The 72089-nt window shown below is 32.1% G+C and overlaps 1 protein-coding gene across 1 annotated transcript; it reads left to right on the plus strand.

Annotated features, from left to right (window-relative positions):
• Positions 1 to 1916: 1916 nt before the first annotated feature.
• Positions 1917 to 60435, plus strand: LOC129231205 (glycerol-3-phosphate dehydrogenase, mitochondrial-like). Its single transcript, XM_054865453.1, has 17 exons — positions 1917 to 2052; positions 9351 to 9447; positions 9850 to 10009; positions 15598 to 15722; positions 17263 to 17360; positions 31405 to 31568; positions 33595 to 33753; positions 37291 to 37435; positions 38878 to 38963; positions 39830 to 39937; positions 43970 to 44104; positions 45119 to 45297; positions 45378 to 45509; positions 45735 to 45893; positions 48635 to 48820; positions 50207 to 50305; positions 58727 to 60435. Exons 2-17 carry the CDS (start codon positions 9364 to 9366, stop codon positions 58838 to 58840), a joined length of 2133 nt encoding a protein of 710 aa, XP_054721428.1. The 5' UTR covers positions 1917 to 2052; positions 9351 to 9363; the 3' UTR covers positions 58841 to 60435.
• Positions 60436 to 72089: the final 11654 nt, after the last annotated feature.

Genomic DNA, 72089 nt, shown 5'->3' on the forward strand with positions numbered 1-72089 from the left:
GCGTATGTGCGTATGTATCTCGCATAACTCAAAAATGGTATGTCCTAGAAAGTTGAAATTTGGTACATAGACTCGTAGTGGGGTCTAGTTGTGCACCTCCTATTTTGGTTGCATTCGGGTGTTTCTAAAGGGGTCTTTTGCACCTTTTTGGGGGGAAATCATTGTTAATTTCGATGCAAACTCAAGTGGTGTTATAATTTGGCGGTCACTTGGCGATATATCGCCAGTCTTTTTGTTGCCAAGTTTTGTCGCCAACTTGGCGAAAAATTTGGCGATTTTTTTTTTTTTTTTTTTTTTTAAATCTGCTTTCAATGTGGCCATTGCTAGTGATATTTAAAGAGTTAGAGAGAGAATCCCATTAAAATTGCAATAATAGGGAAATAGCATTAAATTGGTGTAAAAGGAAGTCATGTGATGCACACATCAGCTCGTTTTTAAAGCTTATTTTAACTTACTTTTAATATGAGCACAATCAAGAAGTTTGTATGATTAAAAAGGTATTGAAATGGAGTTTCAAAACATTAAAAATCAAAAAATCGAATTTTTGAAGTATTTTAGGTACAGACTTAAAATTTACTTTACATTTTTTAAAAATGTATAGAAAAAAAAATCAATTTTTTGAAGAAAATTACACACTTAAGACCTCTTGCTGGACACCTAAATATTTTTTTATTTCGATATGCGCCCTCGGTGTTTTTTTTTTTTTTTTTTTTTTTTTTTTTTTTTTTTTTTTTTTTTTTTTTTTTTTGTGCCCTTGATCCTGAGCGCCTTCGTTTTTGTTTTGCGCAATCAAATCTGTGCGACTTAGCTTTTTTTTCAGCTATCAAAGTCAGTGCGACTCCCCCCCCCCCTTCTTTTCTTTCTTTCTTCTTTGCTCCTTCGAACCTGGGCGGTGTTTTTTTGCCGCCTTGCAACCCAAGTTCCTTCGGGAGTTTTTTTGCACCCTCGAGCTTGTGCGCCTTACTTTATTTTTTATGCTCACTCAAACCTGTGCGCTTTCGGTTTTTCTTTTTCTTTTTTTTAATTTTATTTATTTATTTTGGCGCCTTCGGTTTTTTTATTTTTTTTCACCTTCGATTTTTTTTTTTTTTTTTTGCTCCTTTTCAGGTATCAAGATTGGTGCCCTCTTGGGGGACCCAGTCCGCCCCTGCTGCTCCGTTGACGGTGGCCTGGCATTCTGTCGTATTACACGTTACACGTAACGTTCGAGACAAAAACAAAATTTCCTCGATGATTCGTCTGGCAGAACTAACGGTACGAATATTAGCCATTCATTCTACATTTCTTCTTTAAATCTTACTTCACGTGCTTTGGAAAGCTGCATATTTCACTTCATTTTCATAACTCAATGACATACGTCTACCCTGAAATTTGCATAAATTTCTGACCACGCCTTCATGGTGTTGCATTTTCAACGTCGAACAATGTATATAATTAATACGGGGCACATATAGGGGTCACGTTGTTTACTTTTTAAGATAGGGGTAGCGACCAACGACTTCAAAAGGGTTGGGAAATAAAATCAACAAAAGCGATAAAGCGATTGTTTTCTTTTTTATTTATTTAACAAATTTAGAATCAATTTTATTAATTTCTCCTTCAAATTTCGTGCATATATCTTCTGCTTTAAGTATTTAAATAATCAGCTAAAATACACTTAAAATGTAAAAACCTATTAAGAAAATTTTTACTTTCTTGAATGCTCTTTCTTTACGGTACGGTATCCCGAGAGCTCAACTTTAAAGTAGTAGGAAAAGTTCACTGAAATTTTTTTGAATAAAATGTAGATCTGTTAACTGCTTTAGTCTAGCCTCGTAAAAATTCAACCTCCTACGTCTTAAAAGAACTCCTACTTCTGAAACTTGTAGTAGACATGCGCAGTCGATTGCGAACTTTCATAGTGCATGCTTGTTGTTGTTGTTATACCATAGAAAAGAAATTGACCGGTTCTGTGTAGTAAAAATAATGATATCTTCATTCATTGAAATTTAATTTCATTTTGTTAGTTCAGTGAAACATTTCCTAGTTCTACTGGTGTAACTTTTTGATTTCGTAAGTTACATTCTTTTTTTGTAAAATTTATTAATGACATCCGTTTTATACTATGATTATACTCGGTTTTGGTCTTTAAAAAGTTATAACTAGAAAATTACTTCAGCATTAATTTCAGCTGTTTGTTCTAAACGAAGTTTAAAGCAGAATTTTGAACTTAATTGTCTGCTGAGTGTTTTTTGACAAATATCTGAATTGTTTCGGTTCGTATTTTACGTATAGAAGTGTTACGTAATTTTTAGAAATTGTGACGCAATAGGAGTGTTTCCCATTTACACACGTATTTTTTTTCTCTGTCTCTATTTTTCTTATTAAAAAAAAAAAGTTCTCGTTCAGAACGAAAGAAGCATTTTTGCGCGTTTGCGTTGACCCCTTCAAGGCCGAAAGTGACATCGTCATCCACGCGACGTCAACCACTAGTGCGTCGCGACGTGCTTTTGGGAAACAATTATATGCTATCAGTAAATTGAATATTCCATAGTTCTTTAAACAGATTGATATGATGCAAAAGTATTGCTTTTCCCCAAGGTCAAATAATGGTCTGTCATTGTTTTTTTCTTGTTTATAAACAGATATATATTTAACTTTCTTTACATTATTACATGAAACTTTCAACACCCACTTTACACAATAAATCACAATTCCCACTTTTTCATTGATTTTGGAGCCATTTACATTTTGATTTGGCCCAGAAATTTTGCTATATATGTGTATTGTTCCTGAGACCAAATAATTTAAAATCTGCTATGTGTCTAATGAAGAAAGCTGTGCCACTAAACCTGTTAAATGAAGGTAAATGATATGCAACGGAATTAGTTCCCCCTCCTTATATCACATTATGAATGCAAGACCTTCCGTCTCCGGACGGATTTCCGTCTTGGACAAAATTTCCGAGACGGAGGTCGGGATGGAAAGAAATTCAATGACTTTCTTTCAGTTTTTACTAAAAAAAAAAGAAAAGAAAAAAAAAGAAATTGAGTGTTTGAAAAATATGCTTTAAGAGTGTGTTGGACCTTTCCATAACCACGAATTTACATCGAGATTCACTCAATTTTTCGCCATGAGCTTGTTTTGTTTGCAACGTGCTTTTGGAGGAGTGGCTTTTAGGCTCATGCCATTTGACTTTTAGGTAGCTCTGTTATTTCCAACTCACTGCATTGCAGGCCTCGGAATTGCTCGCTATTCTCGCTAATTTTTCAAATTCATTGCCTTTCGTCTTTTTTTCTTTTTAACTTGCTATTTTCGATCATCCTTTCGTTTTTTCTCATTTACTTTTTTTTTTGTTATCTTTACATGCATAAATGAAAATTATGTGTGCTCTTAATTGTCTTAGAGTTGAATCTCAATCACCGGTTGAGAGTGATTGCTGACAAGATGAAATGTTTACGCCACATCAAAGGGCATCCACATACCAGGTAAAACGGGGAACTATCAGGGATTTTGAAGATTTTAATGAGAATGGAAATTCTGGAAAGAATCGGAGGCAAATTTCAAGCTGGTTTGAAACACCGATGGGCAACTGTTCCTGCATTTTCGACATGTTTCTGGTAAAATGTTCTAAGACTTGAGGAATCGCTAAATTCCAATGACTTTCAATAACACTCGCTAGAATGGAAAAACGGGGGAGGGGGACAGAAAGGAACTACCCACAGTACTGAAGTCTTAAAACATTTATATTTTAGAGAATCTAAGGGAGGGGGGGGGGGCTACTCAAGGGCTATAGAATAAAAAATAGAAACACTTAATTTTAAGCCATTTTTGAAGCTAGGAGTGGTTTGGGATTTCTCTTCTGCTAACTCTAAAAAAAATGGTCAAAAATGTTTAGGCTGTCTTTAATGATGTAAAAGTGGGGAGGGTGAGGTATTAAAAAAAATCTGAAACCAGAGTCTTAAAAACACTAATTTAGGTAATCTTTAGTGAATTTATGAGAAATGGTTTTGGTGTTCTAACCTAAAAATGTTTTTTAGCTGATGTATTAATAACTATTTGAGGCTATACTAAAATGATTAAGAGAGGGTATTTGGGACCATCTCCCAAAAAATGTTTGTAATTGAAGTACGTCTTAAAACTTTTAGGCTGTCCTTGGCAATGTCAAGAGAGGGGGGGGGGTCTCTTTAGGCGAAATTCTGAAACTAGAGTCTTAAAAGCTCAACTTTAGACCATCTTTAATGAACATAGAGGGTGGGGTTCGGAGTCCCCCTCCCCTTTCAAAGCTGAAGTATTCAAAACTCTGCTTTAGGGACTTAAGAAGAGGGAATTCGAAGGCTTTCTCTCGATAAATTTTAGGAATTAAATTCTAAAAACTTCGGTGATGAAAAGGGGGAACCACAAATTTAATTCAAATTTAGTGAATTTAGGGGAAAGAGTTCAGGGGGGGGTCTCTCTCCCCCGAAAAGTTCTCTATGCAGAAGTATTGAAATGCTATTTTGGCTATTTTTGAGTTTAAGTTAAGAGTTAACGAATTTGGGGGTCTTTCTCGAAACATTTTGAAGTCTTAAAACTTTGGATTGTCTTCGGCGATATGGGGAGGGGAGTTGCTCTTTCAATAGAAAAGTAAAACTTAAACACAAACTTACACTGCCTTTAGTGTGCCTGCTTCATACAAGGAGAGGGGGGAGGGAGGTATTTTGCTGCCCAGCCTGAAAAATGTTAGTTTCTGAAGTTTTAAGAACTTTGTTGTGGGCTATCTTTGGATGACTTAAGTGGGGAAGGAGTCGGAAGATTCTGTCGAAAAATTTCCGAAATTGAAGTATTAAAACTTTTAAACAGTCGTAAGTCATGTATATAGGTAAAGCGGTTACTGTTAATTGAACAAAATGAAGAAACTGAAGCCTTAAAAACTCAAATTAAGGACATTTATGGTGAACTTAGAAGAAGGGATTCAAGAGTTCTGTTCCGAAATTTTTTCGATGCTGAAATATTTAAAACTCTACTTTAGGCTGTATTTGAGTGCCTTTTGAGGGACATGATTCGAGGGCATTTCCTTGGGTGAGGATTCAGTTCCCCTATTATTTTTTTTAATTAATGAATATTGGATAGTGTTCCTCGCAGGGTTGGCAAGTTTTTGCCGGGGGTGGAAAAAACCACGGTTTTTACCACCCGGCAAAAATAGGTTTTTGCCAGTTTTTGCCAAAGTGGCAAAAATAGATTTTGTGTTAACAACTAACGGACAGTTTTTTTTCCTTTTATATAAAAGTAAAAGCATGAAAAGATTTTGATAAAATTTTAATTTAATTATTTTTATAGTTTAAAAAAAATTAAGGCTTAACTTACTTTTAAAGTTATGGAGCATTTTTACTTCTAAATTTTTAAACATTAACATAAAATTTCAGTTTGTAATATCTAAGACAAATAATTAACTTACAATGAAAATGTAATTAGCTTGTTTATTATAGCATTTTTTACAGAATACTAAATATCTATATGAAGTATACTTAATCAAGATACAACTATGAAATAAAAGTAATTAAAAAGCAAAATACACATTTCTTTAGATTGAAATATCACTTAAATCATCATAGTCTATACCATCTTCATCAAAATCTATTTGTTGTTTAAGCATGGCATAGCAGTAAACTAGTTTCGTGAGAGAAGCAACTGACAAATGGTTTCGTATTTTTGATTGTACAAAAGAAAAATTTGAGAAAAATATCTGTCTATTGCAGCAGAACTTGCAGAACACATTTAAAGATTTGCGACTAGTGTGCAGAAATCTTTAGGTACTGTACTGTATGTAAATGCATTATTTCTTTACTGAGGAAAAGTTAATATTTTTCTATATTCAAGTAAATATTCTGTTATTAATTAAATAGCTTAAAAATCTTAGTGGGATAAAAAAAAGTGATTAATAAAATATATGTATGTATGTATATGTAATTAGAATTCAATCTTTTTATTAATTTACTAAGCTTAAGTAAACATTCTTTGTTTTAGCATTGAAGAAATTGGCTCATTCTGAAAAAATTAGGAACTGATGTGATATACCCCACCCTTGGCGACTTTTTCCTGTTGGCGCCAAGAAAGCGTCGCCAAGAAAACGATGTATGACGACATATGTCATACATCGTTCTTAGCGATGCTTTTTTAACGCCAACACAGGGTTTCCGCTACGGTCGCATTTTTCGCATAATGCGAAAACTATCTGAATTGCAAAAATAAAGCAATGCATTTTCGCTTTTTTGCTCAAATAAAAAATATATTAGGTTTTTAAATAAAGAAGAAATGTATGATCCTAGAGATGAAGTGTGCATGGCGATAATCAACTTAATCTTTTTAAATCTTAGCTAAGATGTTTAAACTACAATTAAGTTCAATAACTATTAGTCTTATCCAGCATTATGTCCCCCCAATAACTGCTTTATTAGGAGGAGGGGACTGCAACGTTCTAAACACCAATCATGTTTTTTTTTTATTTTATGTTTTAAAAATATTGCTGTTGTACTTATTTCTTCAAAGATGTCACAAATGAAATATGAATTTTATTTTCAACTGGAGATGAAACACACTGAGGCATATATAAATATATGAGAATGTGTAACATTTTAGCATTTTGCTAACGTTTTTCCTTCAATTTTAGCTTTTATGCTAAAGAACTTTTGAACCCAGCTTAAACCCTGCGCCAACAGGAAAAAATCAGATAAGAAAACATGATATATAAAAACAACATAAAAGCACAACAAAAAACATCACGAATATATGCTTCAAAAATGTACAGGGCCGGGGTTTTTTGTAAACATATTAAAATACAATGAAATAAATTATTGTATTAATTACAAGTCGAAATTAATGCATTAATTTTTTTTTCATCATTTCTCCGGGATACGAGCCCTCGGTCTCATAGTACTTTGGTAATGAGACCTCGGCTCACCGGCCCTGCCTCGGTCTCATTACGAAAGTATTATGAGACCTCTGGCTCGCCAGGACCTCGCTGCTCCGCTCGGTTCGTTATCCCTCCGACTGTTAATATACATTACAGTCGGAGTATGGTCACAGTTATGTATACTACAAGAACCCCTCAAGGATTTGTAAAAACAAAGAATTTTGGAAGTGAGAGGTTTTTTTGAATTCTAAAATAAAGAACTTACCTTTTTATATGGTATAAATATTCACACTCAGTCTAAAACAATACATCATATGACAATGGCACGTTACAGATACACACCACGTTGGAGTTAACTTTTAATTAACCTTCAAGTTTGAAGAAACTGGCATTTTCTAATGTTTTTACTTCAAAACACAACTACTGAATTTAAACTAACACAAAATAAGCATTCCTGTAAGGTATATTGCACGAAACAACACCACGTCGTAAAATCCCCCTAAGAGCGGAACATATATGCACCTACCTCCACGGACACACGTGCGAAAAGAATTAGTTCACATCTGTACTTCCCAGGTATATTCTGTAGGGTTACTAGGGCTACCGGAAAAAGTTTTATCGCCAACGTTGGCGATTTTCGAAATGAGCTAAAAATTCTATCCTCGCCAAGGGGGGGGGGGGGGGGGGGGGTATATCACATCTGTACCAAAAATTATTTTAGCAAACATTTAAAATCTTAAGTTTTGTAATCCCAACATTTCTTTTTTTTTTTTTTTTCAACTTATATATTAGAAGTAACATGGAGAGACATAACTAAAATATTAAAGTGCATTATTTATATTGTCACTATTCCTTGATTAACAATATAATGCTACTTTATTTGCAATTAGGTTTTTGCAATCTTTTCCATTTTTGCTGGTTTTTTCCATTTTTGCCATGGTTTTTTCCACTGTCCTGGCAAAAATACCTTTTTGCCGGCAAAAAACCCAACCCTGGTTCCTCGTTTAAGAAATATATCTACTTCGCTGAAGCTGTTTTTTTATTGCTAATTTTACCAGCTGCTATCATATGAAAGAATTCTTTTACAAATGAAGACTGTGTATATGCGGGAGGGAGGGAGACGTTCCAGTTCATTAATCGGCCATACTATTCCCCCACCTTTCTTTCTTTTCTGGTTTGTTCGCTCTATCTTGAGTAAACGTTCGGATCAGAAATGAATTATGTTGCAAAAGTGAAAATCTTGTGCACTTTTTTCCCAAATCGATATTGGTAAACAGTCTTAAGGCAATAGGAACGGCCACATTATTTCGTCAAATGATTTTTTTTTTTAGTGATAGGGCGCAGAAATGAACGTGGACCAAGTTTAAAAAACTGGTATTACTATTTTCATTAACTGAAATAAAATAATATAATTTCTATTTGTGTGTGTTTTATCTTAATGTAAGATATTTTTTCTTCTTTTGAGTTCTTTCTCAAAAAAAAAAAAAAAATATATATATATATATATATATATATATATATATATATATATCCTTTATTTTGTAAAATAATTTTAAATAAATATTTGTCATTAAATAAGAGATGGCTGTGGGGCTAGTAATTCAAAGAAGGGTAACTGAAATTTTTATACCAAGCTTTCATCCCATTAAACATTCTGCCATAAAAAGTATTTGTTCTAAGTTAAATAAAAACCTTAGTGCTGAAAAGTAAAATAAGAAATAACAATGTCAAAAAGCACCAATTGTAGATTACTGCAGACATGTGTTTCGGTGTTACAAGAAATGCCTTTTTAATGCGAAACAATTTAGCTTATGCATGACATTTCATCCATAAGCTCATTTCTTTTGCATTAAAAAATGTGTTGTAGTGCCGAAACACGTGTCTGTAGTAATCTGTAATTTGTGCTTTTTGACGTTGTTTCTTATAATACTTGTTCTATTTTTGATGATCTGATGCTGTTGTGTAATGAAAAATCATAGAATCTGACGTAGGTAAGATTTTTAATGAAAAACAAATGGCATAAATCTCCAAACTTTTTGAGAAAGCTTTAATCCTTCTCATTTTTGAGTTTTTCTATTCAGTCTTCAACCAGTTAAGAAAAAATATTCAACCATTAGCAAAAAAAAAAAAGAAAAATATACAAATGAATTTGCAAATTAGATACAAAGCATGGTTTAAGCCAAACAACCGTGCTGTGACTTCCCACACCTGTGACCTTTCCTTATCCGGCACACCCCTGCGTGATGAAAAAGGCAGGGTTAATTTTTCAATTTTGGGTGCATCAATATTTTCAGAAAAGAGCAGGTTTATTATTCTTCAAAAAAACGACTAAGAGGGGCATTACAAAAGTTGGTGATACAAAGTCAGTGAGAATATGAAATATCATTAGAAAAAGTCTTTTTTTTTTTTTTAAGAGTTACATGCAAATGTATTTAAAAAAAAATATCCGAGCTGAAATTAATTGGATTTTCTTTTGCAGGTGATTTTCAATAATGTCTAGAAGGCTGTATAAAGTTGTTTTTGGAAGCTGCAGCATCATTACTGCTTATGGTGTATATAAATTTAAGAAGACAGAAGTAAGATGCCTGATATTTTTATTTTACTGTTTTTAATACAGCTTATTTTATTTACAACCCTGTAGGACAAAGATTGTAGCATAGTCAAACTGTGACATTAGTAATGTTTTCCATGCATGTTGGCTCAGAAATTAAGATTTTGTAACAGAAATGAAATTCATTATGGAGCTGACACTCATTATGAGTTATTTTCTCTTATTTATTCCTATTTTTTGCATTAAAAAAAATTTATGAGCTGAAAATTTTCTTAAGTCATGTTGGTTGAAGAGATTATCTGAGTCGGAACAATAAACGTTACTGTGCATTTAAGAACATAAAATAAGTGTTTTTAAAAATCTTTTTAAACCTCTTGACTTTTTGATAACTTATTGTTAACTTAGTCGGGTGATCCTTCATTTTCAGACCGTTGTGGCAGATTCCAGTATTACTTCTAGACCAAAGCAGAGGTTGTTGACCAGAGATGAACAACTGAAAGCATTACAGAGTAATTCAGAGTATGATGTTCTGGTTGTTGGCGGTGGTGCAACTGGAGCAGGTGTTGCTTTGGATTCAGTTACTAGAGGTAAAGAAAATTTGATTTAAAACTTCTTAGTAATATATTTCAAAATAAGTTATTCTATAAGATAAATAAATACCTTTGTGCTGGTAAATCTTTCTGCTTTGTGTAACCTATTGTATACCTTTCTGCTTTGTGTAAAGAAAGAAATAACAATGTCAAAAAGCAGAAATTGCAGATTACTGCAGACATGTGTTTCAGCATTACAAGAAATGCCTTTTTCAATGCAAAAAAGTAATGAGCTTATGGATGAAAAGACTTTAGTTGGATGTCTTTTCATCCATAAGCTCATTACTTTTTTGCATTGAAAAAGGCGTTCCTTGTAATGCCGAAATACTTGTCGGCAGTAATCCAGGGTTGCCATGCACCTGGAAAACCTGGCATTGTCAGGGAAAATGAAAATCACCTAAACTAGTCATGAAAATGTGAGGAAAATTCCCAAATTATTGAAATTTCTGGAAATGTCAGGGAATTCCTTCCAAAATTTTCCATCTGATGCGTGAAACCGCTGCACCATTTGGGCAAAAATGCTGAAGTACAGTAAATGTCGCGTTTCGGAGATGCGAATTTTTTTCTGAGAGTTGAGAGAAAGATAATTCAAGCTCATTTTTGAAGATTGAATGTAATAATGCTACAAAAAACAAAAGCAAACAAAAAAAAAAGAAGAGAAAATATAAAAATCTTAAAATTCTGATTTATATCATTACATTTGACTTTGCTTCTTTTGAAGAAAAAAAGTCCAAGCAATGCTTAGCTAGAAATTACTAGTTTTTTTCCGTTATGCATCTGTGATCTTATTAGTATTTTTATAGCTTTCATTCTGCATTTTTTTTTTTTTTCATGAAATGAATCATGTTCATGAAAATTCAAAGCCTCAAAATTTTTGCTAGAAAAGATTAAAACTGTTTTTTTGGAACATTGCTTAGTGTGTTTGATATTTCAGTCCTTTTGTTAAAAAAAAAAAGTACCAATTAGAAATTGCTAATCTTTTAAGTTCAAAGCATTCATTATCAATGTAATTCAATTTCAAGTTTATCTTAACTCAAATGTAGATTACAATTATTTTTTAAGCATCATTTGAATTTAAATTATGCTGTATTGGTATTCAATAGCGCCATTAGTCAACAATCATGAAGCTGAAATTTTTTCTAAAAGCGACTGGAAAACCTGGAAATATCAGGGAATTTCATTCTTGAACTTTTGTGGCAACCCTGGTAATCTGCAATTGTGCTTTTTGACGTTGTTATTTCTTACTTTAAGTTACTCTATGTTTACTATAAGATTCTGCACCTCTAAGAAAGCGAAAAAAGGGGAGCCGGAGCTATGGTGATAAAAATAAAAGAAAAAGTGGTGACTTAAGATATGAGTACCATTTGCCGCTTTCCTCAACCCCATTTCTATTATTCATTAACATTATTGATTTTAATTAGTTATATTAACCTTGATTTAAACTGAAAGTTTTTATGTTTTGTTGGAAGTATTTATGTTGGAAATCTTATGGTAATAGGAGTATGATTGTTTTTGGTTTTTAAATGGTTTTATTTATGATGTGAGTAATTTAGAATATTTTAAATATTAAACACATAGATAGTTTCATGTATTTACTACAGAACCTCAATATCTCGAATCTCTCAGAAAGAGGGGGGAGGGGGAAATGTTGTAGAGTTTTCAAGTTGTCAAGCTTATTAAAAAATTTTTAGTAACTCTCAGAATTACACACACATGCGTTATATGGATACTTCACTTGCCAAATTTATTAACTCCATAAAACAAAAAGGCGAGAAAAGTGATGAAGAAGATAGTGTTATCTATAGGAGTGAATGGGCCCTCATGTTACATTTTCTGCCATTGCAGGATCAGAAATGTACTGAACCAAAAGTTTAATACAAATTCATTCTAAGCATTGATAACATTCTAAAGCTATATATATATATATATATATATATATATATATATATATATATATATATATATATATATATATATATATATATATATATATATATATATATATATATATATATATATATCAGGCTCAATAAGTAGGCACCTGCCTAGGGCGGCAAAATTTTCAGTGGTGGCAAATTTTGCTTTTACGACACTTTTTAAAATTATTTTTTATTCTTGAAAGTAAAATATTAGCATTCTTTTATTTTCCACAGTGACAGTTTTTTCTTGTAAATTAATAATGATTACTTTCACACATCTTTTTAAAATCGAATGTTTTTCAATCATGGTAAGTAGATTTGCATAAAACAGCAAGTGAAATCAAAAGCGGCTGTTAATTTCAGAAATGTCGTTTCAAATTATTGATTTGCAGATGAAAAAAGTAATAATAACAGGATAAAGATGCTGTTATAAATGAAGATGACAACTTATAAAATGGTTAACGCACAAGACATTAAAGTTCAGTGCTCATCAAAGATTCAGCTATATCAATGTTAAATAACTAAGCTAGAGTTTCGATTTCAAAACACGGTTTTGATCAAAAGAATACTAATACATAACTTTTTTAAAAAGTAACAGAATGGGTTCGGCATGCAAATCGGTTTTTTCCTGTTTTTTTTCCCCCCTTTAAAACTAAAATGTCTTTTTGAGCAAACGGTGACAAATAATGAAACAACAAAGAAGTTCATTAATTTATTCTGAAAATAAAGATGCTGTCTTATGGGAAACATACTCACATGCTTAGCATTCAAGACAAATCTCGGTTACTGTTTATCTCCCCATTTTCTATCATTACATTTTCCCTTATAGGTCTAGCTCATGTCTATATCATTTTTCAGTAATTCATTTGTGTTGCCATTATAAGGAAATGTTTTAAAACTTCAATTAATGAAAGAAAACATGTTTTATGAAACTATAGGGTCATGAAAAAATAATAACCATGCTCCATTAATTGATAACTGTAAATAAATATACATATTGTAAATTTTATTTAAATTGGTCTTTTGTGAATTGTTTAATAACCTGCCCAAGAACAGTGCTTGAGCCATGAACCCAATGTACAAAGTTAAAGAACATAAATGGAGGCGCATCGAACTAAAATTTTGAGAGAAGGAAAATTCTAATTTTACAGAATGATAAAACATGAGCTTACATGTATATCATACATACGTACATAACATCTAATGAGAAGGAACGTTAGGCATCATTGAAAAAACAATTTTTTAAATTATTAAAAAGGAAAAAGAATTTCTATGTTGCAATATTATCTCCAAATTCGCCGAATCGTCAGCAAAATTTGCCGAAAAAGGAATTATGGGGAGATCACTGTGACCTCTCGTTGGGATGCCCCTGAAAGTGAAACGTCATTATTTCTTCATAAGCTGGACAGTTTAAATTTTGGGTATCCTTTTTCTATGTTTTTAAGTCAAGGAAGTTTTGCTTTTTACGGGAGAGGGGGATGGCAGATTTCAAATCTGTCTATGGGGGGCACGTAGTTAAATTCGGCCCTGATTAATATGCATAGTGAAATATGGGACAAAGTGAAATGGAGCAATATTTACTCTGCTTTTATTGTTGTCACCTATCTGGTGATATTTTTACTATATAGTAGCACATGTAATCTATTCCAGCCAGGGAAAAAATAAAACCAAATATTAAAGCATATGATAATACAGACAATTTTCAAAAAATTATACTCATACTGTAAAATTTTGTTTCAAGTCAAAAATTATTTTTGCTATTATAAAATGATTAAGTACTTGATATTAACATTTTTAAATATAAATTGAGACCTTCTAATACTCTGTGAAGTATTTATTCAGTTAATATTAAGCTTATATTTGTATTTTAAATATTTTCTGCAATCAGTCGAGTATATGCGGGACAAAGTGAAAGAGTTAATTTTATTTACTTGCTCAATCATTTACTAAATCACTTTGTGCATTCATTTATTAATTCATTCGTTAATTCACTTATTTATTCATTCATTCACTTATTTTCTTATTCTTTCACTCTTTTACTTGTTCATTTATTTTTCTTCATGTGTTAATTAACTAATTTAATATTTAGTTTATTGTTTCAGTACATTTTGATTTATTCATTTAAACCATTTCATGATGAATATTTTCTGTAATTAAATAGAAATTATTTCATTAGAAAAGTATTTTATTTCTCACTTAACCCCATGTTAAAAAAAAGAACATTTTCCAATTGAATTTTTTGAAGGTGCGAATTTACTGCCAAAAAAAAAAAAAAAAATACTGTTTGAATGCAAGTTTTATCGTAAAATAAAATTTTATTTCTTTATATACTGTAATTTTCAAAATAAGTTTCCAATTTGTTCATTTTGAAAAAGCTCAGTCAGCTTAGCTATTTCATTCCTCCCCCTCCCCTTTTTTTTGACTGGATACTAAATATTTTTATGCTGGATCAATTTGCTGCTTCTACAAAAGCTTCTTAATTTTCCTTTTTTTTTTTTTTAATTTTCTTCATGTTAGTTTTTCTCTATTTTTTTTTAATTATCATTATTGTGGAAATTATGTTGAAAATGATTTTGAAATGAGCAATTATTTCAACATTCTTTTTATTAGCATCACATCATTTTTATTCAAGCACTTCCAATTTAAGATTTTTACCAGCCATTTTGTTGGAGTTAAAAAAGTGGAATGATGAGAAAAGTTTGTTCCCATTTTCCGTTAAAACTGACCTGCTACGAAAAATTGACCCCTGTCCTCAAAGTCAGCATGTGATCTGAAGAAAAGTTTGAAGAATCTAACCTGTAGGGGATATGAGATGGAAGATCGTAATCCCCCCCCCCCTTATACCCACACTCTTATTATTTCTTCTCGATCTCATGATTCTTATACTTCGCAGGAAAAAGGGATGAAAATTACTATTGCCAATGTATCCAGAACTATTTCTACCACAAAAAATACCAAGGAAAAGCAGCAATTGAAATTTACTTCTGTGCAAAAACTTTCATACATCAAGGGTTTTAAAAAACAAATTTTGAGATAACTAAGAAAAATACATGAAAGTTTTTATGTAAAATGCTGGGGATTTTTTTTTTTTTTTTTTTTTGGGGATAAAAAGGTTGGAGTTATTAAGGGTTTGACTTTAAAAATTGTCCACTAAATCTAATGTGTAAAAATGTTGAAGAATTAAAAATCATTTGAATTTAATTTAAATTGATACTAATAGCTCAAATTATTTAAATGTAAAATTAATGACACAAAGGAACCAGTACTAGCATCTGTGTTTCTAAAAAGGAGCAAAATTGGGAGCAATTAGTATCAATTTTTAAGCAATTTTTTTGGTATCAAAGGGAACGTTTTTTTTTTCATTTTGTTTTTATGACCTCAATGGTATAAAGGGTGAAGAAACTAAAAGTAATAATGAGATAGCGCACATAATTCATAGCAACCCAAAATCATTACATTCAATACTTATATTCTTCAGGGAAAAAATACTTAGAGAAGCTATTTAAAAAAATTAAAATAAATAAAAATAAATAATGATAATAATATCCTCTTCTAAGAATGATTTCTTTTTTTCTCTCCCCTATTGAATTAACAGTATGTTACTAAACTTATGATTTCTGTATTATAACTGTACAAAATGATGTAATACATTCAATTTTGCCCTAGGATTAAAAACTGCTTTAGTAGAACTAGATGATTTTTCTTCTGGAACAAGTAGTCGGAGCACCAAATTGATTCATGGTGGTGTGCGCTATTTGCAAAAAGCAATTATGCAGTTGGATCTTGAACAGGTTTGTATGAGATTCAGACATATATCTTAAATTTAAATGTTTAATTTTTGTTTTGCTTTTTAATGTTTAATTTTTCCTATTTTTGCTGTTTAAGATTTTAGATTCAAATTCAAATGTACCTGTAAATTCTTGTTTCAATCTCTTATTTATTCAATTTGATTTTGTTGTCTACATTGCTCTAGTGCAACTAGCATTGTGCTGTTGGAGAAATTTCATAGTCGACTGCCTTGTTTAGTGGTGAGAGAAGTCTGACTGCAAGTGGGAGAGGTCCTGGGTTTAATCCCAGCTCAGTAATGGATGTACAATCTCTCTCCTGTAGTTGTCCTTTCTGTGTGCGAATGTGGTGTTGTGCTGTAACTGGTTGCCTAAGCTGTAAACAGGCCCTTATGGCTTGTGTGAATTGTAGAAGTCGGACTTCACACCAAAATTATGATACAGTTGGAAAAGTGAAGCAGCGCACCTCAAATTGCCAGCATAGCTGGCACAAGACAGCAGCCCCAACATGAATTCATGCTGTCAAATTCATTGATTAGGGATGAAATTTGTGCACTTCAACTTTTTTTGTGCTTTTCATGTGTGTCCAGATTTTGTGCATGACTCAGGATTCAACTATTCCTCATTAGCATTCCAATTGATGAAAACTTGTGAATTCACTTCTGATATATATGTTGTAAACAGAACAAAAATCATATGACTAGATGACTTAGGGTGCCAAAAACAAGTAATTCCTCCAATCGTGCCACGACTTGATAAAATTTGGGAACCCTTGGGCTAGTATAAAGCGAACTCATTAGCGTTTTGTATATTGAAGATTGAAATAAGCTTTATTTATGTGTATTTTTATGCCATTTGTGTATCAAAAAAATTTCATCATGTACTGGAAACATAAATTAGATTGTTTTTTTTTTTTTTTTTTTTTGTATTTTAATAAGTTATTGAATGTCAAGCCCATTTATAGCTAAGTTATAGGGATCAAATACAAATTTAACTATACAGTGGACACCGGTTAATTAAATCAGTAGTTGATTGAATCAACCGCTTTAATGAATCAAATTGTAAAACAGAAGAAAACTCAGCTTTATTAAATTTGCTGCTTTATTGAATCTGCCACTTTATGGAATCAAAACTGTTTAGAAGCACTTTGGTTTACTACATAGAATTAACCTTTTGTGTGTGTGTGTGTGTGGTTTTTTTTTTTTTTTTTACTGTTTCCAAATAAAAATAATACTTACTAAAGTTTATTTTAATTAGAAAATATTTAATTTTTTCAAGAAAGAAGTAAATAAAAAGTATCAGTATTCAAACTAACTTTTGAAATTTTACTGGAATTATTGATCTTACTGTATTGTTAGTCAGTTATCATTTACATATAGTACTTACTCCTTTAAAGTCCTGAATGAAACACGCTGCCAAAATGGTTAATGAAAACAGGATTTATGGAAACTGCTTTAGATTGGAAATACATTTTTCATCCTATAAATTTATTTGTTTAGTACATTTAAATATTTTTCAGATCATTTTTCATGTTTTCTTTTTCCAGTATCGAATGGTGAAAGAAGCACTTCATGAAAGGGCCAATCTTTTAGCTATTGCACCTCATCTGTCTTATCCTTTGCCAATTATGCTTCCAATTTACAGGTAATAATTTAGTAATATTCTTTTTGGTGTTTCATTTCTTCCAGAGATAGCCCATTGCATTTTTGTTAACATAAATATGCCATTCTTGTAAAAACCAGCTATCCTTCCTGCCATTTTTCTATTAGAAAAAAGATTGTTCCTCTTTTTTCTTTGGTATGAAAGGACCATGACAGCAAAGATTTTGTAGTTTTTGAACTCATCAGGAATCTGGCCAGAGGATATTTGGGTCCGTTAACGGACCCTTCACAAAAATCCGATCAACCAAAACGGACCTTTCACAAAATCCCGATCAAACAAAACGGACCCTTCACAAAATTCTGATGAACAAGATCGGATCTGTCACAAATTGTTTATTGAAAGAGCAAATCTGAAAGCAAAATAACGCATATTTCTGTGTATAAACCGATAATTTTTGGAACCTTTTTTAAAGTCAAATTAGAGGGATCAGTTTATACGGAATCGGCTAATTTTGAAGAAAAAAAAAGAAAGAAAAAATCAGCACTCTTACGATGCTCCTGCAAGCGATAAATAATTGCTACTGCCAAATAAATATAATGGTTGTTTGTTTTATCACAGCTAATTAGTAGCGGTGTTGTTGTAAACTTTTCTGAAAAGGCATTGGTAAGTACTTTTCTCAGCTCATGATTTAATAAACAATAATAATATATATCTGCGAAATGAACTTAGAACTGCAAAGGGATAGAAAGGGTGAGGAAAAAATATGATTGCTTCAGATAGGGTTACCAACTTCAAAACTATCACCACTTAGCGTCTGGCGTTGAACCTTTATAATGACTTGATTAGAAAATATTCTCATCATTTTGTCGGCTTGTCAATATTTGCGTTTTTATGGTGCGGTGGGATCTTTAATTGTTATTTTGGGAGAAAATTATATGGGTTTTGATTTTTCGATGCTAACAAGGATGATTAACTTTAAATAAACGCTTTTAATTACCGTTTTTTTTTCTTTAGATGTCTACATTTTGGAAAATGCAATCTTTTAACATCCGATATGAGAATCATATTTTGTTCTGTTTTCAAGCTAACTTCGCTTTATTAGATTCAAATAAATGAAAAGTCTCTTTATTTCTGTTAAAACTCTCATTTCAAGTTTTAAAAGCAAAATTCCATTTTCTGTTCTATCAAAAATTAAAATGCTGAATAGATGGTTTATTTTATTTTATTATTATTTTTTGGGGGGGTCAACTGTGTTCGCAGATATTAATGATATGTTATCATAGGACTCTAAAATGTAATTTTAAAATAATTTTATCAAAAATATTTCTTTTACAAGCCGTTTTTATAATTTTGATGCCTTCACTTTGAGAATTGCGATCTCTTTGCATACGCTATGGGAATCCGATTTTTCGAATTTTTAATGATTATTACACTTTATTAAGAGGTAAACAATTGAAATATCTTTTTATTTTTGTTAAAATCACGGAATTTATAAGTTTTAAACGAAATTCTGTGCTTTTTAAGAGTGTCTTGGGTCAAAAAGTTGAATGCTGAACCCTATTCTGAATTTTGTTTTATTTATTTATATTTTTGTTACAATTATTTTAAATACTGTACAGAAATATATCTAGTATAATTTAACATAATGCAGAATGGTAGATAAATATTGATACTTGAAAGAGCGATGCCCCCCCCCCCCCCCCGCCAAATATCAGGAAAAAAATGCAGAATGATTTTCTGGTCATAGAAGAGGAAAACACTCAACTTTAAGTTCAATTGATGCAGTTTGTGCCATCTCTAAATTCTAAAATTTCGTTTTAACAAAAAAAAAATTTTTTTTTTTTGCGAAATTTTTTGATTTTTCACAAAATTAATTCTTTTTCACAAAATTATTTGATTTTTCACAAAAAATGGACCCTGTAAAAAATCCTGGACAGACCCCTGCTCATTCTGTGCTACTGCTTCTTTCTTTTGTTTTAGAATCATTTCATCAACTTATGATACTTGTGACAAATACTGTGTAGATAGTTAGATGGATAAGGCTTTTTATTTTCATTGAAAAATGCTTTTTTATTTTGCTGTCACAAAGTGAGGAAAGTATTATGAACGATATTTAATTCACCTTTTCTTTGTTAATATTGAAAATTAAGCATTGACTGAATACAAGGACAACATACATGTATTGGAATGAACATAATTTTCTGCAACATGAATTTGTTTAAGATTGTCAGCGTGAATTGTGATGACAAGTGCACGAATGGTAGAATCATCCCATTATTGCTTCCTATAACTTAACCCAAAATAGAAATGAAGTAACATTAATGTTCATGAAAATAAGTTGATACAGGGTAAAATAGCCCCTACCCTTTCAGAACTCTGATCGAAGGGCAGTCGAGAATTGAGGCAGTGAGAAGCTTAGGAATGTAAGGGGCAAAATTAAAAATTTGGAGTTAACCAGTACAAATGGTAGGTGAGCCTCTCCTCTGTTTTTTGGCAAGAGATAGTACTAGTAGCTCTGGTAGGTTCTGTTATACAACATGATTTAAAAAAACATTTCAGTGAAAGCCTACATAGGACCTTATTTTTAAAAGCGTTTTACTCAAAACTTGAAATTATCCACTTGCATCCTTTTGCTTCTCACCACCTCAATTGACTGTCTGGAGGCAAAGATACTGATATCGGAAGTGAAGCACATGATTCCTGCTCAATGGATCCAGGCTCAATTCCTATTCGGGTTATGAATGTTATTGTTTACGTACCTTTTCTGATCAAGTCCTAGGGACTTGAAATCCATTTTAAGCTGTTGTTCAGCTCTGCTTAGAGACTTGTTATGCTTGGCTCATTCAGCCAAATTAAAATACTCAAGATAACCAAAATCATATGTAAACTATATATTGGTTGATGCCAATATTGTTGCATCAAAGATACATGCCAATTGCCTATGTTACTGTAGCTGAAATTGAGCTATAAGAGATGAAAGATACAATGAAATGGTATGCTCATTTATAAGGATAGTGAAGAATGAAGAATTTCAGTTAAATTGCCAAAATGTTTTCTGTGTTTTAAATGTGCAGAAACACTTCAAATTTAATTCAAAGCCAGGGGTGCAAAAGGCTATACTTGTTATGCCATGGATATTATTCAAAAAGCAACACAAGAATAATACAAAAATAAAAAAAAAATCTATATCTGTGGTAGTTCAAAGCAAATCCAGCAACTTTTTCGATCCTGTACAGGAAAAAAAAATATGCATCTGAATTTTTATAAATTCTTTCCTGACCCCTTTTATGAATACTTGGTTAAAATAATCAATTAATGCAGTTTCTTTGTGCTCTTTATAAGCTAGTTAGATGGTATGTATAATATACATATATTTATAATTTTTGCATGTCTAAAATCAGCTATATGAACTAAAGGCGATTTTACTGATAAATGAAATCTCTTCAAGTAATTTTGTTCATGCAGCGATGTAATATGGCAAATCATATGTTTTATCACTTTAGAAACTCCGTAGGTTCATATGCATTGCCAGAAATGGAACTTGTTATTTGTAAATGTAAAAATGCTTTAAGTATGAATATTTTTTATGTTGAATACATAACAAAATTCAGTTTTGCTGGTAGCATTTTTTAAATATAATGTACTTTTATACAGAGCCACAATTGAAACACTTATCTAATTTACACCTGAAGAATTATCTTTGGTAACATAAAATCAATATTTTAGCTCCATGCAAGGGCATATATAAGGAAGGGGCTGAGGGGGCCTGGGCCCCCTCCAAAATCTGGGAAAAAATTTATTAAAGGTACTTAATTTGGGTTTCAGTTTGCCACAAATAATTTCCAAACTTTTAGCTACAAAAGAATAAATAAATATGATAGTGATAATAATTTTTATAATACGTTAGATCGCAGATTTCCGAACCAAGTGTCACAGGAAGAGGTGATGGGAGCCGCGAAGTGTCCATACTAACAATAATATGTACATAAAACTAGATTAGGATTCCGTAAGGAAATTCTAAACCTTCAAAGGGTGCCACGAGTCGTTAAAGTTAAGGAACTGTGCGTTTTTTAACAGACGCAGCTTATTGCTTAGCAAATTAAGTTCCCCTCTCTTTCTTTCACCCCCCCCCCTTTTTTTCCTTCCTAGTCAGTTTGAAAAGAAGGGTCTTCAAAATGTTCCTCGCCTTAACTCTCGTCCCAACCTTTCTGGAGGAGGGTCCCCGAACCAATATCCTTTCAATAAGGTTACTACCAAAAATATTGTGAAATTGTTCCTTTAAGATTTCAATTTTGAAAAGCTTCAGAGGAAGATCCATAAAACCGTTCTTACTTCTAAACGTCTCCAAAGATGAATTGAAATTGCGTTTTACCTTCCAGGGGAGGGGATTCTTGAGCTCTTCCTTTCCAAAAGTTGCCTAATGTAGGGGATAAATCTGAATTGCTTTTGAAAAGAACCTTATAATAAAAATTCTCAAAATTTACTGGCTATTGATGAGATTACTTCCTTTTTTATAGTTGGTCTAAAAATAAGAATGTCTTCAAAATGCTACACTTCGCAAGCCCCCCTCCACGTGCTAAAACCATTAAAGAGCTTCTCAAACCTCAGTTTCAGGGTTCAATGTCGAAAAAATTTCCTGTGGAAAATTACCAAACGCATTGCCCTCTGGCAGCTTCGAAAATCGTTTAAGATTGCTTTTGTGGAGCTTCAATTTAAAAAACTTGCCGATTCCCTAGCGTTACAAATATGGTCCACGGTTGCGCTTTTAAGACTTCAATTCAGAAAAAATTTCGGACGAAGGTCCAACTGCTTCCGTATGGGATCTGAAAATGGAAAAACTACAAGTTCGAAAAATGTAAGATTCAAAGCGTTTAAACCCCTCCACCTAGTATCACTGAATGTCTCTTTAAAACTTCGCTTTTTGGGACTTTAATTTCAAAATAGTTTTTGGGGAAAGCCCCAAAATCACCCTGCTCGTAACATCATCGAAGTTAGTCTGAAACTGCGTTTTTTCAACTTCAATTTCGAAAAAACAGGATGGATTTCCCTCCATTAAAAAAAATCAATCAGGGTTGCTTCAAAAAGTCCCATTCCTTTCATTACACTAACGTCAAAAAATATAACATATAATGGTGTTTTTAAGATTTCAATTTCTAAAAATTTCCGCAGAAGCCCCCCCCCCCCCCGAATCTTTCCTTCCCGTAGTATCACCAGAGACCGTCTAAAACTGCGTTCTTAGGACTACAATTCCAAAAAATCTCTGGGAGGGAACCCCCGGGCCCCCTCCCCCTCCCCAGATGAGAGATTTTTTTTTAAAGAGTGCATTCCTAAAACAATTTTTCGGTTGCGCAACTGGTTGACAGTATGAAGTCCTTGCCCCACCGTGAAAAAAAAAGAGAATATCAGGGCACTGTTCTTCCCCTCCCCCTCAGAAAAAAAAAAGAAATTACAAGGGAAAAGGGAGGAGAGAGCTAATCTTGGTATATATGGGCCCCCTCCAAAATAAGAACATATATACGCCACTGGCTCCATATGTAGCTATTCCCAGTGAACTCGCCTCTGTTTTATTGTAACTGACAGAAATTTGTTAGCAAATAATAGCGTTAATGTATCTCATCAATTTTATCACACTCAAAAATACATTTTTCAAACTAATGTATCCTTTCATAAACAGGTTTGGCAAAAACCCTTGTTTAAAAAAAAACATTTTTGGGTTTTATTACATAAAACCCAACTAAAGCTGGTGTTTTTAAAGAAAACAGTGAGTTTTCTTTTTCTTTCTTTTGTCTTTATAAGGGAAAAAGTGGAGTATTTGTAGCATTTGGTGCCATTAGCATATCATCGCCTCAGAGCAATAGTAAGACATCCAATCCCAGGAATAACACTAAGATATCCTACAGTTGCTCTGAGACGATGATATGAACAATGCTTAAAAATTGTTTTAGGGTGGAAAAGCTAGAAAACTAGTTAAAATTCAGCATTTTCTGAAAAAAAAAGAAAAAAGTATGAAAGATGATGAAACCCAAGAATGGTGAAGTTTCTGATTTTGTAGTTCCTATGATTACGAACAGTTTAGGCCAAGTTACTTCTCAATTGACAAAATCTATTCTTTTTTTAATTGTTACATTTTTTCCTAATATTTTACTTTATTGTGTTTCATTCTGTTATGCAATACAGCTGTAGAACTTGAATTGTCTAAATCCCTTTTTATTGAATTCCAGCTTTATCAAGATTTTTTTTTTTTTTTTTTTTTTTTTTTTTTTTTTTTTGTATAGAGTAAGAAATGTTAAACATTTTTGTTAGATAATAAAAATGCTTTGCAAAAAATAATTCACATGAAAGCTTTTTTGGCTAGTGTAGTTTTTTCTATATATTCTAAAAACCATGAGAAAATCAGACCTGACATTACTTAGTCAAGATATTTTGAACTATTTCTTGATCAGTTATAGCAAAATATGTTTATTTAAAATCTTTGAAAAAAAAATTTTTTCAATGCCATAAAGTAAGTAAATTGGTGTATTTCAATTTGACTAAAAGTAAAGTACAATGCAGTTGGGTCATTCCATACGAAATGAGCAAAATTCGCAAAAAAGTGGTGGCCATGGTAACAGATTTTTATGAAATTTGGTATACAGGTTCCTTTTATGCCTATATAAAAATGTCTAAAATATTTTTGCTTAAAATTTTTTATTTTAATCGTTACATGCGATTGAAAATTGGTCAAATTGAACAGCATTCTCATAAATGCTAAATGTTTCACTTTTGAAGGCTTGTATCTTATTAACTATTTAATGAAAACATAAAAGTTATATGTTGTTGCAATCTATAGAGTAGGGTAATTAATCTGATATCAGTAAAATTTTCAAATTTATTATAGTTAACTTTTAACCTTGTTTCAAAAACTGAAAATATTTCAATTTTCTCATAATTAAGCATTTTATTTTTTAATCTCAATCTTTAAGGAATGCATTAGCTTTGATGAAATTAATACCCAATAATGTGCTAAGTATCATAAAGGAAATGCCTTACTTTTGAAGTTGTATTTTAACTCCTTTGTCTTCATAATCAGTTTTAAACTTGGTGACATTTTGTAAAATGATGATTTTCCCCTTCACATACACAAAATTCAAATGAGGGAAAATTCAGACAACATTAAAATTTTACAAGAATATAGAGCTGTGTTTCTACTATTTGCTTGAAGAAACTCGAAATTGGTTTTTGATTTCCAAACGTAAAATAAAATTCAGAAAATAGCTTTTTTTTTGTTTTATTATTCAATCCATGCAGTTTCGACGGATGGGTGCGCTCGACCATTTTTAATTTTTTTTTTTTTAAATTCTTATTCCTAAAAGATGCATATGAAAGATGTTTAAAACCACTTTTATTTTTTCTCTCAACTGGACCTTTGATTTTTTAGAGGTCATCAAAAGTGATTTTCGTAGTCAAAAATGGGACCTTTGCATTTTGGCCGAAATCTATTTGAATTACATTTATGACAGTTAATTTAACACTTTGATGTTAAAGTGCATAAGTTGATAGTCTTATATGCTGAGTAATTAAAATAATGGCAACAGGTTAAAGATCAAGACCAAATGTAAAAATTTCACTCATTTCAAAGGGGGATAACTCACGTAGGGGACGGAAACACAAAATGAAATACAACAAAAACTAATCACTGGAACCATGCTAAAAAGAATATGTAACTGTTGCTGTGTGTTTGTGCACCCTTTATAGATTACAGCCCCTCAAAAATCGGAAAAATGACGAAAATGACATTTTTAGACCCCTATAAACCAAAAGGGGATAGAATTCAAAATAAAATTTCCTGGCCAATTGAATATTCCGTTCAAGTACTATACATGTTATACATATTGTTTTTTGTATTTGGTTTGTAAAAAAGATACAGATCTTTGAAATTAAGCGATTTTGCTAGTCAATTCGCACACTAAAACAGAAATAAAAAGTGTGAAAACGTCATGGCACCTTCTTAAATTACGTATATTGTGCCCTATGTAATACATTATACTGAAAAAACATACTGTAATTTTCAAAATAATTATTTTAATTTGATAACTTAGAAATATTTGAACATGAATGAGTAGTTTGTACTGTATGGAACCTGTATAGATTGACCCTTATGTGAAATTACGAGAATTCAAAGAATTAGATAAACTACTAAATGATGCAAAAGCAAGTAAAACTAACATTTATTTCAATTAAAAAAATGTACATTTCAGACTGTACTTCATAAACATGCTTTTGAGAAAATGAAACACGAAAGAAATGGTTAGTTTTGCTAAACTTACAAAATAAAATGAAGTAACTAATGAAATTTTAGCTTAGTTCAAGTTACTCTAGTAACAAAAATACGCTGATACCAATGATTAAAATTTAGTAGCATCTAAAAGACACTTCAATATGTTACGTAAAAAAAATGAGTAAATTTAGAGCATTCCCTCATCTTCAAAAAAACATCTAAAACAGAGGAAAAAATGAAATTTAAGGAAATTTTCGATTTTTTAAAGTACAATTTGGTCATCAAGAAATTAATAAACAGTTACTAAATTAGAGCAGATAATTAGTTATAGATAGTTTTTCAATCTGAATTATTTTTACTGTTATTTTTTCATTAAAAGAGCTAGAAGAGTGATTTAAAATCTGAAGTAAATTGGCAAAATTTCAATCTTTGTTAATATCTCAGATTCAATAAAAGATCCGAATAAATTTTACTTTGCTCTTTCTCAATAGAAAATTGTTTATAGAATGCGGAAATATTTATTTTTTAAGTGTACATTTATAACTTATGGAGTTATTGAGTCACAAACTGGTAGTGATGGACTCTGAAAATTTAGGCTTAGCATAAGCATCAACTTCTAATTTCAATAACAAAGCAACAAACAGTTTTTAAACTTCCGTACTTTACATTCCCTTATAGATATGTATGGTTTACCTAAATAAAAATTTTCATTGAAATCTGTGACATGTCAGCCACAGCTGATTTGTTCATTTTGCATGGAATGACCCAGTTATAAAAGCTATTAAAGTTCAAAACACATTTTTTTTATGTTGACTGTCTGTAGTGAAGAACAAATAAGTTCAAATTGTAAAAGTATTTAAATTAATTAGTATTATTTAAACTTTTCAAAAAATTTAAAAAACCTAAAAATGGGCTAAATTATGGGTTTTAATTTTTTTTTTTTTTCAAAAAAAAAAAAAAAACTCATTAGGTCCAATCTAGCCAACTCTTAAAATGTTTCTGCACATTTTTCTGCATTATGTTTCAAATGATATATCTTCGCCTCTGAGCAATACTAAGATATCGTACTGTTGTTCTGAGGTGACAATATCTTTTATGATGTACTATATGCGTTCAAGAGTTACTTTTGGTAAGGAAAGCTTATGCTTAGGTTTTCCTATGTCCATATCGATAATATGTATAACTTTCAAATTTAATGTTTTGATAATATACAGTAAAACCCCTCTAAAATGGATGCTAATGAGATAAACATTTTTGCCCATAACAGAGGGGTGTCTGCAGGTGGGGGGGGGGGGTTGACAATTTTATTTGTTTATTTTTGATTATTTATTTTTTACTCTCAACATAAATATCTTCATAATATACACTTCAATGCTTCCACAACTTTTTAATTTACTAGTTTTTAAATATATATATATATATATTAGGGTGGTCCTTATTTATATGGGGGAAAAAAATTCGGAATTCAACAAGTTACGCCCCCTAGTTTTGTGACACTATAATAAAAAGTAATCTGTGCAAAATTTGATCCTGATCGGTCAATAATAACACGTGCCCCTAGGACGTTGAACTTTAACACTTTTGACAATTTTTCCACAAATCTTCGAGTTTTTATTCAGACCTCGTACATCGTTTCTCCTAGGTTTGAAAAATATTTTTACAGTGAGGTAGCACAAAAATTAAATCTTTTTAATTATTTCATATCATCTAAGGATTTTACATATTGAATAAGAATGAAATAATGCTTTAGAAAACTTGACTTTAATCGTACTCTTTTCTCAATATATCTCAATCGTGTTCATTTTTTTCCGATAGTCCCTTGGACTGTCTGCAAAATAAATCTGATTTGTGACTCCTATTTGGAAAATTGACTGTGAAATTCTTCGATTAACTGTGCTCCTCTTTCAGTTGTATCATTCACAGCTTACAGCATTTTAACCATGTCTCTTCCCTTTAAATAGCTTCCTTTATTTTGCCATGAATCAGGATCAAATAGGAAAACATCTTTTGGTGTTTGTAACTTATAAAATAGTTTTATTGACTTGTAATTGATTCCATGAAGAGGAAGATTTTTACTAAGAAAGTATTCGAAATCATCTACTGTTATCTGAAATTTTTATACAGTCACTAGACACGTCTTCCATTTTTTGCAGTAGTCTTTTCCTCTCTTCAAAGTTAATTCCTTCATCTGATAAGGACAAAGCTACTCGTTCATCTCCTAAATACCATAACTGATTTATAAATTTTCCAATCACTGCTTCTGCTGCATCATTTTGTACGCTGATAATTTTTTAGGCACATTATATTATTTAAAGGAGCCTAGATTGGGTGACCGCGAAAAACCATATCTTCATACAGCATTTAACTGTAAAACAGCATTTACGGACTTTCTCTTCATGTAAGGTCAATTTAAATTGTTGCCTAAATACATAAATTTTCAAACAATAAATTCCTTTTGCCACCCACCTGGTTCAGGGATAAGCTCCACGTTGCCGAAAACGTATCCCTGTAGGAGGGACTTCACCAGGAAATATTATTACAAGTTATGAGAATTCTCTGTAATCTTTCTCACTTCCGCTTTTAGAACAATAATATGTCCTCAACTTCGTCTTTTAGAATTTAAGTGGTATGTGTACTTGATTGAAATGTTATAAATTCTGAATGATGGAGAACTTTCTACAAAATGTTGAAGCCCTTAAATAATATCGGGTCTAGAACTAAGAAAGGTTATAACTTCTTTAAAGACATACTCTGCAGAACGATTTCAAGTGCATGATTATGATGGCAATCCAAATGTAATGTATCACCATTCAGTTTTTGCTCTAATACAGCTGGTATTGCAAGCCGTTGTATCAAACAGTACAGCTTTAACAGTTAGCATTAAAGAGCAATCATCTAAGATATCATATACAACTGAAGAACTATCTCAGGGAATGTATGATTGATCACAAGGTCATTTGGATTTAAATTTACTGCATCTACTAGGCTGTTAATAAATGAACAGCATCTTTGTCTCTAGTGTGTCATTTGTCTTACAGTGATGAAAGGCGAGCAGATATCAATAGTTGTCAAGCTTTTTTGCTTTGTGATAGACCAGATATAGAAAAAAGATTGAACAGGTTAGGACAGAAACCTATTTCGGTTTCTAAATCTTGTGAATTGCCAGGAGAATTTGATTATAATAAGGGACTCTGTACTGAAATAGAAGAAAATTAATTCAAATCATAGATTTTTACATTATTCCGATCTGAAATTTTTTAAAATTTATATTTTAGGTATGGAAAGTACAGTATATTTTTATGTTAGAGCAATCGAAGATTTTACAAAATTTATATTTTAAGAATTAAAAGTTGTATCAACATTTAAGTATATTTATGACTAAAGAACAGAGAATTAAAATATAATTACCATTACTTATATTTATAGCATTGCAACCTAGTGACTCTATTTGCCACATCAATTACATACACAGAAAATTTTGTAAATCAACACCCCCTAAGCCTTGAGGAGGCAGTTTTTAGTTGTCAAAGATCATTCATTAAAGGCCTGGACCATTCATTAATGGCCTTTAGAATGAATCTCTTGTGTCCATCTTGGTGGAAAGAAATGTTCCTCTGCCGCTTGATTTGAAGCGAGCGCAGAATAGCGGTATGCCTGACCCAAGGTCATTGGTGTACATGTATCCTCTGTAACATGTAAAATGTTGTAGAGTGAAAGTGAGAGAATGGTTGGTCTGGAAGTAGCAACATCTATTGAGGTTTGAAAGTGCTTTAAATATGAAACGTAAGAATATTTTTACCTAAAAATGAGAAAATCCGCAATTTTTTCTTCGAAACTCAAAAAAGATGACCCTAGGGGCACGGGTTAATATTTATGGATTGTCTTAATTTTTGCAAGGATCATTTATTTGTATAATGGAACAAATTGAGGAGGCGTCGCGTAAAATATCTACAACTTCAAAAATAGGGACCACCCTAATATATATATATATATATATATATATATATATATAATAATTACGCTATTTTATCAGGTTAGATAACAGCAAGTTGCGTTGCCAAACCTTAATACAGTTGGACCCCGGTTTAAGTTTTAACGTGCCTCTATTTAACGAATTTTGCAATTTAGCGGATTTTTCTTTTTCCGGACTAAAATGAAGGCAAAAAACCCCTAGTTACCGGATAATAAACCCCGAATTAACGAATAATTTGAACGGCTGAATTAATTTTTTTTTGTTCCTTTGTTAATTAAGAGTTAGGAAAAGTGTTTCCTAACTCACTATATTTCTTACTGTTATTCAAATGATCAATCCATCTTGTCCGAAGCAGAAAAAGCCTTTTCTTGGAATCGGAAATTTTTGATGGATGAGGGGTCAACTAATGAATAGCGATTTTGATGCAGAAAGCGACAACAAAACTCCCATTAAAACTGGTGCTTTTTCTAATGCTTTACATGACTTGGAAACCAAAAACATATCTCATGCAGCAGATTGTACATGACTCAGTATCTTCTCTCTATAAAGTCAAAAGAGAACTTTTTCGAATCAAATATGAAGGAAATTGTCAAAAATCTATTATTCAGTACTTTAAAATTTCAAATTAACTAATGTGAAATAAGTCACGAAATGCTGAATAAAAAGTGTACACTTTCTGAAAATGGCTATTTTTGTGCAGTTTCTTATTAGGGCTTTTAGATAATGTGAATGCATTTTGTTTCTCACCCCGATATTACAAATAACCCCGATTTAACATATAAAAGTTTTAGCCCTGATGAATTTGTTAAAATGGGCTCAGACTGTAGATATAGTAACGACTTTCAACTTTCAAATTCATTATTGCCGCAAAATTTTCCCACCTGACATATCCTGTTTTGAATTCAACACAATGAAAGCAATTTGTTATTGTTTCAGTTTTAATCCCTCTCCAAACATACCTTACACAGCTGATTGCATCCAAAACATCAACAGTTTTGAGCGATTTGCTACTAATTTTAGCGTTTTCCGTCTTGTTGATCAAATGCGATAAATCTAGTATATTTTTCTAGTATTAAATTTTGGGGTCCATAAGTCGATATTTCGACATTGTTTGCTAACAAGAAGATGGTCTGTGTATTGTTGACTAATGTGTTTGAAATTGAGTCACAATGATCTATCAAGAAAAGAACATGCCTCTTTCTTCAGCAAACATTTTATCCAAAATCAAAAGCCGATCAGATATAATACTGGTTCACTGGATGTCATCCTTCCAGGTTCATTAATTTGACTGTCAGTCAACTAGTAAATGCTATAAATCCAAACCTTTAAGACCTGCCAACCAGACCTGTAGTCTATTTGCTTTCAGGATGACAAAAAGTTTAAAGTTAAAGGTTTCATGCTATCTATGGTGCTCATAAAAATTGTTAAAAGTCTTTCGAAAATTTCTCACCAGAACAGCTTTCTCTCCATTAAGACAGAGTTCTATCATGCCAAACTATATAAAACAAGTGTTTTAATCAACTTCATAAATGTAACAAACTCTCCAATGTTTAATTATTTTCTTCTCAAAATTTGGTTTTTTCTTCCTAAATTCAGTTGTCCTCAAAAGCGGAAAGATCCATGTAAATGACTTCCAATATAGTGTTGGTGTCCGTATTTGAGGGTGTCCGTAGTAGAGATGCCTCTAATACATTAGACTCGATGCCTTACTGCCAGGGAAATAAAAACTGTCCACATAAGAGGAGTGTCGGTTAGGAGGGGTTTTACTGTACTTAATGCTTTTTTTAGTACAGATTTTATTGATACGCTAGAATTATAGTCTTTTTAAAAAATTCAACTTATACTGTACTTTGCAGATGGTGGCAAGTACCTTACTATTGGGTTGGAATCAAAGCATACGATTTTGTAGCTGGAAGACAACAAGTAAAATCAAGTTATTTTCTGTCTCGAGAAAAAGCACTGGAACGTTTCCCGATGTTAAAGACAGAAGGATTGTGTGGAGCCCTAGTATATTATGATGGTAGGGAAAATAAATATATGCTGACACACCCCATAGAATTGCTCCACATTTGTTAATATTTCAGAGTATTGAATTTTATTCATTTTAATTTAGTTAAGAGATTTTCATTTTTATGCTCTTTGTACAATAGATTTCTATTGAGTATATTATACATGTAAGTTCATATCAATGTTATCTTGCATTTTGTTTTTTAAATTTAATGTTGCTCCTTGCTCAATCTGTAATGAAAACAATCTTCTAATCTGGAATAATAACTCACTGTTTGTTTGCATTTGTTCTTTGAAGTATTTTCTTATTGACAACATATTTTAGCAGGTTTAAATGATTCACTTTTTGGAAGGCTCTATAAACATTTCAGTTCCTGACCACTGTAGAATTTTTATAAAAGAAATTAACTGATCTAGTAGACTAAAGAAAAAAAAGAATAGAAATTAGTTTTGAATTCTCCCAATAGAATGAACCTGTTATGTTAATATCTCATGATACAGTATCTTTTAAATTTTATGATTTTAAATTAGACAGTTATCGATGATAAAAGTTATCTTACACATCTGTGTTACAAATATAGTAGAAGACTATAACAACACCTTGGAGCCTTGTAGTTTTTGTAGTATGAGAATGGTCTGTTTTTGCATTCCGAATTTTCGTTAAATCATTATAATCCTATGAGCTTAAATTTTCATATGCTAACCTTTTCAAAATTCAGGGTCGCCCATATTTTTTGGATAATATAGAATTTACTGTACTAATTAATCACTTTGGATGACTGTTAGTAGATTGGTGGACATAACTGTACGATAAGTCAGAGTGTGGAAGAGAATCAGTAAGGAAATAAAGTAGAAAAAACCACTTTTCCTATTTTTTTCAGTGTTATGTATTTTTCTTTCTTTTTTACCCTCTTACTTGCTAATACTAATTCAATTTAACAGGCGTGAAAATATTGCAAAAAAATTCCTTAAATGTTTCTGAGATTTCTTTTAACAGTGGATTCTCACATTCTGTTGGGAGTCTGCATAGGTGCCTCTTTTCAATCTTTGCAAAAAATCTTCGAGCTAGTCCTTTGGTTAAAACTTCGTTTCCCTTTTATTGCTTTTTTGAAAATCTTCTAAAAATAAGTAAAAATATGTTTTTATGAGAAGATGTTTTTTGTTAAGAAAAATCTTTCTTGTAATATCCAGCAGTAAATCAATTGTATTTTGTAAATTCGCTTCAACTAAATGTGCATACAATTATTGTTATGTTAGTAGTAGACCCATAATTCATCAACCTGGTACCAGTTCAATTCCAGATATTGGAATTTACCCAGTTCCAGAACATCAACACTGATAAAAATGATTGCGGAAAATGTGGAAACTTTAGATTGTTAGCATGTTTCAAACCAAAATGTACATTGTCTTCACAATTTTGTCCAGTTTTTACACTGACATTTTTAATAAAGTATGGCAAAACATCCTTATTTTGCATTTTCAAAGGTTCTGCATTCTAGATAGTTTCTAGCCTGTGTACACATTCCACTCAATTATTTCAGAAATCTTTTTCTCTATGCAATTTTTAGTTATCCCTATAATTCTGTCCACCACTGTATCGGATGAATTCGTAAATATTCTAGTACCGGAACGCCTGTGAAAAATAATTGAATTTGAGTTACTGGAAATGTTTTGTGTAAGGGGAATTTGTTTTTCCAGAACAGCAGCACACGAATCATTCCTGTGCATTCCGGTTCAAAATCACCCTTGCTCTGTATCAATATCAGCCCCAAAATGTTTTTCATTGGTTTAATATGTTACTGTTAGATGTTTTTTGTAAAAACGTAGAAATTCCTTTTTTAGAAATTTAGTTTAAACACTTTATTTTAATACAGAATGCTTGCTGACTGTGGCTTTAAAACAAGCTTTCTAAATCTGAAAAAAAAAAAAATCTTTCTAAATGTTGAAAATAAAACTAAATTAAAAAACTTAATTTTTGTGTAAATTTTTATGATAAAAAAGTTGTGGCCTTGATTATTTTTGCCCATTTTACCTTTTAGGTCAACATAATGATGCTCGAATGAACTTATCGATCATTATTACTGCTGCAAGATTTGGGGCAAATGTAGCCAATCATGTTGCTGTTGTTGAGCTTCTAAAATCAGAAGAATCTGGGAAAGAGAAAGTTGTAGGTGCAAAAGTAAAAGACATGCTTTCAGGTATGATATTCTTAAATATTTTAAGACCTATTGTGCAGCCTTAAACAATGCTTAAATCAGACGAGTAATGGAAGATGACCGAATTAAAGTTATTAATATTGCTTTTCAGCTGTTACAAAGCAATACACATAATGTTTTAGTTTTTTTTTTGATTTGGAAAACAATTTTTCTATGCTTTATTACTATTGCAATAGTAAATATTTCATTGGTGGCAGTCATTGTTTATCTCATGTTTGAGGTGAAATGATAAATGTTACAAAAGTTTGGATCCATTCTTGAAAGGTTAAAACCAAGTTTTGTCTGTAGTAAAAAATATATTCTTATTTTCTACTAACAATATGTATATTTGCCTTGGAATTGGTTTCTAACTGCAAACAAACAGTTGGTAAATGCCATTCCCAAACTAGCATTTGCACATGTAAAATGGTTTTGTGCTCGGAGAATTTGCATTTTCTTGGAAAATTACAATTTGCATTATCCGAAATTATTCAGCTTTGCACTAACAGCCTTAATAACTGATGTTGCTTATCCAAATTATGCCAGTTGCAACTGTGTTTAAAATATCGAAAACGATAATCTAGATGAGGTTCTTTTAAATCCTAATCTGGTTCAGGGCCGACAAAAGAAGCATCAAAACCAATCCTAGCAATGTGGTAGGCAATTTCATTACCTTTCTCACCTGAGTTGCCGAGGTACCTAATAGGGAGCGACTTAAGAATTGCAAGAGTACAAAGTGTACTATTATACTATAGCATTTCCAAAAAGTGTGGGACGTTATAACAACCTCGTTTAGTTGCCTTTAGCTTGAATATCAGAACAGATATGAACACATATGTTCCTGTAGCCATGATTCAAACTGATAATTTATTTTGTTTTCCAATTTAGGAACTAAAACTAGAAATTATATAAAAAAGCTGAAGTGTGTCAAAATTTTAAGAATATAATTATTTGTTTTAATTTGTATATCTGTTTACAACATAAGCATTGTCGATTACCAAAGAATATTCGATTATAATCCTCTGCTGAAACATAATTATGACTACAGCAATGATTAGATTATTTAAAACATGTAACCGATTACAATTATGATATGTCAGTTAAGATTTTGATTACGATTACAAACTCATGGAGTAAAAATACATGCACATATATATAGTATATTATTCTCATTGCTCGTTTGCGGTAACTATGTCATAGATAAAAATTATGATTTTTTATTGTGCATTTAAATACTACATAACTATTTTGACAATATATCCTGCACAGGTAATTAGATATTCCATATCTAAAAGGCTCGCCTTATCATAATGCATATTGTACATGATTTAAATATTTATTGTTATTTGCATACAACCAACATTTTAGAGGTTATAGTTTCTAAAATTTCATGCTATATTTCTACATTCTATTATCTACAATTTAATATAATACTATTTAATTCAGCCCAATTATTGAGGGAAAAAACTATTTTTTATGCAGGTTTTGTAAAACATGCATAGCATTAAAATACATTCAGATAGTATAAATAAATGTTATGAAAGTAAATGTTCAAAAATAAATACTGCATTTAAAATAATTTTGTATTGCACCAATGTTTCAAAATTGTCAGGTTTCCTTCTCTGAGAAGTGTAAGATTTTCCAGCAATGCCAAACAAATGCTCAACTGGAGCAGATGATGCGCAAAGGTGCAGTTTTACTAAGCAATGAATACACATGAAAGATTGATCCCCAGTATTTTAGGGAATCAATATCATGCCCATTTGGTGCGCAGGTTTCGTAAGATTTAAATTTGCTTTAAATTTTCTCTTTTATGAAGAATTATCCCTTTTGGAAGTGTCGGCAGGTTTTTCCAAAAACGAATTGAAAACATATGCTAGTACTGTTCATATTGTTCTCTTTCCAAGGCAGTAGCTGTGCTCGTTTGCCTGTCGGAGGTTCCTGCAGGGTCCCTGTCAATGGCACCTACAAGGTACAAACGACTCACGTTAAGGCTCGTTTATGATCCTCATTTTGATAACCTTCAACAGTTCATAAAGGCCCTCCTTTTTACGTTTCTATTGAAGTCTTATCTTCACCTTTGTCCGAATCCCATCTCCCTTATACCATTGTAGAATCTCGGCTAATAACTTTTCACTTGCAACAAATCAGGATTACACGATTACAAGGCAAAATTACGTTTATTGAAATTTAGATTAGTTACGATTATGCAAGAAACAGTTGAGTAAAACTACAATTACAAGATTACGAGTGTCTCATTGCCAGATTATGATTATGATTACGATTACACAAAAATAATGGATTACACAGATTATGATTACGTAATTGGCGTACGATCCGAGATGATTCATTGTTAGGATATTAGTAAATCAATTGCACAAGCCATACTTGTTTAATGAAATTATTACCAAGAGTTTGTGACTTCTCAAAATACTTTGAGGTAAATAATGTAAGTCTAATTGAGGCAGTGAGAAGCAAAGGGATGTAAGTGGACATTTTCAGTTTTGAGTAAAATGTGTTTAAGGATAAGGTCCTAGGTAAGCTTTCAATGAAATGTTTTTCTAAACCATGCTGTATAGCCTACCTGGGCTATTATTACTATATCTTTCCCCATGACATAAGGGAAGTTCACTTACCATTTCTACCGGTTATCCCCAAATTTTTAATTTTGCCACTTACATCCTTTTGCTTCTCACCTCCTTAATTCTCTACTTTGGAAATGCCCTTCGATCAGAGTTCTGAAAGGGTAGGGGCTATTTTACCCTGTATCATTTTATTTTCGTGATTTTGTCAGGGAAAGTTATTGTGTACATAATTCAAAATCTTAAGAAAATGAATGCAATTTAAGTTGTTAGATCTACATCAATTACCTCTTATCTGCTCTCATCATCATTTGACGAAAGTATATCCAGTATTATACAGGGTTGTCAAATACATTTGCAAATAGAGAAGATAATTTACAGTTTAACATTGAAACTTGTCACTTATCCAACCACCATATTTTCTGAACTCAGGGCCAATCGGCTGTCATTTGTTTTCCAAGTTGAAAAAACATTTGTCTGGATGACAGTTCTGCTCTGAGTACGAGGCAAAAGTTGGGGTTCAATGTTTCCCGGAGGACATGACAGGAATTTGGTATGACATAGAACTTTAAAAACCACTTTATCATTTGAAAAAAAAAGTTGATATAGTGATTATGTAAACACAAAGCATTCTTCAAACCTTTAAAATGATGTAACTAACCATTGTAGAAAAGAAACAGTATTTCTAAAAATATTGGAAACCTTTTTTGTGATTTCCTTCGTGTATGAGAAAGTCTTTAAAAAGATGTTAACAACCGCTCCTGTTGATTGTTTTCCTCATTTATTATCATTCATTTTATCTTCAAAATGAGACTAAACTTGTTTGCTGCTATATAAGGACTTGTTAGAGTTAAGGAATTTACTTCCAAATTTCATACTTTCTCAAGTTATGTATTTTTTCTTTATATAAGATAACAATGTTTTGTGCTTATTTTAATTATTTAATCATTTTGTTCAGGTAAAACATGGGATGTTCATGCAAAATGTGTGATAAATGCCACAGGTCCATTCACTGACTCAATACGCAAAATGGATAATCAGCAGTGCCCTGAAATCTGTCAACCTAGTGCTGGAGTTCATATTGTTCTACCTGATTATTATAGGTAAAAAAATATATTATAGATGCCAAGTTCAAATCATAGTGTGAGAGTTACATAGAGCAAAGCATTCTATTAAAATTTTATTTGTTAGAAAATGAATCTCAGGCTTTATGTACTAAAAGTACCTAAAATATGCAGTAGAGATTAAAAAGTATGTCAAGATTCCCATGGGCCCTCTAAAGGCCCTATTTTCTAGTATTGTTTGTTGGGGTCCTTCTAAAGGCCATATTTACAAGTCAAAAGCCGTAAAAGTTTAATCAAAGGCCCTATTTTTTAGAATTTGGGTAATTATTATTCCATGTCAAATCCAAAAAAAAAAACTTCCTGACTATTATCTGGTTTTAGTGAAACCTTTAGAAGTCATCTCTATGATGTCTTAAATTTATGTTATATCACTATAGCAGACTTACCAACTTTTATGGATTATCCATAAAATATACAGATGTCACTTAAACTTAACGGGCTTACGGATCGACTCCCAATTTTTATGGTTTTTAGCTGCGAATAGCTTTGAAACTGTTTTAACAATCAAATCATAACTGTTTGTTCAAAAAAATCCTCCTGAAATTAAAAAAAAAATCAGATTCGCTTGAAAAGTAACCAAATAAATTGTTCGGTACCCCCAAGCTACCTCCTTAACACAACTGGCCATTTTGCCTCATTTCTTCTTCAGGGCATTTATGCGGCTGGGCTTTTGCCAGATTGTGTCAAAATCGCCTAACAGGTAATTTTTCCCCCTAGCTGGCGGCAGAAGGAAGCTGTTTTGTTTCAATCCGCTTTCTCTCTCTTAAAAGATCTGGCAACCCTAGCCACTCCCAGCTTCATTACTGTAAGCTCATTGGTCGACTCCAGGGCTTTTTTCGATCCGTGGGTAAAGAACGAAGCGGCGCGGAACCAGTTCTGAAACACGACGTGTGTTTCTTTTGTATCACGTTGTACAGACAGTCGAAAAAAGCAAAGAAAAGTTATTTTCAAATGGACAAGGAGTCATATACTGTTGAATTTCCGCATTTATAAAGTCTGATAAAAAAGGGGGGAATATCTGCATTGGGAGATACTTGTAAGTGGCTTATTGATTTCTCATGGTGGCCAAAACGATGTAGTGAGAAAGCTAGAAGCGACAGAGAAGAGTTTTTTAATGAATTCAAAAAAAAAGGCACTGCTGCTTCATTAAATTCAGCTGCATTTTCTTCACATGCTGAAGTTACTGATTTTGAAAATATTTTTCAAATGTAAATCTATCTTTATATCTTGTAAAATGTAAATAGTAGTATACCTTACAAATAGGGTTTTTTTTTTTTTTTAATTTGAAACATCATCTAACATCAGCTTTTATTTTTTAAAATTGCTTTAACTTATGATTAAGACACACAATCTATTTTAAATATTAATAATCTTCCTATTTTTTTCAACATATATTTTCCTTCAATATTTTTTGAATGTAGTCCTGCAAGCATGGGATTGTTGGACCCTGCCACTAGTGATGGGCGAGTCATTTTCTTTCTACCTTGGCAGAAAATGACAATTGCTGGTAATTAAACTTATTTTTAAACCTTTTCTATTTATCTTTTACTAATTTGAATGTTTGTTCTGCATGTGAAACATTTGCTTGCCCCTGTGTATTATGTATATATTTATTTATAATTGCAGTGTCTTAGTTTTTCGCCTTACTCTAAATAGTTGGTATTAATTTTTGTTTGTTTAAATCTAAGGCTAAAGTATTTACTGTTCTTTTGTAGAACATTACATTTAATATTAAATTACACAAACTAAGGACAGATCAAGTAGACATTCTCTAATTTTTTCTTCTCCTTTGATGTGTATGCTTTTTTTTCCCCCTTTGTTAGTTATTTGGTCTTACATGTATATTTCCATACAAGATCAGCTAGCTGTTCAATGCTACTATTTGTAGTTTGTAGACAAGGAATCTTTTTTTTTTTTTGCTAAAATTAGAGGTTAGTAGTCCATTATTATGTGCATAACTCAAAATCTGTAAATGTTATTTTCAGCGAAGTAAATCTGCTAAAAACGTGAGTAAATATTCTTTGGCTTTAACAGAGTTTGCATGCTCCTTCAAAACTCCTCCAATACCCCTTCATTTAGGAAATTGTTTTGAAAATGAGGTAATGCGTGAAAACAAGGGTCTACTGTATTTCTTGTTAACTATGCATTTCTTCTTTTCTATCATCAAGTATTTTTGTGATATTAGAATTAAATTTGTAATTTTTGTCAACAAAATTTCAATATTTTAAATGTTTGAAATTTCCTTTTGTTGGAGACTGGGCATAAAATCCAGCTTTTTTTTCATTGGTAACATAATATCCTTTTCAATGTTCCTTCAGATTTTCTTTAAATTGTGATGGTTAGATTTTGTTGTAAATTGAATTCTTTTCTTAGGAACAACTGATAGACCATGTGATGTAACACATCACCCAAGACCAACAGAAGATGAAATCCAATTTATTCTTGATGAAGTAAAGAATTACTTGAGTCCCGAAATCACAGGTAAGAAAATAGTACCTGAGTAAAGTAAAATAGAAATTTCTCCTCAAAATAATGTCAGATTTTTGCAAATCTCAACCGAGAAGTTGAAAGACCTAGAAATTCTTTTGAGCAGCTGGAGTTTGAACAGAAAAATGCAGAGAACTGCAATTGAGTTGTACGTTGCAATATATACATTTTTATATTTTCTACTTTTTTGCACAAAGAAATTTCTTTATTTTCTATTTAATGTGTTCTATGTATTTCTAAGAGATAATAGTTCCATAAAAATGAGCTAAACAATATGCATTAAAGCCAGGCCACTTGAAACAAACCTGAATATTAATACATGAAATACACCGCCAGCTCAGTCATTTCCAGCCGAGGACTGCAGAATATATATATATACTGAATATTAATACCAATTTTAACAAATTCAAATTATTGCTCTTGTGATAGTGCTTCCTCTCTAAACAAAAGGTTGTTTGCTTACTAAAAAAAAACTCTTCACAATGGAAGCTTTTTAAACATATTATGTAATTAAATTTTATGTAACTTTATCTTATATGCAGGAGCACATCCAGGAGTAAACTTAGGATTAGAGAGGATAGGGTAATTTCCAATAACCTACACCTTTATGTTCAGAGGCTACTGAATACAATTTCAGAAATTGCAGGAATACAAAAGTTTCCTAGATTTTTTTTTTTTTCACAGGAATTATATTGGAAAGCCTTTTTGGTTTGTTTTGGGCTGAAAAACAGACACTTAAGCAAAGAAACCTTGTTAACATTCTCTGGGAAATAAATCACTATGAAAATTTACTAAAATGACGTTTTGAAAATGTCAGTAGAAATGCCGAGTGCTTAACTTGAACAGTAACTCTTATGCTATGTATAAGCAGTGTAATAAACTATTTTTCTTTGTGGAACAGAGATCAATACCGCTCTAGTGAAAATAGGATTTAAATCTGTTTATGATAAATTTTTTGAGCATTGGTGTAGTTTAAGCGAATTAGGAAATTATATATTAGTGAAACATCTGCCTTGTGCAGAAATGCAATTTTTTGCTTCATCTTGATATCAAAGTAAAAAAGTTCTACCTTTCCGCCAAACGACACCAAATGTGATGTTTTCAACAATGGAATTTTCTTCCATAAAAGTATGAAAACAATGTTTTATCAAGAACTCACTAACAGAAACATCGACAAATCTTAGTTTTGTATGCGGCAGTGTGTTTCAAATGTTCCCAATAAGAGCAGCTGTTGTTCATTTTTGCTTAGCTACCGACCATGGCTGTCTCACTAAGCACCTATTTAGAAACTGAGTCTTTTCAACTCCCTGTTTTACTCTGTGGCTCTGACAAAGAAATGGATGCTTTTCATCTATCTTCTTGTTTGGCCCTCTCTGCTGGATATATGTGCAGAAGATACTGGCAGGTGCAAGAACTTATGGGAAAATGCTGAACTTTTGTTTGTTCATTATTCCATGGTTTTCATTTTGTATTTTATATATTTGTATTTGCCTGCAAATAGAAATGAAAAAAAAAAGGTATTTTGTCTTTCCGTAAAAAAATCTTACTAAAAAATCTATTTTTACATGAGATATATATTGCAAAAAAAAAAAAGAAAAGTAGGTAAATTTTTTTTTAAGAATATGAATAAAAGTAGGAGAAATTTATTCTTATTTTTCACCAACTGCAAAAAACTTATTTTTTCAAATAATTTTTGATTACAAAACAGTTGGAATTCTATTACCAATTTAGTTTCCTATAAAAACGTTAAGCTAATGTAAAACTGAAGTCGTTGGTCTTTTTTATGCAAATTCTGTTAAACATGCCTTGTTTTCTTATTCATATGAATTTCCTCTTTTTCTCTTTTTGTCAACCTCATTTTTGACAATAAAACTTAATTTAGCTGCAGTATTTTTGTATACAGTGTATTATTGTTTTTTAGAGCATAAGACCCCAAGAGCTTCCCAACCCTATTGAAAGGAGTTATTTATTTTGAATACAAAGAAAGTACTACCTTTAAGCTTCCCTTAGACGCATCAACAAAAAGTCTCCATTCTTCCGTTTTCTAACAAAGATCTGAAGATTTTATAATGCTTAAAATGCATATTTCAACATATAATTCATAGAAACTAATGAAGCATTCATGTATGTCAAAATATATTCAAATTTGTTCATCATTAGGCAACACATTGCACTCTTGAAACCTTGGTCCTATTAATATGACTCCATTCTTCTTTCATCGCATATTAGGCCCAAAACTATTCAAATTCTCCTTGTGTTTTTTGTAGCAAACTCCTGAATATTTCACTGAGTGAAAATAATCCATATCATCTCACTTTCTGAGACTTCAAGATGACATGCATTTTATATAAATTGAATCTTCATGATCTGAGGTTAATTTTTTACCCTTGGAATTCCGAACGAATAGCGGAGTTTCTGGTTCTATGCTGTCCCCGATCCTAAGTTTTTTATGCTTTTTTGACACATCATAGTATAGCATTTCAAAAAAATACCCAATATTTCCGTGCTAAGCATAAAAATTGTATCTGCAGCTGAGTACAAAATGAGAAATTGTGGTTTAATTGATTTGATGCAACTTTTCAGAATTTTTTAAAAAATATTTTGCATTGACATATGACCATAAAACATTCTAATTAGGCAAAATATGTCACAAAGAACCACCTGGAGACCATAACTCAATCTTGATAATAAGTGCAGATATGACTTATGTACTTGCACAGCAGATTACTGATATTGCATTTTTGGTCAGGCATTGCATCACTTGTCGGTTCACTTGTGGTTCAGTCAAGCCACCTTAATTTCATTTAAAGGGCACAAGTTAATTAATATTCATGAATTGAGTTAACATTTTACAAGATTCATTTTTTTGTATGATGGAACAAATTGGTGGAGAAGGTGTTGCATTAAGTAACAAATTTCAAAAATAGGATCATCTTAATTCCTATTATAGGGGAATGTGGAGCAAAATGAAATAGGTAAGATGACTGAGCTTTTTCAAAGTGAACAAATTGGAAATTTGTTTTGAAAATTATAGTACATAGAGAAGGAACATTGTATTTTATAGTAAAACTTGCATTTGAAACATTATTTTTTAATTTTGGTAGTAAATTTGTGTTTTTAAAAAAAGGGGGGAAATGTTCACTTTATTTTTTCATGCAGCAAAGTGAAAAATTAATTACTTTTCTAATGAAATATTTTCTATTTGATTATAAAAAATATTTTTGAACAAATGAATCAGTTAATAAAAGGTTGAATCAATAAATGAAACAATAGTGAAATAATAATTTAATTAATTAGTTATTACATAAAGGAAAATGAGTGAGAAACCGAGTGAATGAATAAGAAAATGAATGAATGAATAAGTGAATTATTACATGAAGAATTGTAAATGAATTACTTAATAAATAAATGTGTATGTCATTTAGTAAGTAATTGCATGAGTAAATAAACCACTTTGTGCTGCATATAATTGATTAAGTGTACAAAATATTAAAAATACAAATTAACTTAATGTTGACTGCAGCATTGAAGGTCTCAATTAATGTTTAAAATGTTAATAACAAGAACTTTATCATTTTATAATAGCAAAAAAATGTTTTGACTAATAACAAATATTACAATGTGAGTATCAATATTTGAAAACAGCCTACATTGTCATATGCTTTAATTTTTGGCGGCATTTTTTACCTGGCTGGAATATAATACATGTGCTACTACAAAGTTAATTTATTACCAGATTAGTGGAACTATGAGCAGAGTAAACTATTTCACTGTGTCCGACATTCCCCTACATAGTTGGATTATGATACTTAATTTGCACTTATTAGTTATTATAGCTGTTAGAAATTTTAATAGCAGTATTAAAAATATCTGTGTCTTCGTATTTGTATTCTTTTTTTAACCTAAATTGTTGTTAAAATTTTCATATTTTATTCTTGTGGTTACTCAATAACTTAGAACAATCAATTGTCTCATAATATTATGACTGTAATGGTTTCATTTATGTATGCAATAATTTACTTACAGTTCGTCGAGGTGATGTATTATCTGCATGGAGCGGAATTCGACCATTAGTGCTGAACCCAAATAAAGGCTCAACAGAGGCCCTTGCACGTAATCATGTGCTTCATGTCAGTGACTCAAACCTTATCACAATTGCAGGTATTGTTTATGAACCTGTATGAATACTTTTATTTTAATTCCAGAAACTTAAAGGATTTGTTTGCAAGCACATTTTAGCATTTTCTTATTAAAATCCCTTTAATAAAATTTCTTTTACATCTTTCATTGAAAATCTTTGTAATTTCTCTGCATCATGCTTAACTCCCATCTTTGTTAAATTTACCTAGTATCACATTATTTTCTATGTTATGTAGGGTGTTTCAGAAAGAACTCCACTATTTTGAAATGAAAAAGCAGCAGCAAAACCATGTGAGATAGAAAGGTGAAACAAGTTGTATGTTGTACCAGGGCTGTGTAAAATTTTATACACCAGTTTTCAAAAATAGTTCAGAAATTCATAGAGCGCTGTAGTCATATGTTTTTTAATTAGTGTATGAAAGTGCTTCTTGAACAAAGGTCAAATCTTATTACGATGTATTCGATATGGCCAACTTTCACCTCAGTAATATAACCATTCAATTGCTTAACGTGACAGCTATGAAAGGTAGCCATATCGAACCAAGGGGTTTGATGTGGGCGATGAGATTTGACCTTTGTTCAATAAGCACACTTTCATACACCAATTAAAAAACATTTGACAACTGCTCTCTGAAGCCCAATTTTCAAACTTTTTGTAAACCACTGTATAAAAAATTCTAGAACTGCTGTTGTAACATATGTCATGTTCTACCTATCAATCTCACATGGTTTTGCTGCTAAGTCATTTCTAAGTAGAGGAGTCCTTTCTCATATATCAATTTAAAAACATTTGACTACAGCACTCTCTGAATTTTTGGACTATTTTTGAAAACCAGTGTAAAAAATTCAAGAGGACTGATGCAACATACAACTTATTTCACCTTTCTGTTTCACACGGTTTTGCTGTTATGTTGTTTCAAGATAGGGGAGTTCTTTTTGAAACACCCTGTATATCAATGTACAACTGAAAATTTAAAAGTAAAATTTAGCAGAAGCTTATTTATAGTAGTATAAAAGCAAAATATTTTGTTCCAGGTGGTAAATGGACTACTTATCGAGTGATGGCGAAAGAAACTGTAGATGCAGCCATCAAAACTTGTAATTTAGACCCCAAATCTGACTGTCAGACAGATGGACTATTACTGGAAGGTGCTCGTGGTTGGACTCCAAACATGTACATCAGATTAGTTCAAGATTATGGTGTGGAAAGCGAGGTGATAAAACTTCTGAAATAAGTATGTAAAGTTATCATTTTTTACATGAACAATTTTTATTTTTAAAAATATATATTTAGGTTGCTCAACATTTGGCTAACACTTATGGAGATAGAGCATTTTCTGTAGCAAAACATGCATCTTTGACTGGTAAAAGATGGCCTATAATAGGTAGACGATTGCATCCTCAATTTCCGTACATAGAAGCTGAGGTATGAACATTTATAAATATTTCCTTTCTTTTATAATATATAAGTAAATTGTTATTTTAGTAATTATTTTATTATGCAATAGTTTTTTTTTTTTTTTTTTTTGATACTATTTCTTTTTTTTCTGGTTGGTAATGTAATTTTGCATTCTTGGTAATCTGAACATAAATGACAAATAAATGAATTCATTTCTTATTCATTTTTCAATTATGAGTATGTGCTTTCTAGGTCAAATATGCCATACAAGAATATGCATGCACAGCTATTGATGTAATAGCTCGTCGCCTCCGTTTATCATTTCTGAATGTTCAAGCAACTGAAGAATCTCTACCTTCAATAATTTCAATCATGGCTCAGGATTTAAAGTGGAGTAAAAGTAGGCAAAAGGTATTTATTTGCATAAGTTTCTAATGTACATACGAGAGATGTTCAAAAAGTATCAGACCTTTGTTAATTAAATTGCATTTATTGAACTAGAGCAACAAACTTTTAATCACCTTCAAAGAAGTCTCCTTGGTGATGCACACACTTCTCCCAGCATTTCTGCCACTTTTCAAAACATTTCTAGAAGGCATCTCTTGGAATGCTGTTAAGCTCAGCCGTCATATTTTGTGTAATGTATTCTTTTTATTGAAATTGAGTTCCTTTCCGGCGAATTTTCAGGTTAGGAAATAGCCAGAAGTGTTTGCACTGTCCAGGATGTCTTGTGCAATTTCAAGGCAAGGTTCTTTTCTCCATTGTCAGCAACTTAGGAACAAATTTTGTGGACACTCTTCTCATTTTCAAATCCTCAGTTAAAATCGAATGTACTGACCCAATGCCGACTCCAATTTCTTCTGCTAGTTCTCAGACTATAAGATGACAGTCCTTGGTGACTTAAGTTTGCACTTCTTCAATAAAATTCTCATTCCGGTTTCTGGATAGCCTGCCTGAATGCGATTCACTTTCCACTAACATTTGACAGTTTTTGAATCTCTTGTACCATTCTTCTATTCGTGTGCTGCTCATCATGGCAGATTCCCCAAAAGCCTGTTGAATCTTGCGATTTGTTCCCATTTATGAATCGCCAAGTTTTTGTCGAAATTTAATGCTGTAACACTGCTCAAGTTTCTAGGTCATTTTATAACTCAATAAAAACTGCCAAGCACTACAGAGAGGTCTACACTACTAGGTTGACTGCCGGTGACGGAAGCTTTGTCATGACGTGAAACAGTGCATGCTCATGCATGGCAGCCTCCTCTACATCCCCACTAAGCTTTGCCGCCAGCGCTTCATTCACTAATGCGGGAGGACAGAAGGTTCCTATACTTTTCGAGCAACCCCTCGTATGTTTATTATAATTCACATATCTCTCAGAGTCTTAAAGTTTAACATTAGCATAGCGCTAGATTAGTTCAGTAATCTTTCTTTATGAAATGCTGGAAAGACGTCATTTTAACAACTTGATGCAACTACTGGATCTTTCTTTATGAAATGATGGAAAGAGGTCATTTTAACCCCTTGATGCAACTACTGAAGTATTAAAATAGCTTTTGACGCTTTACATTGGGCAAAAATGTGTAGTTTACGTGTATGTTAAATATTTTTTAAATTGATGTGGAATGCTGAATTTAGAACTATTTTTTCCAATTATTCATCTCTTTAATGAAGTTAGTTTAACTGTGTTAATTTATGATTAAAAGCATATGAAAGAAGTTTATAATTCTGTCCAACAATGTCCCCCCCCCCTCCTTTTTAATTAAAAAACTTTTGAGTGATAGTGCTTCTCTGTTTCACTGCTTAAACTTTACCATTATGACAATTGGTGAAAGTTAAGTTAACATACATTCAGACATGAGTGGCTATGATTTCAGTTTAATTCCATAATTGAAGAAAGAGAAATTCTTACATCATGGAAGTGATTTTAGTTTCATTATTGAATCATTATAAAAGATGAATATTACGTATATTGATAAAACTTTTGACACATCAGATTTGTTCTGAAACTGCCTTTGGTGAGATAATGCAAACATTGAATAAGCTTTTAAGCTGAAGCATTAGGATGTAACTTTATTTGCAATGCAGCTCTAGATAAGATTTGAGTTTTTCTAGTGAACTGATTGAGGTTTTGCCTAACCTTTTCCCTGCTATGACTTAACAATTGAATTTGATGGATAAATAAATTACTGTTAGTTTTTTAAGCTAATATTGGCATTCGTCTTAGAGTATGATGATCCTAACTTGGCACTAGTTTATAAAATTTGATCTAAATGTTTACCTTACTTTAAAAATATTTTGTTAATTGTTGAATTCAGCTCAATTTTACATAATTAGTTGTTGAACCTGTGTCTTTTTACAATCTGATGCAATTAGGAAGCTTCACTAAGCCAATTACTCTGCAAATTTTTATACAAAAATTTCAGATTGGAATAAGTCAATAAAAAAAAATTCTCCACTAAATATTTTAATACTGGCTATAGGAAGCCAGGCCTATCCTCAGGACTTGGTGTTAGAAATGGCAAAAGTACATTGCTTATGTAGAAGTTTATGCTGAACCCACATATGTTTGGGATAGTGTATGAGGGAGGGGCATTATACAATCAAAGGAAGTAATTAAGTTTTAGGGCTGCTTTTGGTTAGTCATTTGTAAACTTAGTTTCAAGATTTTTATTTTCATTTCTCATGTTTTGAAATAGAATAACTGTTTTCAGTCTTTCTATGAGTAGGTTATTTGGACTTGATCTATCTATATGCGGTCCTACCATTTCAAAATGTTCTGGGGCAGGCAAGGGGTTTGTGTTCAATACATTTTATGGGGAAAAACAACAAAATGCATACAAAAATGCCTAATTTTATTGTTTCTAAAAGCCAGGACGGGTGGAATAAACCCCCCCCCCCCTGAACTCATGTTATTTTTCACTGACAATATCTGCTAGTGTTTATTAAGGTAGGCAAAAGTGATATTGGTGTAGTTGTTTTGTCTCTTCTATATCTAAAATCAATATTTTACTGCATCATCTTCGTTTCTTATAATTTTTCATTTTATATTTCTGTTTAAGCATTGATCAATACTCACTTTATATTAAACATGTGTGTGTCTTTTTGCTAAAAATTATTTTTGTATTACTTATTATTTCATTGGTTTGTAGGAAGAATATGAGAAAGCAATGGCATTTCTACGTACAGAAATGGGTCAAGATGTTAACCGTAAAGCTAGAGTTGCTCCTGTTAATTTTTCAGAAGAAGAAGTCTATTCATTCACCAAAAAGTTTCAAACTCTTGATAAAGACAGAAAAGGATACATAACTGTTAATGATTTGAAACTAAATCTTAAGGTATTTTATTTTTACATTCTAAATATTTCTTCATTAGTTCTAACTTCTAGGAACATATGCTTTGAAAAAAATTTAGGTTGCTGTTATAACTATAGATTAAATTATCTAAGATCAAGAGTGAGTGAAACCAAAAGACACGTAAAATGCAGAATTATAGAGATGGGAGTTATGAGATTTCATTGTAAATTGAACTAATTTAGTTAAAGAGAAAAGTTTTCCTTTCCTTTGTCCCAATTTATACAATATTTGTAGAAGAAATTTCGGCAAAATTTGAACCCCTCCTTTGCACCATTGTATTAATCAAGATGCAAAATTTGAACCCCTCCTTTGTACCATTGTATTAATCAAGATTTTCCTTCAATTTGCACCATGAAATTGGTGGCAAGTTTGGTAGATTTAAAGCTGCATTTCCCTATTTTTCATTCCCCATTTATTTTAGAACTTCCAGTTGTAGAATATGTGAGAGGAGGAACTAAAAACCTTTGGAAAGCAATTTCAAATGAATTAAACAAGTTTTACTCGAAATTTATTTTATTAATATATTTTGGCCTACAAAATTTTAATCTGTTAAGATTAAAATAGTTTTTGTATCAGATCTTTTAATATTTGAATTCAAATACCTTGTATGAGTAAAAAATTATGTAATGAAAACGTGCCAAAGCTAAGCATGTGTTTCACTAAATATTGCATGCTGTACTAAAAACTTTTATTCTATTATTTCTGAATTTGCTGTGTGCAAAATCAAAAACAAAAACCATACTTTCAAACCAACTGATCTGGGAAAGTTAGGATAAATCTTTGGGACGAAATCAGTAAAAGAGATGAGTATTAATACTGATTAAGAAAGAAACAGGAATAATAACGTTTAGGTTTCTCAAGGGTATTTCTAGAGTTTAACTTAACTAGTTATTTGAATGAGTGGTTGAAAAAATATTTAAATTATGATTACAATTGCAAATTTAAGGCAATTTGTTTGAATCATTGACACTTTCTAGAACTCAAAACTGCTATTCTGTTTTTTATTTTAATTCTAATATAAATTTTATTTTCATGAAATAATTTGACATTTCAATTTTTATCTGTACTGAGTTCATGGGAAAGCGAGACTAGATGTGTGTAAAACAAAGAAATGCATCGTTTGGCAACATCAATCATGTGTTTGGCTTATACAAGAATAAATTAGTGTCAAGCAGATGGCAAATGTGAATGGTATCGGTTTACTTTGCTTTCATTCCAGAGAAAATCCCTAAAACTGGCCATAGTGGCAAACCTTCTGACAACCTATATGTTTGAATTCAGTCTGTCTTTTTCTTGAACAGAGTATAGCATGAAGTAGGATATGGAAAATTTATCAGTTTATTAATGTCATAAATGTTTTTTAATCAGGCCCAAGGAGAAAAGGTTGATGATGAAACATTGCACGATATTCTTAACGAAGTAGATTTAAATAAAAATGGACAAGTTGAGTTGGATGAGTATTTACTGGTATGTATGTTATCTGTATCCAAACAAGCAAATTCTAATGTCTCCTCTGACTTGTGTAATTATTTTGTGGCAAAATTTCTATTGTGTTGCTTCATGTTTTATTGTCTTTGCTCTAGTTACATTTGGATGCTCTTCTACACTATGTGATTCTATCACTTAAATATTAATAGTTTTGTATTTATCATTATATCTTAACCCTTCTTATATTTTATACTGTGTAGTTGAGAACTTGCATTCTCGTCATTTTGCCACTCTCATTTAAAATTTTAAATCCATTTGCATCCAAATTTATTCAAGACAATATCGCTCATAAAAACTCATAAATTTTCAGCAATGGTTATCTAAATTTTATGAGGACCAATATGAAAATCAGGGAATCTTCATGTTTTTTTCCCCCCTTTCTTTTCTTAACTCTTGAGTGTCACTTAATTTTGAAGTTTTATTTAAAAATTCATATTTTTTCCTAAAACTCGTATCGTCATAATTTCCTCTTAAACTTCAGCCATAAAAAAAATCAATAAATTTAAAGGTTCACTGCACCTCTTTAGTTTGATTTTCCCCATAATACTTTTAACAGTCTGGTAGGTCTGTTAATGTGTTTGAAGTCCATTTTTGAAGTAAACCTAGTTTGCAAAAAATCATGGGTCTAAACTAATCTTTTAATGTTTTTGTTCCACAAATGTTGATTTATTTTAAAAAATTGAGCAATGTTCATAAAAACTTGAAGAACATTTCAAGCATTTTTTAATTGAACTTGTGAAAGCTTTTTTTCACCCACAAATGTTTGATGTGTGCACCTTATGTAACGCAACATCTATAACATACAATTTTTCTCAATGCTACACATATGCAATCTTTCAGTTCTTGCAATGTTGCTTGGTTTGATTAGGTTTTTTGGCTCAAGGTTAGGTTTTTGGCTTGCAATGTTGTATGCAATGGGGCTATAAACAGTCTTTGATGAAACCTCGTAAAAAATCGCATAGGGTTAGTTTTGGGGATCTGGCCAATGCACAAAGGGTAAATCATCACCTGCATGGCCAATCCAGCATTGTGGAACCTCAGTGGCACAGCAAAGTGGAAGGGGGAACACCCCCCAGAGGTCTTAGGTTTAACATTGTTGCCAATCCTAATACAGTAGTTAATACACGTGTATGGGCTGTTGTGACCAAAAAATCCCCTCCAGAAGGAGTTTCTGGCTGCGCTAGTGCGGAAAATGCACGTTTAAGTAGTTACATATGTTTAAAAGAACTTTCACAGTTTATTTACATTTTTCTGTGTTATTTATAGTGCTAAGTGTAATTTACAAAGTATAAATTTTTAAAGCCAGGATATTCTTTTACATGGTTTATTATGAAAGTAATGTGCATTTTCTGGGGAAAATAGATTTATTGATGGTACTTGTACAAATGTTCAAAGTTCTTCTAAATACTGTCCTGCTGCATCAATACACTGGTGTAGACATGTTTGCCATGTTTTAAAGACACCCTGAAACTCCTCGACGGGAATGTGTTCAAGGAAAATTTTTCCACGGTTTTGGATGTTTTCCATAGTTTCCTGATGTTTTCCTTTCAGCACTCTCTTGAATCTGGGAAACAAAAAAGAAGTCGTATGGATCCAAGTTGGGACTGTAAAGGTGTTAGGGAACCACAGGAGTGTTGATACGGACCAAGAAGTTGGTTTTCCGTAAATTTTTTTGGCACAAGCTTTGCGTAGACCTTGCATATTTGCAGATCCTTGGTCACTATTCCATGTACTACGAATGGGAACATATGTAGGGTGTCAGCAGAGAGGTGCTGGTGCTCAATCGACGATCAGAATGCAAAACTTCGCACACACAATCCACGTTCTTTTCTGTTCTGACTATTTTTGGGGGTCTAGAACGGGGTTCGTCGGCGACTTCCTTCCGGCCCTCCTTGAACGCCTGGTGCCACCTCCCAGACTGACCTTGAAATGCAATCATCCTTGAAGGCCTTTTGAAGCATCTGGAATGTTTTGGCTGCATTCTTTCAAAGATTCACGCAAAATTTTAGGGCGTATCGTTGCTCAAGCGAATGCTATATCACCTGCCGTGTTACAAAGTCGAAAACACACTTCACGCAGAGGCATGTCTTTCCGCTCACACTGCTCAGAGCAAACTGATGACCAGCTGTGTTTAAAGAACAGATCCCCCACCACATTTCCCCCCTGTTTTACCACACTGCCATCAATAGTTGCATCACAATAAAATCATGAGCATTACTTTCATAATGAACCATGCATGCTATCCCTGTACAGTCATTCACCATACAAGTATGTCAGATTTAATGAATTGTTCTTAACTTATATTTTTATTTAATTACTTTTCTTAGACAAAACTATCAGGATATTAATGTTTCTATACAACTATAAATGTTTGCTCATTGTTTGTAATGTTGAATCTTCGTGTCGAATTTTTTCCCAGAGTTGACTGGCAACACTGATATCACTAGTCAACAAGAAAAATTTGTATGTCAGGATGCAAACAAACATTTTGTCTGCATCCTGGTTTTAAATAGTCAATTCCTACTAATTTTGGGTCAAGAAAAACTAATATAATAGTGGATTTTGTTTATTAGCTCTTGTTTTCAAGATACATAAAAGCCCACTGGAGAAAGATACACAGCAACCACACATTGGTTTAAAGGTAATATTAAAAAGGGAAAAAAAATCTTCTGCAATAAATGTTGTTAAATAGGTCCTGTTTTATTAAAAAATGCTTATTTCTCGAAAAGCAGTGGTTGCTTTTGGCTTATTGCTGTAAACACTTCATTTTCAATTGCTTTTTGTATGCCAAAGGAGGACCATCTTTAGTTATAGTTCAGCATCATTTGGTGAGAATAAGCTCAACCCAATGACCCTGATATCTGTGTTCCTGTTCTTGTAAAGAAAAGATATCTTGGTGAAAACTTTCCTTATGCTCACTGTTCATAACTTTAGTTTTTAAGCAAAATATCCTGGAAGAACTGAACAAAATAGTTTCAGAGACATCATTCATCAATGATCAAAGAACTTCCACAGAGATTGTTTGAACAACGTGTTTTTAGTTCTTGTCTTCTCTGCTGCAAAGAAATACTTGTAATAAAAAACATGAAGCCTTCCTGGGTGTTTTTTTTCTTCCCTAGCAAATTTTTATTCAAAACCAGGGATTTTCATAATTTCACTTATTTGAAGGGCCGTTAAAAATTCTCTCCTTAACCTTAGCTTCAATACATCTTGGAAATTTCCCTGTAAGGTATTAGAAAACTGTCTTTGTTCACAGCTTTCACAAAGGTCTTCATTATCTCCAGAAGAATGAGCATGGGTGGAAGCAGAAATGGATGGATCTACTAGATTCTGATTTAGGGCATTTCTCTTCCCACAATGTAAATTTCTTGAACTCCCATTTTGGTTTTATGTAGTGAGATTTTCTATTCCAATCAGGGGTTGAAGTTTAGGAGACAGTCAGTCCTATGTGGAGTGTTTCTATCTGCCAAGGAAAAGAACATTAGTGAGAATTCACTATCCTAGTTGGCTTTGTATCTTGAAAACTAGAGCTAATTTCAACTTTCTATGCTGATTTTCATGTTTAGCAATCCAAAATACTTCAGAGATAGCTATTTTTGAGACGGATGCACTTTTGGTGTTGACTACTGTATTATTAGCTCTAATATGCGGTGTGCTCATTAAAGTCCCTTGTCACCCTCTTAATTTTGGAACGGCTACTGCTGTCTTTAAAAAGTGTGGTGTCTAGGTTTATTATATTGAATATGCACTGCCAAATGAGACCTCTAAGAGCGCCACCATTTGAAAAATTGCGGAGTTAGAATTTTCATCTCAAATACAGATTGAGAAAGAGTAAAAAAGTGATTTACAAAGTTGTAAAGAATCATCATTTTAGTACAAAAAGACATCTTGTGAACATCAATGCAAAGTTTAAAATGTGCATTTGTTTTTCTGTAATTTCCTATACTGTGACGTGAGCAAATAATCTGAGATGCAAAAAGAATAAGGGGACATTCATTAATTACGTAAGGATGATTTTGGCAATTTTTGACCCCCCCCCCCCTCTTCCCATGTAAGGGTATGTAAGATTTTTCACTCCCCTCCCCCCCCCCCCTCCTATTCTTACGTAAGATTCTATTTCGGTTTTCAAAAATAACAAATCTTACATCACTGGAATCATTGTTAAATTCTCCATTATTAAATTAAACCTTTTTGTGTAAAGAAACGTTTCCTAGAATCTAGACTGAATGTTTTAACGACATTTCTTTGTATATAATGAGATACTAATTAAAAAAATAAAACATACAAAGTATAAAATCTTTTATTATATTTTACACTAATTCATTCCTTGTAAAACAAATAACAGCTCATCCTAATATGTTTTTTTACCTTCCTGACGCAAAGGAAATATGATCACTGCCAAACCACTTGACCACGCAACTTCTAATATAAAATATCGGCTCGGAAAATATTACGTAAGAATGAGTTTGACACCCCCCTCCCAAAGTAAGGGTATGTAGAGATTTTTTCAACTCCCTCCCCTGGGACCTTTACTTAATTAATTAATGACCCCTAACAAGATGTGACAACATACCTTTATTTCACATTTTGATGTCATGTTTTACCCAGAAGATTATTATTTCTCCTTCCGTCTCATTTTCGTGACATCACAGGAACATAAATCCATGACGTTTATGTGAAATCACAAAAACCAAATGAACATTTTAACCGTTCTATTTTTCACAGCCATGTCAATGAGGTGTCTTTCCCCACTAAATAGATAATGCTCTACAACTTTGTAATTCACTTTTTCCAACTATCTCGAGTTCTTGAGATACAAAAGCTAATTCTGCAATTTTCCACCAAGTGCACTATGAGCACTCTGATTCGATAGAGCATATCCGATTTACTATACCTAGACACCATATTTTAAAAACTTCAGTAGTCATTCAAAATTTAGAGGTTAACAAGGGAATTTAGTGGGCACCCTGTATATACAGTAAAACCCCTCCAAACAGATACCCCTTAAATGCGAACACCCTTCTTATGAGGACAATTTTTAATTCCCCGATTCCAAGGCAAATAACATTATTAAACCCCTATCCTGCAGACACCCTTCTATTGCTGAAAAAAATTTGTTCCTTTAGTGTCTGCATTTAAGGGTTTTTACTGTATATGTGTGTATATATATATTATGTAAACATCAATAAAACAACAAGCAGACAAGGTTACAACATAGATAAATGACAGAGGAGAACTCTTCAGCAGTGGAAACTTCATCCTATGGTCGAAAGACCAAAAAATTATACTAAAACTAAATGTAGGATCTCCTGTTCCGAAAAAGCTAGCATTCAGGATTACATTGGGCTAAACGCACCACACGTGAAAATTGAATGCAGATTTTTAGAACTAAGAACCTAAAACTATATATTTAAGCACCAGGGTTTTGTCTCAGACATTAGAAACCAAGGCTATCAATAATGTCCCTCCACCGTATCGCCAGCAAAAAATCAAAGGTCTTACCTATGTGTCCGGGTGCAAATTTCAATCCGCATTCATCATTTCAATTTTCGAGCCAGTCGATGAGTAGATTTATTTCTTTGTTGAATGCTGTGATAGTGTTGCAAATTCTTTTAATTCTGATGGCTTGCGAAACAATGACGCCAATAAAAACTTTTTTACTGAGGCAAGAAGAAAAACTTTGCAGACAGTTAACTTCGAAGAAATACAGGCACAACACGTTTCAAACAGGGTTCAGGGAACTCTCCCACCCTTTTCTTTTCTCCTCTTGAGACTTTAGAAAGTCTTGAAAACAATTTTTGTAGCTCCTATAATACTGAAGATGTCAGAATTTTTATTTTTCTTCTAAATTCGTTACCTTAATACAACTTTAAAAATTCATTTTGAATTGTTATGCTATGATCTTTTAACCTATAAAGTTGGTTTGTTTCAAGATAGGAAATCTTGTTTTTGTACTTTCAGCCTCTTACAAAAATCTTTCAACAATCTTCATCTCTCAAAAATTCACAATAATCTCTTGGAATTTTTTCCAGTTCGAGATCTTGAAATTATGTTTAGTTTCAAATTCAATCCCCCTTTTCCCAAGAAAATTCTTAATCATCATGATGCGGCTAAAACTTATGAAAAATACTTAGACTGCAATTGTAATTATGTTAATTTTTCTGACACTGAATTTTTCAACTCTACTTTTGGTCATGTTTTAACTGGCGATCTGAATTTTCTGCAAAATAATAACCATAAAAACATTTTTGTACTTGGTACCAAATTCCATCTGAACTTAAGGATTAATTTTTTGGAAAGCATACAATAGACTTCCCAGTGAACTTGATGATTTTATTAGAAAACTCTCCTACTGTTACAATATTCCACTTGTTGCTTTTACAGAATACAGACTCCATTTTCTGCTTCATTTAAAAGTGAAACTTCGTGAAATTATCAATAAGGACCCTTCTTTTTTCCAATTTTCTGCAGATGATCTTAATTCCCTTAAGAAACTTAAAGAAGCATATGTTTTCACTGTTGTTGACAAAGTCAGCTCCAATTTTTCTATCTGTTATAAAAAACTTTATGCTACTATTATGAAATCTGAATTATAAAAAACTACTACTTATAAATGCTCCATACTAAATGAATCTTCTATCTTAAAAATATTCTTTGCTGCCTACAAAGTCATGAAATTACCCCGTCCTAAGATTATCAATTTACCTTACCTTTATGCTATTCCCAAATTCCACAAAACACTTCGTTTTATCTGTTTTGCCACTAACACCATTGGGAAAAATCTCAGTGTCAAACTTGAATTTTACCTTAAACCGTATTGGATAATCAATTACAGCAGTGATGTGATCAAATTACTTAATATGCTCGACATCTTTCATCTGGAAACATTTGATTTTGAAAATCTGTTTACCAACATTCAACTCAATGAACTATAATTTATTGTTACTGAACTTTTTAAAACTGTCAATACTTCACTCAATATTAATGAGGATTTTTTCTCAAACTTTTTAAATTCTGCATCTTTAACAACTATTTCAAAAATGGCAATTCTTGCTTTCAACAAATTAATGGTATTGCTATGGGTGCTAATTTTAGTTCTACCCTAGCTAACCTTTTTCTTTTATTTTATGAAAGAAAATTTTCTATTAATAATCCTGGTACTACACCTTTTTGTTGCATATATATAGATGATATATTATGTATCATTTACTCCAACTTTTCTGAACTCAGCAAAAATATTTATCATAACTCCCTCACATTAAAAAAGACTAGTTCTAATTGTAAAATTTTTAATTTTCTTGACATTAAAATTAATATTGACTTAACTGTGAAACCACCATTTATGATAAAAGACGCGAATTTCAATTCAAAGTTAACTGTCTGCAAAGTTTTTCCTCTTGCCTGAGTAAAAAAGTTTTTATTGGCATCATTGTTTCGCAAGTCATCAGAATCGAAAGAATTTGCAACACTATTACAGCATTCAACCAAGAAATAAATCTACTTAAAAATAAACTACTTGAAAACAATTTCCCAAATAATCTTGTAAATAATATTTTCTCTAGTATAGCCTTTAATCAACACTTCGCTTCAATGTAACCGTCTAACTGTTCACGTGTATGGTGGAGGAATTTTCTGCAGGAAACCATGTGACTGGACTTCAGTTGATGATGTTTTTTGAAATGTGTTTTTTGGTCAACCTGGAATGTTTCTGGACCTGATTTATTGGATGATCTTTTTATTTATTTTTTATTCATTTGATTGGTTTTGTTTTAATTTTATTTTTATCGACTGGCACGAAAATTGAATTCATGAATATGAATAGGTAAGACTTTTAATTTTTTGCTGGCGGTACGGTGGAGGGACATTACTGATAGCCTTGGCTTCTAATGTCCAAGACAAAACCCTAGTGCTTATATGTAGATTTAGGTCTTGGTTCCAAAAATCTGCATTCATTTTTCACATGTGGTGCGTTTAGCCCAATGTAATCCTGAATGCTAGCTTTTTCGGAACAGGACATCCTACATTTAGTTTTAGTATAATTTTTTGGTCTTTCAACCATAGGATGAAGTTTCCACTGCTGAAGAGTTCTGGCTTCATCTCTCATTTATCTATATTGTAACCTTGTCTGCTTGTTGTTTTATTGATGCTTATATTTACCAGGATTATTTGTTTAGTTGCTTTGCGCACCTTTGGGCTTGTGGTTTTTGGTATTCTAATTTTTTCCTCTTTAATATGTTTTCAACATATATATATAGAGAGAGATACATACACACAGAAATATATATTTTTACTGAGTCAATTTCCGAAATGTTTTACAGTTAATAAATGAATCTAGAGTCGCATTATTGTTTATGGCAAAACTGTTTGTTAATACTTTTATTTATTTATTATTTTTTCCAGCTAATGAGTGCTATTAAGACGGGAGCAATCTCTGTAAGTCGACTTGCAACTGCCCTTGACATTCAGTATGATCGCAGTGTACTTACCGTCGATCGCAGTGGTGGAGGTGTTTAAAAAAAATTGACATTAGTTGATTTTATAAGACTTAAATATTTTTACAGTATCTATAATTTCATACAGTACATGTTCTGTTCGTTAATTTACCTATTTTTATTCCACTATTTTCGCAGACATCATTTTAGATTTTATACTTAAATTTCTGTATTTCTTTTGACTTTATTTTATTGATCTGTTGTTATCAAAGGAACATTGTGCTCCCGCCAAATGATAGAATACAGAGTTCTTGTCTATAAAGTTTTTGTCTTGTTTCATAGTCAAATTTTGATACTGAGATGCAGGTAAACAATATTTCAGCCAAAATTTTTACTAAATTAAATTAAACTGTTGTTTTTTTCTAAATATATATAAAATTCTGTTTCATACAACCTTGGTCAATAAAGTTCAGTGAACAGTCTTATAACATTAACATGGAGAAAATATTAACAAAAGTAACCTTACTGTCCTTCAAAATAGTCATCTCCAATAAGTATGCTTCTCTGAGATCTACTATGCATGTCCTGGAAACTTTGCAAGAAGTGGGTTTTTGGAATTGCATTCAAAAGCCTTATCACGTTTGTTGAATTTCAATAACATCATCAAATCTCTTTCCTTTCAAAGCGAGTTTGAGTCATAGGAATAGGAAGAAGTCTGGAGGATTGAGATCTGATAAGTATGGTGGTTGTTTAATATGCACTGTTGTATTTACACATACGAAATTAATAGAAATGTGTTTTTATATGTGTTAGAAAAAAACATGGTTGAAATGCGTCCTACAATTCTGGTCATTCTAAATCACATAAATCAAAAAGAGACAAGTTGATCTGTCTCGTCTGGAGTTAAAGTGTTAGTAGTTATTCTTTTATTGTTTCATAGCTTATATCAATCTTCACAGCATCGCTCCTTTTTCTTTTCTTTTTTAGCTAGGGACTGTTTAAACAGACTTTAAATTGATCTTTTGTTCTTTCATTTTCCTGCTCTGAGTTAAGAACTAACACACTGAACAAGCAATTTTTAAAATAAGTTTTACACGAAACACAAATGACACTCAACTGAATAACTGCAGGCGCATATGGCCAACACTTGACTTGCCGCTATGCAGGTGCAGGGTTTTGTTTCATTAGTGTTGCCAGATCTACCGTTCTGACTTTATACACTGAACTTTATCCTCAAAGGTTGCATTTTTACAGTTCACAATCACTTTGTCATCCTTTTCCCTGAATACAAACTTCATAAAATGCCAACTTTGTTTTAGCATCAAAAAGGAAATTCATATTTTTTTAAAAGCCAGTTTCAAATGTATTAAATTTTGAGCTTATTATACAATTTAACTTGATTTTTTCAATGTTCCTTTATTTGTGTGGGTGGTTGTGATATTAAATACTTAATGTTACTTGTTTTGGATTGTTTTGAACAAACAATTAATCATACTTTGCAAACTCGGTGATCAAGGCCTTGGAAGATATTTACATTCATGTTATTTTCTTGAAATATTTTGCTTATACATTTATTATGTGTACTTCTTTAAAAATTCATGTATTATTAACTGTTCATGAAACAAATTTTGTGATGCCTAGTTTTGGTCAATGTGCAATAAACTGATTCCTAGTCTTTGAATTTTGTGATTTTTTTTTTTTTTTTTTTTTGAATTGAAATTTAATTCTTGCTCTTTTGTTTTGCTTATATGTCGAACTATAAGCTTAGCATGTAGGAATATTATCTGATTAAAATTGTTCAACATGCATTAAACAGCAGATCCTGTTTGAGATCCCTATACTTGGGGTAAATTTTATATTAAGAACTTTCTAGTTTCAGGCTTGACGACAAAACTCATTTTTAAAAGCATCTGTCTTCTAATGCAATCTTGAATATATTTAATCTTGACTTGCCACCCAGAGAATGAACTACACACATTGGCAATTAAATAAAATCCTTAGCTGACTACTAATAAAGTACCCAACCAGGCACAGATCATTTTTACTTGGTTCTTAAATTATTTTTAGGCACATAGTGTAGTTTAGGCACATTCTAGTAACTTATAAGAAAAGCCATGATTCATCAACCCCCTTCCCCCACTGCTGACTAGTGCTTTTGAGGGAGGAGGCAATAATGTTTTGTTTTGTTAACTTTGTGGCTTACTCCCTTCAAGACAAAATGCTGTGTAGGGTTTGCTTTGTCTATTTATTTTTTTTTCCTTCAAATTTTATGAAGTATTGCCATAGAGATAGGAATGCATTTGTAATTTTTTTATGTAAAAGAAACTAACTTTTTTATTTAAAAAATCTTAAATCACACACTTGCTCACTTTCCTGTTTTAAAACTAAAATAAATCAAAGACTTAACTGTTTAGTGTGTCTAATAGGCCAGTGGTTTGGGAGTGAAAAAAGGTAATTGGTGGAAAGCTGGAAATTGCTTTAATCTATGCCGTATGGATCTTGAATGACCATACTAAGTTTTCCCCCTTCTACTAAGTGAGCTTTAGCCGTTACGCCCAAATTAGTGACAAAAAACACCTGTTTTTTCATTAATATAATAATATCTCAAAAATAGCTCTTCCAATGGCCATACATATAGGCAAATTACTTGTAGAGATTAAAGTTCTGAACAAAATGAGTATCTACGACATATATATTTGTTGAACACTAAGCGCACAATTTAATTTTAAAGTTAAGCTCAAATCACTACTCAAGTACTTCAAGCTGGAATATACCTTTCCCACTCCCACCGGGCCCTCCCCGAGACCCCCTGGAATCAAACGCCGTAACACTAAAATACATGGCGGTGCTTTCCTACCTACGAAAGCAGCTACACAGGTATGTATTCATCAATTCATAGAGTTGACAGACTAGATGTTGCTAAAAACAATTTATTTCAATACAATGTAACAAAGAAATGAAAACGGATCCTATATCCGTACAGAACTCATTTTAGTTCTTAAAAGGAAGCACAAAAATACTGATAGTTTAGTTTCAAGTAGAACTATCCAGAGAAAATGACTGATTTTGAGCGACATAATTTGAATTAGAAAGTCAGCATTATGTTCGAGATAAAGTGTTCCAGTTCACTTTTCTTGAAGTAAATCAATTTTTTAATTCACACAATTTGAAGAAAACATAATAATATTAAATGTTTTGCTGTGAGACATGGTATTATATGAGATGTGGTTTAGAAAACCAGCATAAAATATTACAAATTCAAACTTTTAAAAAAATGCGCATTAAAAACAATAGATTAGTATTTTTAAAAAAATATTTTGTATTATTACAACGAGAATTTAAAGTACAAATTGCAATCATCTGGACTTCAAAAAAGTTATTATTTTCCTATTAACAGAGTAAAATAGCAAATATTAAAGCAAAAAGGTAATATATGCAGCAACTTTAAGTAGTTTTCGAAACATAGCTGAAAAGCTTAAAACATTCAGACACATAAACCATAAGCTAAAGAATTTGCAAAAATTACTATAAAAAATTAGTTCAGAAATGCAAAAATCGTTTCTAAGAGTATGTATAATGATTGTATTACATTCGATTATTATTTAAGATATTTTGTTGCTAGATCAGCAGTAATTCGTTTAAAAATATTAATCTTTTTAACAAACGATAGACAATAAATAAAAATTCATACCTATTTCCATGAAAACTCAACTTTTACATTTCATCAGTGTGTAATTTCTTCAACACATACAGTTAACAGTAATTTCATATACAGTTAAGAGTAATTTGAAAAGTATTAGATATGTGATTATACATAGAAAAAAATGTTATTACGATAACTTGAAGTACAAAGGGCATAATGGAGAAAGACATCAGGCATAAAAAGTTACAAATATAGAGTATACACGTGGGTTACCTAAAATAATACGCTGAGCGTGGCTAAAACATTTGAAAACATCCGAAAGTTTAACAATATGTGGAATGGTGATATAAAACAAAATAAATTCTTGCTTAATTTGACATGATAGTATTTTATGGCTGCTTTTAACAATGTTTTAAATTCCACAATCCTTGACTTCAATCACGTCACCTTCCATATATAATTAATCCCAAATCACACACAAATCAGTCATGTTTTTCCCAAACAGTTCACTCGCGTAATTACTTACTGAGCTATATAGTACCATTTCTCACAGCAAAAATTTAATATTAAGTTTTCTTCAAATTGTGTAAATTAAAAATTGATTTTTACTTCAAAAAAAGTGAACTGGAACACTTTATCTTGAACATAATACTGATTTTCTAATTCAAATTATGTCACTCATAATCAGTCATTTTCTCTGGATAGTTCTACTAAAAACTAACCTATCAATATTTTTGCGCTTCCTTTTAAGAACTAAAATGAATTCTGTATGGATATAGGATAGATCTGGTAGCAAGCTGAGTTTCAAGATCGCCGCAGTAATGCTTGGATATTCAAAGATGTGTCTTGGTGTGAGTTGGATCTCTGGGCAGTTCTTGCAGTAAGAATAAGTTCTTGTCCCGTGAGGGAAGTATTTTCATTCCCTTGTAATGCTCTGTTCTGAGTCGGGCGAGTGTGGTCGTGATGCCTCTAGGGAAGTCGAAGTCGGTTATCAAAGGTTTCTTTAAGGGCTGGTTTAGAAGTCTGAATCTGGCCACTGCGTTCGCATCTGCAAGTGTGATGGTGGGGAGAGATAGGTCAAGACCGCTTGCCTCTTTGGCCAGTTCGTCCGCACACTCATTCCCTTCGATGCCTACATATGCGAGTATCCACTGCAACACGCAAGATTTCCCTTTGCAATGCATCCGATCGAGCAAGTTGTTTATGGTAGTGATGATGTTTGTCTCTCCATTTCGGATGACCTCTGGGGTTGATTTAGAGTCTGAGAAGACTAGTCCCTCAGCAAGATCCACAGCTTGAGAATTACTTACGTAAAAAGTGATAGCTTCCTTGATCGCCAAGAGCTCACTGGTGAAATTAGAGGAAATTAATCCTGTGTTAATTTATAGATAAACATATAGATGACCGAAATATCCATTTTGAACACCACCTCAGTTATGTATCGCAAGTTTTCGTGTGATGTATTCATGCGCGTAAACTTGCGTCACTCAAAAACGTTACGAAATAGTAAGTTGAAAACTCATACGTGTATAGTATGATCTAAAAGTTCGAGGACAAGCTGTATAAAACCTTACACTGAATAGTTCACATTATTGAAGCACATCTATCTGCAAAATAGTCACCTTGAGCGACTATGCACTTCTGCCAACGTTCGTATAGCTTTTAGAAGCTCTCCTGGAAGCCGTTTTTCGTAACCTCCTGTAAGGCCTGTTGCGCTGCTGCTTTATTTTTATCGTGGGGAAGAAGGCGATTTCCATGTTGAGGAAGCACGTTTCGATTGGGCAATACTCTGATATGACAAACAAATAATAAAATGTTTCGTCGGACTTAGTTCCGTGTGAGTTTTATCTATTTGCAGCAAAAAAAAAAACATGTTTGCAGGGACGCCGCTTTCTTTCGTCAGATGAAGACAAGGACGGATCCGGAAAGTATTCAAAGAGGAGGCAATCGATTTCATTTTTTGACCCTTTTACTAATTCTCAAACCTTCACCTCCTAACATCATGGAAGTTCGTCTCAAATTATTATTATTTTTTTCTTTTTTTGGAACTTCTATTTCCACAAAATTCCGGAGGAATGAATCCCATCCTTCCTTTACCTTATCGTCATCGGTGTTCTATAATTGCTTATTTTTAGACTTCAATTTAAAAAACTTCCCAATGATTAATACAGGGGAAATATTTAGGGAAGGGGTATTGCCCCAAAGCAAGAGCCCCTCTAAAAAGGAAAAATACCACTCAAAACATCCCCCCCCCCCCCACCCTTAAGGGGGCAATCCTGATTAATATTAATGTTTTTTTTTTTTTTGGTACTTTCTAAAACACTGAGTGAAGAAAGTACCTTTGTTTTGTGGCACTTTCTTTAACAATGGATTTTATTGAAATTAAATGAAGTTTATTGTGTTTTATCCATAACTTTTTTCTAAAGGTCAAATATGGGGAAGTAAAGGTTTGGTACCTAAGTTAGATCACTCCTATCCATTAAACAAAAAACCATAAAAATCGTTTCACTAAGTGAGACGCTATGAATTTACAAACAACAAAGCGCGAGTATGAAATTTGAAGAGTTCCCTCAATTTCTCCAGGATCCCTCATACCCGGGCTAGAAGACCATTAGACGACCGGGAGAAGTATACCATTTCAAACAGAGAAAGAATTTTCCTAATCGGTCCAGACGTCTTCTAGTAATCGGAGAGCATAGTACATTAAAAAATTACAACGAAGTCTGTTACTTCGCCATAACTGTAAATTAAACTAACGGCGTCATGAAATATTAAATGTAGAATATGTGACAAACTTCGGAAATCGGACACCAGTTACGATATATTTATTAAAGAATATAAATTTAATCGTCGGAGGGCGGGGGGATTTTTGTTTTCCAATTCTCTTTGAATTGAACGCTAAATATATTTCAAAACTGAAATATTAAAAAAAAATGAGTAAATGAAGTCATTTATTAGCAAAAAAGAATTATAATAAATTAATTAATTCAACTATTTTCGTAGCAAAATACATTTAGTTTACTGTTTTGCTACATGAGTAATAAATACATTAGCAAGACTATAATTAAAAATAACAGGCGGCACCGTGAAAATCAAACATCCGGATGCGTGAGAATTATATATTGTTCAAGACAAGATTCCTCCGTTGAAAAAATGCATCGTTCACGCCAAATCCACGTGACCTGTGACGTTTCGCTCAGCTGACGAAACCTGGTCTACGTAGCCACAACGTATGAAATTTAAAGTTTCTTAGATTTCTCTGAGACTCCTCATCAGATCCAGACAAAACTGACATGGGACCATCTGGAAAGTATACCCTTCCAAAAAAAAATTTCAAATCGGTACCCATGGGTGCAAGACCTTCCGTCTCAGGACGGATTTCCGTCTTGACAAAATTTCCGAGACGGAGGTCGGGACGGAAAAATTCGATGACGAAAAGAAACTCGATGACTTTTAGTTTTTAATGAAAAAAGAAAAATTGAGTGTTTGAAAAATATGCTTTAATATTACTGAACCGTTCCATAACCACGAATTTACATCGACATTCTCTCGGTTTTCTGCCATGGACTCGTTTTGTTTGCAACGTGCTTTTGGAGGAGTGGCTTTTCGACTCGCGCCGTTTCACTTTTTTTTAGGTGTAGCTCTGTTATTTCCAACTCACTGCATTGACCAAGGAGTTGCTGGTTGGAAACACCGATGGGCAACCGTTCCTGCATTTTTGACAAAGACTTGAGGAAACACTAAATTCTGTCTTTGAATCTAACACTCGCTAGACTGGGAATATTGGAGGGGGGGGGGGGGGGAGAGAAAGGAAAGAAGAAAAATAACGGAGCACGAGTTTGCGAAAAAACCAGGGCTGCGGAGTCGGAAGGAAAATGGCCGACTCCGACCCCGACTCCGACTCCTGGATTTTGAAACGCCCGACTCCGACTCCGGATTTTTTTAATTGTATTTTTCAATTCCCTCTCTCCCTTCAGGAGAAGGGGGGGAAACCTTTAAACAAAGATTAAAATATTAATTCCTTTTTATGAAAATTTCGCTTTTTTTTGTAAACCCAAGATGCATACAACGTTAGAAACTCAATTTAAAAATCAAATTTTCCAACAGTTACGAGTTTAAAAAATGAAATGACTTAAAAATTCCTTTAAAAAAATTGAAAAGGATTACCTTGCCCCCTTTAATATGTAACAAATAGATATTGATCAAATCGTGTGTTTTCAATTTTTGAAAGCTGTAATTTGAGAGGAAAAAAGCTTTTTTTTTCTAAGTCCAAGTTCTTGAGAGGGTGTGGTTTGTCCCGGGTGACACCCATGTGGTAGGTGACACCTAAAGTTAATTTCAGAGTTTATAAAAGGTATAAATACTTTAATTCTGAAAATTCTCCCGATTTTATTTTAAATTATATTTCATCAATAAAATTTCAACAAAAATAGGGCACATATACGTCAGGAGCAAATTTTACACAAAATGCGGCGGTATACAGATTTATACGAATAGTTTTTACTATACCTATATTTCTTCTTCGCTAAATTTTTAATTTCAATTTTATTGGCTGCTTTAGAATTAACCTTAATGTGAAGATTTTAAGATTAACTGCAATTATTTAGTATTGTAATCAAGAAATCATTTATACTTATTTTGCTCCAAATTTTTTAGTGAGAACCAAACTTATAGAAATAGTCTTAATAAAGAAAAAAAACATTAGATTATTTCATCGGATCTTTTGTATTCGTGTTTTCGCGCAAGAACTTATTTGAATTCGTCGATCACTCTCAAAAGTTTCCACCTGAGGTACGGGCCCCGACTTACTAAATTGTTACGTCCCTTTTACTATTTTATAACTGAGATCGAACAAAACACTATATTTTTATTTTTATTTGAAATTGATTACTTGGAAATGTTAGGCGATAAAACTGTTTGCTGACAGTTGCTATATATTAGTTAAGTTAAAAAGCAAGCAAACTAGGGGACGGCTACAGAAAGTTCGATAAGCACTCAAGCTAGCTGATTGCCATTGTAGCAGTTATTTTTTTTCATTAGTAACTTTTTATACATGTAATCGAACCAATTGCTAGTAGTCAGTTTTTAAAAAATGCAATGAGAGTCAGTAAAAATGAAAGACAAAAAGAAGCCCGGAGTCGGAGTCGGAGTCGACATGTTTTCTAACGACTCCGACTCCGACTCCTTTACCCCAAAATTAGTCCGACTCCGACTCTTCGACTCCGACTCCGACTCCACAGCCCTGGAAAAAACGCTGCTCTTGCAAAGAGGGTAATCTGTTCGCAAATTAAAACGTTGATATCTTGGACAATCTAAGGCGGGGTGGGGGGTTACTCACGGGTTCCCAGACAACCACAAATGTCTCTTAGACATCCAAAAAGGTCCATGACATATCCAAATATCCATTGGATTTGCCATACAGCTGATGGATATCCATATCTGGTTATGTCTATGGATATGGATTTCTGGTATATCTTCAAGACATCCAAACGGTTACATGTTTTGGATGTGGATATTCGGATAGCTTATGGATATCCAGGTTTTGGATATGGATTTTCGCAAGTCGTCTAGCTATCCAGATTTCTACATGTTTTAGATATAGATATTTGGATAGCTTGTGGATGGCTGTTCAATAACCTGAATGTATCCATCTGAAATATCCATCTAAGTCTCATTTATGGATATCTGCTAGATATTTGACTTTTGGATATTACTTGATTTGTTTATATTCAGGTCTCTGTGGCAAAATTCTTTTAATTTAAAGTTTTGTTGATTTGAGGTGAGTTTTTTTTAAATTCATTTCCTTTTAAAATGTGATGAACTAAGAAAACTAACACTTCTTCTTCTAAACTTCATTGTTTATCAACAAAATCGCGATCGCGATACGGCGTGAGTTCGGTGGTAACAATTTTGTACTGGATACTTTTCTTTGCTGTAACTACATTAATTAATATAGCTATTTTCTTTTCTCAGATAAGTGTTTCAGATGCTGCTGATTTTGTGTGTTTCACATTTTAGAACATTTGTTGGTCAGCAAAAGTTAAGTGTTTGTATGTTACCTACCGCTTTTCCGTTTGATTTGAATGTCGGCCATTGCTACTTTGTTTGCTGTTTTAAAAATTTAGTGGAGTATTAAACTGTTTTGAAGTTTTTCTTTTCTTTATTGGTATGTTTCTTTGTTTCTGGTAAATGTATTTTTTTTTTTACTCAATGATAATTTTTTCACTAATGAGGAGTTAAGTTCACAGGTACCCTAACTTTGATTTCTGTTCGTGTATGTTCGATCTGCATTTCTTCCACAATGTTAACTTTTCATTTTTTTAAACATAAAAATCTATCTTGCAAGTAGGCTAGGTATTAACTTAGATTTCTTTGCATGTGTTGTGTTACTTTGCTGAAAGAATTAAAACTCTAAAGTTGTTTTGTGGAAATGTTTAAGGCTTATTTTCTAGAAATTTTTATGTTCATGAATGTTCAGTTTAACCATTCGATTTAAGCATGCATTCCCCCAAAACATCTATCCAGTTTGTTAATTTTTACAATTGCACATTGCTTGAATATGTGTTTGCATTATAAAGATAAAGATTACATTTTAGTCTTTCCCCTTGTTGTCGGATGGCACAAAAAGGCCCAATGCTGGGTTTATTATTTGCATTCATGTTTTAGCACCTCATCTTTTACATTAGCAAGATGAGAACTACTATTAATATTATTTCTCCCTAAAAGCTATGAAATCTCATATGCTGGAATTTTGGTTTTACCAATGTATTAAAAGTGTCTCACTTACTCCTCCATAATAATAAGCATTTTTTGGCATGATTTTTTTTTTCAATTTCCCGATTGTTTTATTTAAATTCAAATGGTATTATATTTGCTTGAAAACTCAGCCCACTGTTGACTAAAAAGTGGTTTTGTTTAAAAATGCCAGGTTAATGAGAGTGCATATGTAAAGTTTTTCTCTCAGGTGTTTTCGTCCTGCCAGAATGTAGATGAGTTTTCTGGATTTGACGGGGTTATTAAGTATCAAGTTTTTGGAAAATCTAACATATTAAAATTAGCGTAATGTTTTATAAGTCTCTGAATGCTGTAAATTTTGCAACAATTAAATATGAATCCAAGTTAGCCAACTATTACTCATAAAAGTTTGGCTTCAAAATTCACATTGTATGTATTTGATGTGTAGGTTTCACAAGTGACATACCAAGTTGCTCTTAGTTCGAGTTCAGAGCATCAACCTTGTTGACATACACTTTACCGAGCACTTAGAATGACACTAAATACTCATAATACAATATACAAATTATTCTTTTCCAAATATTTAATTATTTTATAGTATGAAAGAGAAAATAGAGAATGAGAAACATCCGGAGAGGAACATTTTACTGCGACTACCTAATAAAATTGATGTAGTTTCTTTTTTATGTTCCTTCTCTGTCAAGCCAGTTTTTTTTTATTGCAGTATCCTGTGTTTGTCAAGTATGTAAATATATAATTCATAAATTAATATGAAAAACAAGATAGCAAATATTTATTTCTTTATTTTAGCAGAGAAGAAAAAAACCAAGCGGAAAAATTACTGAGAAAAACATTCAGGAGGAACTATTTAAATTAATGTAGTTTCTCTTTTATGTTTGTTTTCTGTGTTTTCGACATCTTTTAAAATTATATCCTTTAACACTCAAACATATAAGGTAAGTATATCTTATAATTTAATAATTCCAAATGTGAAAACACATGCTTTATGCAGCATCAGTCCATTATTTTTGCAATTTTCTCATTTTTTGAATTAAAAAGTTTTCTTGGCTGTTTTTCAGAGCAAAAATTAGAAAAGGGAGATGTTTAATTCAAATATTTTGGAACAGTTTGGACTTTTTGGTGAAAAGGTCTTCACGCCAGTTACATCTGCAATTGTGGTTATGGCTGCAATTTTCTTGAGTATTGTATACTCGACTGCAAGCTTACTTGACAATGGAGAAATAAGATGAGACCAAATGAAGGAAATAGTTCATTGTGTCTTTTCCGATATTCGGGTGAAATTACGCTCTACCGTTTAGAAATCAGATTTGTTCGTTAAACCCACGCATACTACCTTTTTTAGTCATAATTTCTGTCAATCTTTAAATATTTTCAATTTTACGAGCGAAGCAGCGCGGAACATTAAAACCATTTGAATCAAACACGCCAGCCAGTAGCAGCTCATACACAGGTGGTGATCTCCTCTTATTTGTGAAGCAGGTAGGGTGAGGAAGCTAGTAAGTGTGACGTTTTATCTGTTAACACGGTTTTTCTTCTGTGTGTCGTGATGATGTCACTGTCCACTTAAGTTGCAGGCAAGTATAGTTCCAAATGTCATGATGTTATTGTAATTGAAATTCTAAATTTTTGCATTAAATTCTAAGTATTTTTTTCTGCTGTAAAAGTTCCAGATGTTGCATTGGCATTGCCAAAATAAGTATTTTTATAAATTGGTTTTCTCCCAGTATTAATCAAAATTAGGACAACAGGTTCTGCCATGAAAGTTGTGGTTAAAAATTAGTTGCGGCACATCAAAACCTGACTAGATAAAATTAAATAAATAATAATAATAAACCTGAATTTTTGACATCTTGAATTAAAATTAAGCTTTTTGCAATCATGAGTGTGCATGTACTGGTGCGTGTGTTTTTGTGTATGTGTATTTGTAAAGATATGTGAATGTTTGAAGGCGTGTGTGTGCGTAAAGACGTGTGTATGTTTGAAGGTGTGTGTGTAGGATACAGAAGCAACCGCACAGCAGGAGCGGATTCTGGTGGTCAGTGCTGCTGGTTTAGACCGTGCTTGCTGGAGAAGCAGGACCTGAGCCAGTCAACGGTGGTACTCCCGAGGCTCCTTTTCAAAAATCAAAGGACTAACATCATTCACCGGTGAAGTGAAAACAAGAAGCAATTCCTGATTGCTGAAAACAAACATAGATGTTTTGTCCCTGTCAAATTTTCATGCAATTGTGATGTTTTGTTTGTATGCATTTTTTTAAATGTTAGTCAATAAAAACATTTTACAGTAATTTTGATGACATTAAAGCTTTTTTCACTACGTAGAATTTAGTTAAAAAAAGTAGAGATTGCTGTGTGTAACTCATGTAAAGGAAGGAGCATATAAAGGTAGGTCATTTTGCCTAGGAATATCAAAATTTTATTGAAGTTCAGTTTTCAGATTTGAAATTCGACATCTTTTAAGAGATATGAAACAAAATAAATATTTTCATATTTGTCTATTATTTTTTTTCAGATTATACATGCATTAATCACAATGCATCATAATATTTTAGTGTTATTGTTAATTCTTTTTGAACACTTATCAAATAAACTAAACTTTATTAAGTATTATGCTTTATTAAGTATAAAACTTCCAAAAAGAAAACGATACTTCAAAATTCAGAAAACTAGAATTTGCAAACTAAGATTAAATTTAATTCATTTTTTAGAGGAAATAGGAACCGTTTTGCAGAAAGGAGGGGGAAATACAGTCGAGCCCGCCTATTAGAATATCGGTTAACTGTATATCCTGCTTAATGCAATTCATTTTCAATGTACAGAACCATTTATGTCTATTTTAATTCTGTTTAATAGAATATCCGGCATATTAGAGTAATTTTTGTGGAAGACTGGCTATTCCATTAGGCGAGCTTGACTGTATTTGGAAAAAATCG

Source organism: Uloborus diversus, chromosome 10, assembly GCF_026930045.1.
Source record: "Uloborus diversus isolate 005 chromosome 10, Udiv.v.3.1, whole genome shotgun sequence".
NCBI lineage: Eukaryota > Metazoa > Arthropoda > Arachnida > Araneae > Uloboridae > Uloborus > Uloborus diversus.

What these genes read in the sequence shown, in the direction of transcription:
- LOC129231205 (XM_054865453.1), top strand. Translation starts at nt 9,364, where the DNA reads ATGTCTAGAAGGCTGTATAAAGTTGTTTTTGGAAGCTGCAGCATCATT. An exon ending in ATAAATTTAAGAAGACAGAA is followed by an intron (nt 9,448 to 9,849) that starts GTAAGATGCCTG and finishes CTTCATTTTCAG; the next exon opens with ACCGTTGTGGCAGATTCCAG. An exon ending in TTCCGTACATAGAAGCTGAG is followed by an intron (nt 45,510 to 45,734) that starts GTATGAACATTT and finishes TGTGCTTTCTAG; the next exon opens with GTCAAATATGCCATACAAGA.